Source organism: Coptis chinensis, chromosome 6 (assembly GCF_015680905.1).
Source record: "Coptis chinensis isolate HL-2020 chromosome 6, ASM1568090v1, whole genome shotgun sequence".
NCBI lineage: Eukaryota > Viridiplantae > Streptophyta > Magnoliopsida > Ranunculales > Ranunculaceae > Coptis > Coptis chinensis.
The window spans coordinates 21,686,192-21,758,280 of record NC_141461.1 but is presented as its reverse complement, the minus strand read 5'-3'; the positions used below and the strand labels follow the sequence as shown (position 1 = coordinate 21,758,280).

At 36.2% G+C, this 72,089-nt stretch overlaps 2 protein-coding genes, 1 long non-coding RNA gene and 1 pseudogene across 4 annotated transcripts; all 4 read right to left on the bottom strand.

Moving 5' to 3' along the window:
• Positions 1 to 335: 335 nt before the first annotated feature.
• Positions 336 to 1,147, bottom strand: LOC147492086 (dihydropyrimidine dehydrogenase (NADP(+)), chloroplastic pseudogene; annotated as a pseudogene).
• A 401-nt stretch (positions 1,148 to 1,548) lies between these two features.
• Positions 1,549 to 2,514, bottom strand: LOC147492085 (ras-related protein RABE1a-like). Its single transcript, XM_086567396.1, has 5 exons — positions 2,508 to 2,514; positions 2,033 to 2,130; positions 1,878 to 1,954; positions 1,720 to 1,810; positions 1,549 to 1,632 (listed from the first exon to the last, which is right to left on the bottom strand). Exons 1-5 carry the CDS (start codon positions 2,512 to 2,514, stop codon positions 1,549 to 1,551), a joined length of 357 nt encoding a protein of 118 aa, XP_086423522.1.
• A 32,296-nt stretch (positions 2,515 to 34,810) lies between these two features.
• Positions 34,811 to 44,224, bottom strand: LOC147492084 (uncharacterized). 2 transcript variants are annotated; one of them, XR_015199945.1, is made up of 3 exons: positions 44,164 to 44,224; positions 37,222 to 37,284; positions 34,811 to 35,382 (listed from the first exon to the last, which is right to left on the bottom strand). It is a non-coding gene; the product is annotated as an uncharacterized LOC147492084 (long non-coding RNA). The 2 variants fall into 2 exon arrangements; XR_015199946.1 differs by lacking the exons at positions 34,811 to 35,382; positions 37,222 to 37,284 and adding exons at positions 38,942 to 39,730; positions 39,841 to 40,068.
• Positions 44,225 to 54,345: 10,121 nt separating this feature from the next.
• LOC147492083 (uncharacterized) lies at positions 54,346 to 54,807 on the bottom strand. The gene has a single exon (XM_086567395.1). The coding sequence runs from the start codon at positions 54,805 to 54,807 to the stop codon at positions 54,346 to 54,348; it is 462 nt and encodes a 153-aa protein (XP_086423521.1).
• Positions 54,808 to 72,089: the final 17,282 nt, after the last annotated feature.

Below are 72,089 nucleotides of genomic sequence, written 5' to 3'. Positions count from 1 at the left end.
CCAAACTCTACGTAGACATTCAAAGATTAAGAAACAATAGGCATCACAGATATCAATGAACCTGAACAATATTTGCTTCGAGAAGAATAAATTTAGCTGCGTCGTTACCAGTCTCCACGTACTCCACCAATACCAGAAAGAGAATAATGTATGTCGTCAAATTCAGATTTCATCATTTGTGCAATGTTCATCACTTATGCAAGTGCAATAGGATGGACATGCTTGCATGAATAGCCTCCAGGTGTGGAGTTTACACAATAGCCGCAAATCTTTAGAAACTTGGTAATTGGTTTATGCCTATTCAGATTTGTAACTTTGATCAGGGTAAACATCGCTTACCCTTCAACACAGGGTTCAGGCCGTATGGTATTGAGATTGATTCCCATTACACTCATGATTGTGTTAATAGCAGCGATTCCTTCGCATCCTAATTTTAATGCCACCCTAGCTGGCTATAAAGATCAGACGTCATTAAATAGAGTGAATATATGTATGGAAAACATTATAGCTTCAAGTTCTTGCAAATAAATGTCAATAGAGAACTTCTTGGGCAAGAAAGAGAGCATTATATAAAATTATACAAATTTTCAGAAAAAGAAAAAACATTGATGGCTACTCCATTGATGGTTACTACTTATGACCATATTCTTCATTAAATGTGTCTATCCAATATTCAACATTGATCCGAATAAGTATTTTCCTCAGAAATAAAACGACTGGTAAGTAGACCTGTGTAATGTCAATGATGTTAGGGGGTCATCTTTTCCCAGACAGGAATGGTGGCTTTTGCATTTACCCAATCGCAAACCTTCTCCAACAAAACACAGTCTTGTCCAACTGAAGCACCCATCCTACGCTCTGGCATGCCATGGGGGCATGAGAAATTAACTTCAATGGCATCCTGAAAAATGATAACGATATGAGCAAAGTTAGCTTCACAGATGCAAAAGGCATTTCTTTCCATAAGAATCCTAGACATTATTAGTATCTTTACCAATAACAACAATATCCTAACACAATATTCGATTGATAAAAAGGATAATTTTAGATGAACTGTCATTTATAAGAAAAAATAAAAGCTTACAATTCCAACTTGCTCAACACAGTCAATAAGTTCCTCCCATGCATGCTTATCATATTCCTCCATAACTGAAGCAATAAGTATCCGATCTGGATGCTATTCCTTCAACTGCTTGAACACGTATTGTTGCTGGATATGTATTTTGTGTAAATCTATGTTTGGGTTTTTTCTAATTTGGAAGTTAAAATTTTCTTCTGGAGATGAGCATAGTAGTAATCGACAATAAATCACCAAACTCACAACGTTAGAAAATCTTATAAGTGAGCTGCATAACTTGTATCCCCACACCTAAAAGTATACCAAAGATTTGCTCTACAGGATAAATTACAACATCAAAGGTTTAACAAACACAAATAGAGCAAAAGGAGCCACATGAAACATATTGGCATCCACAGTTGACTTTCTTATGAGTTAGATTATAGTATGCACTCTCGAATTCCAGAACAATCATTATTGACTGAACAACTTTAGGAATCGCAGCAAGCTGATCTCTTAGTAACTATACTCAAACCTTTGCCAGGATCAGGTTTACTAATCTTAATGGTCTGGGGCTGAAAAAATAGGAATAAATGAGTCAGAACACACTATTCAAGGTATTAATCCTCATTCCACAAATTGGTTCAAAGAGTAGAGTGTACCTCAGCTTTAGAATCACTTTTTGCAAGTCTTTGTTTTATGTCCCTTGCAATAGGAAAGAAAACATGCTCGACATTCAGGTTGGTTTTTGCACTGCACAGAAAATAGGTTTCGTGTGGGTCAATATATTGACAATGGGTTAGTGGATGATATGTGATACTGGTATGAACCTACCGTCTCAAAGAACTTGATGCCATATTCATCAGCAAATGCTTGACCCCTAGAAGTTGGCACAACCTATTAAAAAAAAATCAATCAATCCCAATTCAGAAAACTCTTGGGGAATTTAACCTTTTGATCCAAGTTTGGTGTTACCCTCTTGTTCTCATCCATGTCAGCCTCGTTTCCGACTAATATTTTGTTCACATTATCGGATGCATGTTGTTCAATGTTCTGGATCCAATTCCTAATGTCTACAAATTCACAAAAAATATGAGATAGTCATGCTTTTTATATTTGAGATAGCTCGTAGGTATTAAGGATAGGTAAAAGGAAGCTAAATTTAAAAGAAGATGTTTTGGGGGACTCGTGGGGTTTAGAATCTCATTTTTGGAGGACTCACGTATAATTCCTTTTTTCTCTCCTTATTTCCCGCGAGTTTTTTTTCCCTCTCCTGATTTCTCGTGAGTAATTTAGGGTACTTAAAATTTGCTTACGTGGACACCCTCACAGACTAGGAAAAGGGTCTATATATATATATATATATATATATATATATATATAAAGATTAGCCTAACTTTCTCACAATATATGCGGCCCACATATGTACTATTTCTCTTTCAGGGCAAACCTTCCATATTTTTTGTGTTTTATACTAAACCTAGCACATGCACTGTTCGTCATGAAAATTCATATAAAAACTACTTAACTACATGACAAACTTTGATCATAAGTTATACACTTATTACACAAATATATATAACTGCAACACAAAAACAAAGTACCATATATATAGCAGAAATACAAAACTACATGCATATTCAAAACTTCATCATGTACTACTTCAATCTTCAAAGTTTACTATCATGCATGTACTACTACTATCAAACCATGGTAAATGTCATTTTACTACTTTCTCGTCTCCTTCCGAATACTATTTTCCTTAGTAAAATCACACCGCTGCACCTAGTACTTGGCACAATCGCCACAGCTTGTCCAAAAGTAGTTTTTTTAACTTTCACTTGGCTATTAAGACCATAACGAGTGACCTGTGTGGGATGTGCAAGAGATTTTGGAGGGTTAACAATATTGGTGCACACCAGTGTGTGACAAGTCACAGAAGTGAACTTATATATGCCAAATGGAATGGAAGGTCCAAACCTATCCAAACATCACGGGCCGAGAAAAGTCAACAAAAGTCAACTCATTGTCAAACCATGAGTCGGGTGCTCCTAATTACCATTCCATCATTTAGTACGTTTTGAGATACACAAAATAGAGTGGTCGAATGTCTAATTCGGATAACCGAGCTAGGATTAATGCCTGGGAGAAGTTCACACCTGGATCTATGTCCCCTTTTGGTTCTAGTGGAAAATCTTTATTCACTATATATTAGGGAGGAATGAGTTCCCATTACTCCTCATAGTCTCCGGACTATCAGCTAGGAACTTTCTTAATGCAATACTAGGGCCAGTTCATGGCGACACTCAAGGGTGTGTCATGGATTCTCGACGACTCTAGGACAGGTCTAGAGACGTATCACATTGGAGCATGCATATGTGGTACCGTTGGGGAAAGAGGCTACAAATACCATGTCCTAGCGCATCGCGGTACGCTATGATGCTTGGTCGTGGAAACATTTAGACTCGTCCCAATGCTGTATTCAGCTATCCAATTTCAACGATATAGGATAGGTGTGCTTAGTCCCCTCTCAGATAGATCCAAGGATTCGACTTTGGGCAAACAGGGTAACCCTCAGTCTTAACTATCCGTGAGTTACTCGAGCACCAAATGTTTATCAAGCTTGTGCATGCATGGTCGAGCTGCATGATCATGTACGCTGCACGGACCCCTCTCAGCACATGATTCAGGACGTGTCCGTGACAATTGGTATCAGAGCGTAATCTTTTCCTGATGGTTGTGTCCGAATGAGCCTAAGTAAGCTTACGTAACATTTTAGTGCAATCTTAATATAGGTACAAGACCCAAGGATCTATCGAGTTCCAGTATTTGGTGCTCCTGTTCAGTATGATTCTACATGCAGTGTGGTAGCATAGAGACCTTAATGAGCAATATTGTGGTTCCTAGCAAAAGAATGGTATGTTGGCCACACTATCAGATATTCAACTTCGCATCATAGATAAAGCGATTACCCGACATAAATTTTTATGTTCTCTGTGAGTGACGGATTACATGCAGGTTCTCTAGTGCTGGAGCAAGTCAGTTAGCTAGTTTTTGGAAGTGAATGGTATGGGACTTCTTCGTCCGAAGTTAGCTAATTGACCGTGTAGTTGTTCTTAGTGGATTGATTGCCTTCGAGCACATGTGTACCTACAAGGTGTTGATTAGAATCACCTAATGGCGAAGATATGTGAGTTATTTTTTGATTGGACAACTGGGAATAAAAATTTCACGAACAACAAAATGCAACTAGTGGATGAGACTTGACATTGTGGGAGTCGTTAGCCAAGTTTGTCAGTTGACTGATGCTCATTAGAAATCGAGTACTGGTGTGGATGCGAAATGGGATCAACAGAATGAAATAAGAAAATGGAAAATGGTAGCCCCACCAAAAGTGTGTGGACCTCTCGAACCACCGTTGAAGCAGTCCATCAGGTTGTGGTATTTGACCACACAAACGTAATGTTTCTTTGGGTAGATTGTGAACCTAGCTCATCCTTGTTTAGGGACAATAGTTTCCCTAGATATAACTGAGAATCGACACTCCCTTATTTGTAGCGGCGTGATTGCAACATGACCGTTACCTCATTATGGCCCAGGAGAGAGAAAAGTACTAGAGCTCCATTCTAGTATGCTTGCGAGCAACATTGGACAGATTTGTGTCCCATGTGTAGTAGTTGTGAATGGAACCCATTACCCAAAGGTCCAGGTCCCGGATCAACCAAATTAAGACCAGTGCATTGGTTTACTGAGGTAGTGATCGCTTGCATCCATTGGGGTGAAGACTATTAGCTTCCAGTGCATGACTAATTTCTCAATTCATTCCTCAGCGCTTCAAAGGAAGCAATGTTGCCACAATTATGATAGTGGAGTACGTGGCTCAAGACGCAATGGAGCCTGCGTTTTGAAGTGCATTGGCAAGCCCTACGTACATGGACGAAAAATGTCTAACGGGTGGATTTTAAGTCTTGGTGATAGACTTCTGTACAAATGATGAATCTCCTCACAGGTATCCCCATTTTTCCAAATTTGTAGAATAAGCCAGCCATGTCCAAGAATAGAAGAGTCTAGTATTGTTAGTGCAAGAAGATGCACACAATTGCTCAATCCAAAGCCGGGAGGGTTTTTATCTTCCTCTCTGATAATCACCAATTTATGTAAACTAACTATCTATGCATAAACACAAATAATCAATCAACTAAACAAGTGCTTAGATCAATATTCCTACTCTCAAATAATAATGAAGTAATATAAAGAGTACATATTCTTTCCATTCCTAAACTACCAAACCATAAAAAAAAATTCAACTAATTTAAATCACAAAGAAACAATGGTGAGAGTAATATTATGTTGAGAGATTTTTATTCTATGATTATACTACTGATTCAAATAAATTTAAATTAACTAAACTAATAAAAATAGGGTTTTGATGGAAGAGAAAGTTAAGAGAAGAGTAATCAATCCACCTAATGATTAGTTTCAATCAAGAATATAATTATTCATTGAAAAGAGATCATCTTTAGGTTTTCACATAATGTTCCAACCTAAAGCCTCAAACTGCTTTATCATCCCTAGCAACAACATACATTTCTATAGTCATTATTACTAGCATGTAGGATTATTACAACCAAATCTCTCGACTTAATTACAACAATCTCTAGTTTAATTTACTATATGCTTATTTTAGAAGTCATACAATAAACTAAACTCATTAAAATACATACACAATTAAATAATTCTACTAAACAATCTATTTCTCATTAGGCTTCATAATCACTCCCTCTAGTGGGGGGATTAGCCTAATATCATTAGATTAATTAAACTAAATAATGAAAGGAAGACATAATGTAAAGAAGACTTAATTAAATTAAATAAACTAAAGTTTTTATTAAAATATTCTAATGGAGGCTACAAACTAAACTCATAAACTAAAACTAAAAAGGGGGAGAGAGAGAGAGCTAAATTATTCTAACAAATAGGAAGGAGAGAGATGGTTTAGGGTTTTCATTCTATTATATAATGATACAAAATCGTGCATGGGTTTTTAGGCTAGGTTATGGACCCATAAATCAAGTCCATTAACCCAATTGGTTGAATCCAAGACTTTCAATTCTGGTCGTATTACTGTAGCGCGTGTGTTCACTAACTTATACTACTCTGATCGAATTAAGGTATAAACCATTGGAAAGAGCTTTCTAATCCGGTCATTTTGATATAAAATGGGCCCAAATCTGAGGGATGAGTCCAAAGATATGGCATTTTGAAGTTCTATTGACTTTTCTTCCGCTCTCTATAATCCGGTTTGATTTTCACTTAACAGTTTTAACTTGGGCTTTTTAAGGGCTTTTTCTCCATTAAACTTGGGCTATCTTTATAGAACTTATCTAGCAATCACTTCAGCTACTTTTAGCGCCTAATTAGTAACGAATTGATATTTATTCAACTCCAAAGCCTAAAATACTCAAAAACACCTAATTAGTGATAAACCTATATTATTAATAACATAATTGGCTAAATATAAATACTATTAAAGGGTTTAAACTACAGTTTTGGGCTCTTATCAAACCAACCCCAAACAATATTATATCAATCTCATCTAGTGAGTTTTGTGAGTCGGTTGTTAAACCTTGTCCACTGTTCTGTTCTTACGAGATGATGATATGGACGACGGGGTATACACTAGAAAATGCTAGGCAAAAATGACGAAAAACTATCCTACAATGTTTGAATAATATGTAACTATTCTAAATTATAATAAAATGTAAAACTACTTTCCTTCAACTGGGTTGGGCTTTGCAGCTAGTATCTCGCTTGGTTGTCAAAAAGTCTGTCTTTTCTAGGGTTATGGTAAATCACTTGGATTGCTTAAGTACCACGGCCCACAGACGATAGTCCATTTGTCAAGATTTAGACAAGAAACACTAGAGTTTGATATTTCATTGTGTTGGCTTACAACTTCAATTGTTGAAAAAATTCTAAATGCAATTATACTAGAAAACAATAATAATAAACTATGATGCAACTATACTAAGAATGAAATAAAAAGAATGAATATTCGACTAACCTGGATGGTAGATCTTGTATTCGAAATGTCCTTCAAGCTTTTCTCTTTCTCAAAAGGATGGATGATGCGGCTAAAATTACCTCAATATCCAAAGCTCTAATATTGAAAGAAAACGTTAAACATAAACAACTTAAAATTGCAGCGGCGCCATTTGACACGCTTCTAGGGCTATAATTAATTATATCCCCGGCAGCGGTGCCATTTGACACTCGCTTCTTTTTGTGTGTAGATGAGATGGTATATATGGATGATGTAGATAGATGATGGTTGTTAAACAAATAGAAGCATATCAAAACCTAATTATCCCTCAATAAGTAAAGGATGAGTAGGGTATCGTTCCACTTTTAAGTATATGTTATGTGAAGGACAGGATTGGAAAGGGGGTTTGATGGATTAAAAACTATGATTGTAGAGATTTTAGATTCTAATGCTAAACTAAACTAAATGAACTAAACTATTGAGAATTTATAAGAGGGGGAATTCAAGAGATTAGAATCCACCAATACTTTTGATTTATGACCTTCTACTTCATGGTTGATCTTACAAGTAGACTACAATTAGGCAATTGAGCGAGTGCCGATGCCCTCTTGGACGAAACATCGTTAACAATTAACTCTACATAAGGTTGTTCCTATGTTTATGTTATTAATATCTTCTTTCATTTTATGTAAGCTCGGGCAGCCATTCAATGTATTATCGAGAGCAACATCAAGGAGTACTTCCTAATAGGGCGGCCATTCAATAAATCACCACTTAAGGCAAACACAAAGAATACTTCCCCTAGGCAGCCACTCTCGGAGCTACCCCTTCTAAGGCAACACAAAGAATACTTCCCTAACTCTAAAGAACTATACTACTAGAAGAAAAGTAAAGAAAACTAGCATGATATTAATATTGCAAAACATAAACCCTATTCAATACTTCCATCCCTTGGTGTGGGCAATAGAACTAATAACTAAAAACATAAAGAACTAACCTGATTGAAGAACACCATGAAAAAGAAGAATCATTAAACCTTAAGCATCGGCTTCATCTCCTCCCTTGAAGGAGAAGATTAGACTTCCATAAAGAAGGAAGAACACGAAGAACGAGAAGAAGAAGAGTCGAAGAACATAAGACTAGAAAGACTAACTTATTATGACTCGGCTAGTTAAAACAGAATCTTTTATTATTAATCTCTCTTTGCCTCAAGTTTTGGAGACAAGAATATAAGTGAATTGGCAAATTACATGAGTCACTTAGGTCCTCTATTTATAGGGGTTACAATGAGTTCTAGAAGCATTCCAAATCGCCATTTGTTTCCTAATTCAAATTGACTTCTTTCAGAGTCCAACTTCGTCTCCAAAACTGAGAAGGAAGTGGCTATAGTGTCATTTCATGTGTCTGGACGCACGATCCATGCGTCTCAGATGCGCGATCCATGCGTCCCAGACGCGAAAGTCTATTTTGTCTCTTCTGCTCTATCCTTCTATCCTCTTTTGCGGGCTTTGGTCCAAGCAATGAATCCTTTGGCCTTGGGCTTTCAAATAGACTTTAAAATAGGTCCAAGTTACATCTTTAATAGCTTCAATTCCTTGGCCTTCTCCATAATTGTCCACGGGCTTCCCATGTGATCCTTAATGCTCTGAATTGCTCCGTTTTACCCCTTTTTCTCTAATATTCCACAAAACTCTCTCTTTCACCTTTAGAATCATAAAACATAACTTACAAACACTATTAGTCTACTAAGATGGCTAAACAAGAGGCATTATCGAGGGTTAAATTGCACTTTTTGAGCATTTATCACAACTCACAACTAGCCTTTTGCTAGTCTCTTAGCAAATAAGATAAAAAAAAAATAGATAAGTGATCAAAATCACATCCTAATAATAAAAATAAAATCCTAACTCACTTTCTCAGGCATCGCAATTGCATTTACCATATGCAACAAGGCTTTAAACTTTTAAGTTCCCCAAAAAGGACGAGTTATAGTCTCGTGAGGGTTTTCAGGTGATATACCCAAAAAATCAATCAATAGCATGTTCAAGAATGATAGTATTTTTCAGAGAGAGAAATTCCTTATCCACTTAGTGCTTACTCCAATAGACGGTCTCCATTGCTAACTATATTACCGCAAAGACTCATAGATTATGATGGGAGATAGTAAAAATTGACAAAATTCTCAATCAAGGCTTATGAGTGTACTTAGTCAATCTCCTATACTATTCTATCCAAGAAATGGAATCCCTAGTTTACCTTTAGATAGATAATCTCGACTTTCAATCCTCACTGGTCATACTCTCAGAAAAGAATCTCTCAGAAGATGGTATACTATTTTACCTCATGTATGTGGGGAAAAGAATAATGAATACGAATATCCTACATACTACCTTGAAAAACAGACTTCTAGATGAGAATAGTCTCATGGAAAGAATGTCAATCACATATGAAGTGTTGGGTTCTTCACTTTAGTATCCTCTCACCTATTCTAGACTTCGTACCATACTGTAGTGATAAGTTATGGGTTGTAACTTAGCTTGGGTATTGGTTTATAAAGGAAAGGTAAAAAGGATTCAAAGGTTGTTTCTGAAACACTAAGGGTTTTGCTTCATTCTTTGGAAGATTTCTTCAAATTCTGTATTGCAGAGAAAATTCTTCCTTTTTCTTATCTTTTCCATCCATTCTGTTCAACTTTTTTTTTTCTTTAGCTCAGTGGTATATCCTTGATTAGTACTAGATATCTTGTTTTCCACTAGCTTCTTTCACTTAGAACCGAATGATGGTCTTCATTGTATCTCTCTGGTATTTCCTTGTAATCTTCCTTTTGTGTTATTTCTTTCTCTTTGTGCCCCTCGTATACTCAGAAACATACGGGTATGGCTGATAAAGGTTTTTGGCTATACTCCTTGTCTAGAGTTGGGTAAAGGATAAAGGGTTTTGGAAGAAATGGCTTGATGTAAGGCTCAAAAGAGTTTAACATGATGGTCCTACTAGGTGGGATAAAGGCTGAATGGGTTCACTACTTGACTTATTAGTATGATACTCTATTTTGAATAGACTACAAGACCTAATGGCTATCTCCCTAGCTGATGTCACTTCGTGACTAACCAAATCAACAAATAATGAGACTATATTACAATGATATAAAGAACTGAAAGATGTTGAGTCACTAAGACTCGGATTTTTCGTAAGAACTTTCCAAAGAATGGGTATAAAGCTCAAGTCTCATGGGCTAAGTCTAAAAAATCTACTTCCAATTTACTAGGGGTTTAAATCTCTCTTTTAGCAAAAGTACACAAAACTGACCAAGTATTATGGTGGTGCCTTGATAAAGAATTCTATCAACAAGAACTATGTCCGAGCATAATGAATAGTCTAAGCGGTAATGAAATCAATAATATCAACTATCTATCAGACTCAACACTAAGCAGTATAGAATATATATCCCAGACTCATCATTAAAATTCATTTTTCTCATGTTACTGATATAGAAACAAAAATATTTTAGTTTTTGAAAACTAATTTTTGAAATTCATTTCTCAAGTACACCCTCCCCCTACTTATGCATGCATTGACCTCAATGTATAAAGAAGTAAATGGAATGGATGAGAAAAAGGTAGGATATTACCATTAATGTCGAATATCAGTAGAATTAGTTCAAGAAACAAATCAAATATTTTAGGTCTTTTTATGTCAGATCCCCAAGACGTAATGTGAGTCTTTTAAAGTCAAATTCTCAAGACTTTTGAGTCCTTTATAGTCAGATCCTCAAGACTAGTATTCCCACCCACTAGGTTTCACTTTGTAGGAATTATTCTAATCTCTCTTAGCATGTGATTGACAAAAGTATACCTTGTACCAACAATTTTCTCTTAATGGTTGTAACCCAGGACAAGTTTCAGAATGGCAATTCTTACAGCAACTTAGCTTACGCACTCTCCTCTTATGTGCAAATGGACTTTTACCGAATCCTACACGAGCCATAGAAATAATCTTCCTTTGAAGGTCAACAGGGAGTAAATCCCATAAACTAACAGGTGGGGAATACTTAGGTTTCCATCTCAAAACTGATTTTTCGACAACATGCTTACTTCTTGTAGACATTTTTGCTCGATCTACTAGAATTCCTTCCTTTGAAACTTGGTGACCCAGTACTATCCCTTCCTTTACCATGAAATGACACTTTTCCCAGTTCAGAACTAAGTTAGTATCGCAACAACGTTTAAGGACTAAGGAGAGATGGTGCAGGCAATCCTCAAACAGACATGTGAATGTGGTCTTCTCTTGGTCCTCAGGGTGAATATGGATCTGAAAATATCTTGAGTAACCATCAAGAAAGCAGTAGTAAGCTTATCCAGCTAATCTTTCTAACATCTGATCGATGAATGGCAATGGAAGATGATCTTTCCTCGATGCCCTATTTAGCTTCATGTAATCGATGCAAACTCTCCATCCAGTCTGAATCCTGGTTGGAATCAACTCATTGTTGTCGTTCTCGATTCCTGTGGTTCCGGACTTCTTCGGCACAACTTGAACTGGACTAACCCATTGACTATCAGAAATAGGGTTGATAATGCCGGCATCAAGGAGTTTGACGACCTCTTCTCAGACTACTTCCTTCATCTTCGGATTAAACCTCCTCTGTGGTTGCGTAGAAGTCTTGGAATCCTCTTCCAAATGAATCCTATGTTGAAGTATCATAGGGCTGATCCCCTTGATATCATCAATTATCCAACCTATAGCTGACTTGTATTCCTTTAAAAGTGCTACTAACCTTGATTCCTGCTCCTCAGTCAAATCTGATGCAATGACTACTGGGTAGGTTCTCAAATCTCCCTAGAAAACATACTTGAGTGTAGACGACAAAGGTTTCAATTCTAGCTTAGGTGGCTCCTTCTTAAGCTCTTTAGATGGTCTGTCAGGCATAGGTGATTCAAACTTTTCTTTGAACTTGCTGTCATTCATGATAGGTGATGAATCCAAAATTGGATTGATTGCATCGACACTAAGTTCCTCACAGTCTGAGTCTATCTGAGCTTTCAACAACTCATCATCAGAATATGAATGAGTCAGATAATCCTGTGTTAACGCTTCAATCATGCATACCTCATTCACAACACACACCTCCTGTGGTTGCTGTAACATATGGAAAACATTGGTCTCAACTCTCATATTACCAAAGGAAAACGTCATATTACTGTTTCGATAGTTTATGAGTGCATTTTCAGTGGCCAAGAATGGTCTGCCTAGAATGATTGGTATCTACCTACCAGATGTAGGTTCTATCTCGAGTACTATGAAATCAACCGGATAATAGAAATCTTCGATCTTGACTATGACGTCTTCAATGATTCCTCTAGGTATCTTCACTGATCTATCTGCCAACTGTAAAGTAACATCAGTCGGTTTAAGATCCTTCAAGCTCAACTTCTCATAGACGAAATATGGTAGAAGATTCACACTGGCACCCAAATCTAATAAAGCTTGCTCCTCCAAAGAATCTCTAATTCTGCATGTAACAGTTGGACTTTCAAGATCTTTCAGTTTCATAACCGCTAGATTCTATAGGTACGATGAACATCTTTGAGCGATAAAAGATTCTTTCGGAATGTTGGTCTTCTTCTTCACTAGATCTTTCACGAATTTGTCATACGAGGGAACTTACTTGATGACGATCAGAAATGGGATATTAATATGCAAATTCTGAAATACATTGCAAATCTCCTTGTACTGGTCTTTCGTTTTCGGTATTCACTAGTTTCGAAGGAAACGGTGTTGGCGGATTCTTAAATATCGGTTCTCTTCTTTCGGCTTCGGTTGGCTTGGTAGCAGATAGTGGAGTGACAGGTGGAGTCACTCGTGATGGCTTCTTCTTACTTACTTCCACAGTAGTTCCTTCAACTTCTTTTGCAACAGTTTCTTCAGTAGGTGGCATAACACTAGATATATCTGGAATGTTAGAACTGGGTGGGATGGTAGGAACATAAGTTACCTCAAGTTCCATAGAATCTTTTCCTGGTTCATAGACAATCTTGTTATCAACTTTCTTGCCTGACCTCAGAGTGGTGACAGAATTAACTTGGTCATAAGTAATCTCCAGGTTATCTACTTGCAAGACACCTCTTCCTTTCGGATTTGGCTCCGGCTGCCTATGTAATGCTCCTTTTGATCTCTCTGTCAAGGCGGCAGCGATTTGCCCTAACTGGCCTTAAATAACACTAAAGTTATTCTCCAACTTCTGGGTTCTTTGATTTGTCTGTTTTAGCTCATTGACAATGGTGGTGATAGCTTCTTCCAAATGTTAGATAACTGCTTTGCTCAACTAAGGCGTAGGGGCAATATATCCACTCATAAGATCTGGTACTAACTCTCTGTTTGTGTTGGCTTGGTATTGCTAGTTCTAGTATGACTGTTGATTTCTGTATGGTTGCTGGTGGTCTTGGAACTGATACTGGTTATTCTCGAACTTATTTGACTGATTTTAGAATTCTGGAGAAAAATTCCTCTGATTTGTATTTTGTGGCTTCCAATAATTCTGTTCTTGATTGAACTAGTTATTTCTTCCTAAAGAGTTGATACTACATACCTCTGCATTAGTATCTAGATGGTACGAACACTCTTCAGTGGATGGCTGAGGTTTAGCTTGGAAATTGTTTTCTTTTGGAGGATTCATGGAGAACTAATCAAACTTCTTGTTCAGAGTTTTAAGTCCTTTTGATAGAATTGCCATAATTGATAGCATCGCTTGATTTGGGTCTTCTTGAATTTGGTTGCCAAATTGCTTCGACACCCCCTCCACTCTAGCTACGTCCTCGTTGCTAGTACTCCATTGTCGAGTGTCTTCAGCTAAATTCTTGAGAAATTTGTAGGCTTCCTCTTCATCTAATGATGTAAACTTACCTTGATGCATTGACTGTATCATCTGTTTGTTCATAGTAGAGAGTCCTCGAAAGAAAAAATGAGCTAGTGTGCTCTTATCATAACCATGATGTGGACATGAGACTAGCAGATTATTGAATTTCTCCTAGATTTGATGATATTCTTCAGTCACCTTCCCTTTGAAATTACTGATGGCTTGTTGCATGGCTTCTGTCTTCTGGGGTGGGTAGAACTTGTTCATAAACTTTTTTCTCAACTTCTCCCAGTTGTTGATTGAATTGACCAGCTGTGCAGTTAACCATTCGGATGCTTTACTTTCGAGTGAGAGTGGAAAAATAATTAACTTGATATTCTCATCCTTGATATTCTGGTTCTTGAAAGTTCTGAGGACTGATAGAAATTTGTTCATGTGGACATAAGGCTGAACATTGTCTGAACCATTGAACTTTGGAAGCATAGAGATTACTGATGCTCTAAGTTCAAACTGGTTAGCTTTTGTCTCTGGAAAAACAATCTGACTTTGGTGGGTCTCCAATAATTGGTGAATAGAAATCACTCGCCTTCTTCCTCTCACAGGCTTACATGGGTGGGATAGCTTCGTGGATTATTGGTATCCAAAACACCTCCATCATTCGCAGGCGGCCATTGTATTAATCTCGTCTAGTGTTCTTGTGAGTCGGTTGTTAAACCTTGTCCCTTTGTTTGTGTTCTTACCGGACGATGATATGGACGACGGGGCATCTGAAGAGAAAATGCTATGCGAAAATGATGAAAAACTATCCTACAATGCTTGAATAATATGCAACTATTCTAAATTATACTAAAATGTAAAACTACTTTCCTTCAACTGGGTTGGGCTTTGCAGCTAGTATCTCGTCCGTTGTCTAAAGCTGTCTCTTTAGGGTTATGGTGAATCACTTGGATTGCTTAAGTACCACGACCCACAGACGATAGTCCATTTGTCAATATTCAGACAAGAAACACTAGAGTTTGATGTTTCGCTGTGTTGGCTCACAACTTCAATTGTTGAAAAGGTCCTAAATGCAATTATACTAGAAAGCAATAAAACTAAACTATGATGCAACTATACTAAGAATGAAATAAAAAGAATGAAGATTCGACTAACTTAGATGGTAGATCTTATCTTCGAGATGTCTTTCAAGCTTCTCTCTTTCTCAAAAGGATGGATGGTGCGGCTAAAATTACCTCAAGATCCAAACTTCTAATCTTGAAAGAAAACGTTAAACATAAACAACTTAAAATGGCAGCGGCGCAATGGCAGCGGCGCCATTTGACACACACTTCTTTTTGTGTTTATTGGATGGTATGTGGATGATATAGATAGATGATGTAGATGGACGATATAGATAGATGATGGTCGTTGAACAAATAGAAGCGTATCAAAACCTACTTATCCCTCAATAAGTAAAGGATGAGTAGGGTATCATTCCACTTTTGAGTGTATGTTATGTGAAGGATTGGACTGGAAAGGGGGGTTGAGGGATTAAAAACTATGATTGTAGAGATTTTAGATTCTAATGCTAAACTAAACTATTGAGAATTTATAAGAGAGGGAATTCAAGAGATTATATTCCACCAATACTTTTGACCTATGACCTTCTGCTTCATGGTTGTTCTTACAAGTAGACTACAATTAGGCAATCGAGCGAGTGTCGATGCCCTCTTGGACGAAACATCGTTAACAATTAACTCTACATAAGGTTGTTCCTATGTTTATGCTATTAATATCTTCTTTCCTTTTATGTAAGCTCGGGCAGCCATTCAATGTATTACCGAGAGCAACATCAAGGAGTACTTCCTAATAGGGCAGCCATTCAATGGATCATCACTTAAGGCAAACACAAAGAATACTTCCCCTAGGTAGCCACTCCCTGAGCTACCCCTTCTAAGGCAACACAAAGAATACTTCCCTAACTCTAAGAACTATACTACTAGAAGAAAAGTAAAGAACACTAGCATGATATTAATATTGCAAAACATAAACCCTATTCTATACTTCCATCCCCTGGTGTGGGCAATAGAACTAATAACTAAAAACATAAAGAACTAACCTGATTGAAGAACACCATGAACCAGAAGAATCATTAAACCTTAAGCATTGGCTTCATCTCCTCCCTTGAAGGAGAAGATTAGCCTTCCATAAAGATGGAAGAACACGAAGAACGAGAAAAAGAAGAGTCGAAGAACATAAGACTAGAAAGACTAACTTATTAAGACTCGGCTAGTTAAAACCGAATATTTTATTATTAATCTCTCTCTGCCTCAAGTTTTGGAGACAAGAGTATAAGTGAATTGGAAAATTACATGAGTTCTTGAAGTATTCCAAACCGCCATTTGTTTCCTAATACAAATCAACTTCTTTCAGAATCCAACTTCGTCTCCAAAACTGAGAAGGAAGTGGCTACAGTGTTGTTTCATGCATCTGGACGCGCAATCCTTGTGTCTGGACACACGATCCATGTGTCCCAGACGCGGAAGTCTATTTTCCCACTTTTGCTCTATCCTTTTATCCTCTTTTGTGGGTTTTGGTCCAAACAACAAATCCTTTTGCCTTGGGCTTCCAAATAGTCTTTAAAATAGGTCCAAGTCGCATCTTTAATAGCTTCAATTCCTTGGCCTTCTCCATGATTGTCCACGGGCTTCCCATGTGATCTTTAATGTGCCGAATTGCTTCGTTTTACCCATTTTTCTCTAATATTCCACAAAACTCTCTTTTTCACCTGTAGAATCATAAAACATAACTTACAAACACTATTAGTCCACTAAGATGGCTAAACAAGAGGCATAATCGAGGGTTAAATTGCACTCTTTGAGCACTTATCAATATTCAAAAAGACAAGTCTGAGAAAATAGGGTCTTCATATTATGTAACTTAGAGAAAACCTTATTCTTTTGCTTCTACACTTTTTTCTCCATACTTAGCCCTTATTTTGGCTTTTGACTCCTTTTGATTCTATTTTTGGAGTTCTAACTTTTATTTTTCTTTTCTTTTGGAAGCTTTCTTTTTTTTTTCTTTTTCTTTGGATGGAAACTTTCTTTTCTTTTTCTTTTCAGAAGTAACTAACTAATTTTTGTTTACACAGGTTTTTCTCTTCTCTTTTCTTCACTCATCCTATTTCTCAGACTTATCCAGATAGGTAGCCTGATTTTATTTTTTATTTTGTTTTATTGGGTAAAGGATTTATGGTTTGTGAAAAGGCTAATGAAAAGCTCAGGGGGCAACTAGCGGATAATAAATTTCATATAGGTGTGAATTTCTGGCTATATCGATCTAAAGATGGCCTAAATTCTCACTTAGGATATGGTATAGTGATCAAGCAAGTGGATGTGTAATTTCTCTACTCGAAATTTACTTCTCCCTTATGTCATCACTAAGATATTTCACTCCTATGAGGCTTTTCGGCTAGATGCTCACAAGATATGTATTAAGTACTATAACCTAGGTCTCATAAAAATACTACCAAGTACAATCAAAGATGCTCATGCAAAATGTTCCTTAAAAGATGCAATGACTATTACCTATATATTTATCTAAGTTTAAAAAATTAAATCCTAATTCAAGTACTACGTTAGATTTCTAAATTAATATCATCATGGAGAAGGGAACAATACCATTATCACTAAGTGTCTAGTATAAACACTATTTATGATTTTTAATATTTTATAAAGAAAAGTGCATAATTTACATCCTAAAAGTGCCTAATTTTTATAAATATGTCTATCCCATTCCCAAACAATCGAATGTTTTGTCCTCAAAGTGTAAAGAGATAAGGAAATAATTTACCATAGAAACGTGGCAAAAGTTGGCAGTACCTGTAACAAAAATATTATAAAGAAGATATGATAACATGAAATACAATTAAACTGTTACGTACGAACTAACATGGACTCTACTAGAGTAAACATGACAGGCAATGGGTAGAAAAAAGATTAGAAATAAAATACCAAAATACGCCACCCCCAAATAAAATTTGGAAACTCTTTTTAAATTTGAAAAATTTTGTGGCCTATACTCCAGAAAGGTGGTATGTTACAAAAAATTATATGGGTCTATTTAGGCACCTTTATGTCTTAGTAGTTAAGGAGTGGAATGAATCCGTACTCTTTATATTACTTCATTATTATTTGAGAGCAGGAATATTGATCTAAGCACTTGTTTAGTTGATTGATTATTTGTGTTTACACATAGATAGTTAGTTTACATAAATTGGTGATTATCAAATGGCGCCGCTGCCATCTTAATCTCATTCAGGACAAGAATTCAATTGGTTGAATCCAAGGGGCAATCCCCCATTCTCTACCAACCCACCCTTTTAATTTTTCATTCTTGCATGTTTCTCATATTTTCGTTACTATTCAAGCTTGAAATTCACCATTTTAACTAGGATTACAAGGGTTAAAACAGTAGTTTATCCTTTTAACTAAGAGCACGCCCGCCCTCCCTTTTGCCTTGCACAAAGCACGCCCGCGCTCCCTTAAGATTGCAGACTAACAGTGAAGAATACTGTAGTAATGGTATTTCTAAATTTCCAAAAATTCTGATCATTTTCAGGCATACACTTTACGGTGTTGTTGATTTACTGGAATTGTTTCAGATTTTTCTTAGTTGTTTTACCTAGTGAACTATTACCATATTTACGACGATGTATTTTAGTTTCCACACCGTAAGTTCCGGGACAAATTGACGAGTAAGGTTACTTAGGCAATTCCAAAAATTCTAAGATTTTTACAAGAGTATATATCATAAGTCAGGAGTTTGTCGTAAATATTTGAAGAGTTTTTATTTGTTTTGACCAACTAACAAGTGGATTGTTTCCAGTGTTTTTATGCAGTTCTTCAACACTTAATTTCTGGAACAACAATAGATAAGAAGGGATTGTAGAACTCCAATTACTCTAAAGTTTTTTACAGGAACATGTATAATATGTTAGGAGTCTCCAGTAAAGGTTTGGCGATTTTTGGGTTTGTTTTGATTGGTTAACCATTCGGTTGTTTGTATTGTGTTCGGAACTGTTTCACAAATTTTGCAGGGCAGTAGAAGGACTTTCATAACTCCAATTGTTCTGAACTTTTACAAGTGACTTACTGGACATCTTAGTATACTACTGTAAAAATTTTAAATTTTTTGGAGCGTGCCTGCGCCTTATTATACCTATATTCTGAGTACGCCCGCGCTCTTGTTATTGTTCATCAATCAAAAAAAAATTGAACAGTACCTTGAGCGGGCCCGTGCCCTTGTGTACTCTATCCTTGAGCGCGCCCGTGCCCCACTGAAGCAAGCCCGATTTCCAGGTTAGTTATAGGTCATATTTTTGTTTAAATTATTTTATATTCAGTGTTCCGAATTCTTCAATACATTGAGATTACGTATCAAAGACGTTATTCATACGCATAGCAAGGAGGCATTCAGGTACTCCTTCTTCCACTCCTCGCTTCTTTTGTCAGAGGAGTTTTAATTTTAGTATAATCAGGTTTGTTTTTCGTAGACGAAATACCACATGCCTATCTAGAATTTCACACACTACACCTGCATCATTGACTAAAGAACTAGAGAGTCCTCTCTCTGATTTTTATAAAGCACTAAACGATGGCCCTAAGTCGTGCATCGTTCTTGTAGACCTAGTAGGGGATTTTTGAATTCACTCGGATATATTTAATTTGTTACCGGTTTTCCATGGTTTAGACCATGAGAAGCCTTATCAACACATGCGTAGGATAGAACAAGTTCTCACTGCATTCCATCATCCTAGCGTAAGTCCGGATCAAATTAAACTTAGTGTGTTTCCATTCACCCTAGCCGACAAGGCGGCGTCTTGGTTAATTGCCCAAATGCCAAACTCTGTGGACTCATGGGCTAATCTTGTTCAATTGTTTATGGAACATTTTTACCCACCACTGAAGACAGATGAAATGCTTCAAAAGATTCATTTCTTCCGCCAGAATCCTCATGAATCCTTTTCAGAGGCCTGGAATCATTTCAATGATCTTCTCATTGAATGCCCGCATCATAATCTTGCCAAAGACACACTTATTTGTGCATTCTTCAAGGGGCTTTTACATCATCATAAGGAGGTTCTAGATATCATGACGGGGGGTAGTTTTCTTAGTAAAGGAGCCTTGGAGGCTTATAAATTTTTAGAAGATCAATCTAAGAGGAACAACAATTGGGAAGGTAACGACTCTTCCCGCTCCACTTCTTCTTCTTTTGAGGTTAAACCTGATCCCGAGCTTAAAACTCTTATCGATGCCCTTACTAAAAAGGTAGATGTCTTCTCTGTTTAACAATAAGCCACTCCAGTCATGAACATTAACTCTACTCGTTGTAATGTCTACTTTTTGTCTTAAGCATTCCGACTTCTATTGTCCTCTTGTCTATGCACAACCACCACCATAACAATCAAACTTCAACTAGTTAACTCAACCTCAAAAACAATGAAACTTAGGTGACCAGAACAAAGGTTTAGTACCTATGACCCAAAACTATCAACATCAAGACATGAATGCTCAACAAGCCTTAATTCCAGTTCATCCATCTACAGACGAAGTAGTAGTGACCTTGTTGTAAAAGCAAAATCAAATTATGGAACAAAACTCCAACTTGATGAAAGATCACCATGATCAAAACTCTAAAATGATGCAACAAACGATCCAAATGATGCATTCTTTGTGCCAAAAGATTATTGACATGTTTCCTAACCAAAATAATAACCAATCAGGCGTGTTTCCAGGTCAAGCAGTTCTTAATCCTAAGTTAACAAACACCGCCATCGAAATAAACAATATTCAGTGTAATGGTAATATAACCCCAGGGGACCGACAGGTAGTCACTACCCTTCGTTTAGGAAGAGTAGTTGATAATAAAGTAACTATGTCTGAAGATCGCCCGCAAACAGAAGCTGAAAATGAAACCATACCGAATACTGTCATAGAAGCTAAAGACCCTACAACTGTAGAAGTTCCAATCCAACCACAACCAAAAGGCACAACCTTACTACATACCACTATTGAAATTGATGATCCTACACCTGTATAGGTTCCAATATGGACACCTAGATGGAAAATGGCTAAAGATAAAGTAAAGACTAATAATACTTTTGACCCTTATGCTAATTATAGAGATAAACCACTGTATCCCCCGAGACAAGTTGTGCCTAAAAAGGTTGAGAATTTTGATGAAATCAGGGAAGTGTTTAAAAATCTGTTTATAAACCTACCTTTTCTAGATGCTATAAAAAGTCTACCTGGACACGCTAAGTTTCTAAAAGAGTTATGCACCAAGAAGAGGAAAACCATCATACCCAACGAAGCCTTCTTAACTGAAAAATATCTCTCTTTATCTGAACATAACGGAATTATTAAGTATAAGGACCCTGGTCGTCCTACTATACAATGCACCTTGGGAGATTACTTCATAACAACTGCTCTATTAGACCTGGGGGTGAGTGTTAACTTACTCCCTTTTAATTTATATAAACAACTAGGTCTAACAAAACTTCAACCAGCCAAAATGACTTTGCAGTTAGTCGATCATTCTATTAAGTACCCCAAGGGCCTAGTTGAAAACATTCTTGTTAAAGTTCAGGATTTTTACTATCCAGCCGACTTCGTTATTCTCGACACAGAAGTTGCTCATGATTCCATTCTCATCATCTTAGGGTGTCCTTTCTTGGTAACCGTCAATGCCCAAATCAATTATCGAGATGGCTCAATGACTCTTTCTTTTGGAAATCTTTCTGTAGAAGTTAACATGTTTAGACAAAAGCAGGGAAAACTAGATTTGCCTGTAGAAGGAGAAGTTAAGTCCATTAAGAGTTTTGTATCTCACATTAGTGCGGCTAACGCTTTAGTCCCAACACTAGTAGATACCTCTCTTGTAGAAGAAGACAAAGATCACAATTTCTACTCCCTAGATGTAGATAATAACGAGGACGATTTCTTTCGACTCTTTTGCAACCCTTCTTTGCCACCTCGTGAGTCCCCTCCTATTGACATCCATTTATCCCTTGACGCCATGACGAAAGAATAATTTTTCACCCTCTATCCTAGTGATTCTTCTGACCCACCTATTGAGGAATGTTTTGCATATCTCAAGGCCTCTAATGATGTAGAACTAAGAACACTAATTGAGCACCAATCACCCCCTCACATCCTCATGTCACTCATTCACCTTCCATCATGAATGTTTGTCACCCTCTACCTTTTCAAAGAATCATTATGTTTGCACTTGACCTTCTGGATTCTCCTGTGCTTCATGATTTTCTAAACCCTCCTGATACGGAAATAATACCTAAGGACAAGCCACCTGACACTTTTTTGTTTTTTCCATTTCATCCTTCTAAAACATATCAACATCATACGTATTTTCCAAAACCATCCATTTTCTCATGCTCATTAACTTGGCATCCCTTTCGTAGGAGGAAGAAGAAGAAGGTGCATACTCGGTTATGTTCTAAGTCTATCAGGCTTCGCTTTCATTCCACTAAACCACGTCATAGGAAATCTTGGTGTGTGATTCTGTTTGATGGTGCATTCCGTGTTAAATATTTATGGAAAGATCAACAATTATTTAGATTATTGATATATGGTAAACTGCATGTTAATACATATATATATATATATATATATATATATATATATATATATATATATATATATATATCACATTAAGTCTAGGGAATCTGACTTAAAAGGACCCATATAATTTTTTGTAACATACCACCTTTCTGGAGTATAGGCCACAAAATTTTTCAATCTTAAAAAGAGTTTCCAAATTTTGTTGGCGTATTTTGGTATTTCATTTCAAATCTTTTTGCCACCCTTTGCCTATCATGTTTACTCTAGTAGAGTCCATGTTAGTTCGTACGTAACCGTTTAATTGTGTTTCATGTTATCATATCTTCTTTATAATATTTCTGTTACAGGTACTACCAATTTTTACCACGTTTCTATGGTAATTTTTTTTCCTTATCTCTTTACACTTTGAGGACAAAGTGTTCGATTGTTTGGGGGTGAGATAGAAACATTTGCAAAAATTAGGCACTTTTCTTTATAAAATATTAAAAATCATAAATATTGTTTATACTAGGCACTTAGTGATAATGGTATTGTTCCCTTCTCCATGATGATATTAGTTTAGAAATCTCACGTAGTACTTGAATTAGGATTTAATTTTTGAAACTTAGATTAATACGTAGGAAATAGTCATTACATCTTTTCACGAACATCTTGCATAAGCATTTTTGATTGTACTTGGTAGTATTTTTCTGAGACCTAGGTTAGAGTACTTAATATATATCCTGTGATCATCTAGCCTAAAAGCCTTATAAGAATGAAATATCTGAGTGATGACACAAGGGAGAAGTCAAATCCGAGTAGAGAAATCACACATCCACTTGCTTGATCACCACACCATATCATAAGCGAGAATTTAGGCTCTCTTTGGATCGATATAGCCAGAAATTCACACCTATACGAAATTTACTATTCGCTAGTCGCCCTACTGAGCCTTTCATTAGCCTTTTCACAAACCACAAATCCTTTATCTAATAAAACAAAATAAAAAATAAAATCAGCTTACCTATATGGATAAGTCTGAGAAATAGGATGAGTGAAGAAAATGGAAGAGAAAAACATGTGTAAAAAAAAAATTAGTTAGTTGCTTTAAAAAAGAAAAAGAAAAGAAACTTTCCATCCAAAGAAAAAGAAAAGAAAAAAAAAAGCTTCCAAAAGGAAAGAAAAATAAAAGTTAGAACTCTAAAAATATAATCAAAATGAGTCAAAAGCCAAAATAATGGCTAAATATGGAGTAAAAATAGTAAAAGCAAAAAAATAAGGTTTTCTCTAAGTTACATAATATGAAGACCCTATTTTCTCAGACTTGTCTTTTTGAATATTCATTTTCTTCTTTCTTTAACCAACACCTATGCCCCATATCACCTAATAAAGACATCTAGTTCAATTAGGAATAGGTTGGTGTGATAGTAAGTGGTAGGTGCGTTTGATCGACCTCGGCTTCCTTAGATTGTCATTGAGATTGTGAGGAAACGTGTGTCCACTGCACACTGGAGTTAGCAAACTTGAGTGGAAAAATCATAGTGTTATGTGTTTTGACACATTCCTTGTGATAACCTACTTAGGCACGCTACCCAAAAGTTTCATAAATAGACCTGCCATTACATTTATATCATAGTTCATTGTATAGTTGTTTATCTTAAGATGATTTGATTATTATGCATGTATTAGTTTAAAATTTTAGAATGATCATCTTTGTGTAAATACTAGTGAGATGTATATATTATGAGATAAAACTATGCAGCAATTACTTTTATTTCTTAGTTATTGTAGTATAAATAAAGTTTGTGAGTACCTTATCTAGAAAACTCTCACGAGGCTATAACTCGTCCACTAGGGAGTTCTTAGTGGTTTAAGGCCTTATTGCATATGGTCAATGCAATCGCACTCAGCGAAACGAGACTAGTTAAAAATACACTTTTGGACACTTATTTTAATTTCACATATTTGCTTGAGGACAAACAAAATACTGTTTGGGGGTAGTTTTATAAGAGCCCAAAATTATAGTTTAAACCATTTAATAGTATTTCTATTTAGCCAATAATTATGTTATTAATAATATAGGTTTATCCCTAATTACGTATTTTTGAGTATTTTAGGCTTCGAAATTGAATAAATGTCAATTCGTTACTAATTAGGAACTAAAAGGAGCTAAAGTGATTGCTAGAGAAGTTCCATGAAGAAAGCCCAAGTTTAATGGAGAAAAAGCCCTTAAAAAGCCCAAGTCAAAACTGTTAAGTGAAAGTCAAACCAGATTAGAGAGCAGTATAATTTGGACTCAGGCCTCGTATTTGGGCCCATTTTATATCAAAATAATCGGCTCAAAAAGCGCATTCCAATAATCTAGTCCTTGACTCGATCAGAGCAGTATAATTTGGTAAAAACTCGCGCTATAGTAACATGACCAGAATTAGAAGTCTTGGATTCAACCAATTGGGTTATGGACTTGATTTATGGGTTCATAACTTAGCCTAAAACCCATGCACGCTTTTGTATCATTATATAAGAGAATAAAAACCCAAAACTCTCACTCTCCCATTAGTTAGAATAATTTAGCTCTCTCTCTCTCTTTCCCTTTTTAATTTTAGTTTATGAGTTTAGTTTGTAGTCTCCATTAGAACCTTTTAATAATAGTTTTAGTTTATTCAATTTAACTAATTCTTTTTTATATTATGTCTTCCTTTCATTATTTTAGTTTAATTAATCTAATGATATTAGGCTAATCCCCCCATTAGAGGAAGTGATTATGAAGCCTAATAAGGAATAGATTGCTTAGTAGAATTATTTAATTGTGTATGTATTTCAATGAGTTTAGTTTATTCTATGACTTCCAAAATAAGCATATAATAAATTAAACTAGATATTGTTATAATTAAGTCGAGAGATTTTGTTGTAATAATCCTACATGCTAGTAATAATGACTATAAAGATGTAGGTTGTTGTTAGGGATGATAAAGTTTGAGGATTTAGGTTAGATCATTATGTGAAGACCTAAAGATGATCTCTTTTCAATGAATAATTATATTTTTGCTTGAAACTAATCATTAGGTGGATTGATTACTCTTCTCTATAACTTTCTCTTCCATTAAAATACTATTTCTATTAGTTTAATTAATTTAGATTTATTGGAATCCGTAATATAATCGTAGAATAGAAATCTCTCAATATAATATTACTCTCACCATTGTTTCTTTGTGATTTAAATTAGTTGAATTTCTTTTATGTCTTCGTAGTTTAGGAGTGGAACAAATCCGTACTCTTTATATTACCTCATTATTATTTGAGAGTAGGAATATTGATCTAAGCACTTGTTTAGTTGATTGGTTATTTGTGTTTACGCATAGATAGTTAGTTTACATAAATTGGTGATGGGTATCACTTCTTCACCATATGGGTTTAGAAAGGCATGAAGCACAGGAGAAATAAGAAAGTTTAGTGCGAACTCAAAGTTCCTTTGAAAAGGTGGAAGGTAGGGAATATTGATGATGGAAGGTGAATGAGTGATGTGAGGATGTAAGGTGGTTGAATGGTGTTCAACTAGTGTTCTCAGTTCTAGATCGTCAGAAGCCTTGAGATATGCTAGACATTCCTCAATAGGTGGGTCAGAATAATCAGTGGGATAGAGGTTGAAAAATTCTTCTTCCGACATGGCGTCAAGGGATGAATGGATGTCAGTAGGAGGGGACTCGCGAGGTGGCAAAGAAAGGTTGCAAAAGAGTTGAAGGAAATCTTCCTCGATGTTATCTACGTCTAGGGAGTAGAAATTTTGATCTTTGTCTTCTACCATAAAAGAGATATCTACTAAGCTAGTGTGGGGACGAAAGCGTCAGCCACACTAATGTGAGATATAAAACTCTTAATGTACTTCACTTCTCCTTCTACAGGCAAACCTAGTTGTCCCTGTTTTTGTCTTAATATATTAACTTCCACATAAAGATTTCTAAAAGAAATAGTCATTGAGTCATCCCGACAATTAATTTGGGCATTGGCGGTTGCCAAGAAAGGACGCCCTAAGATAATGGGAATGGAATCATGAGCAACTTCTGTGTCGAGAATAACGAAGTTGGCTAGATAGCAAAAATCCTGAACTTTAACAAGAATATTTTCAACTACACCCTTGGGATACTTAATAAAACGATTGGCTAACTACAAAGCCATTTTGGTTGGTTGAAGTTTTGTTAGACCTAGTTGTTTATATAAATAAAAAAGGTGTAAGTTAACACTCGCCCCCAGGTCTAATAGAGTAGTTGTTATGAAGTAATCTCCCAAGGTGCATTGTATAGTAGGACGACCAGGGTCCTTGTACTTAATAATTCTATTATGTTCAGATAAAGAGGGATATTGTTCAGTTAAGAAGGCTTCGTTGGGTATGTTAGTTTTCCTCTTCTTGGTGCATAACTCTTTTAGAAACTTAGCATGTTCAGGTAGACTTTTTATAGCATCTAGAAAAGGTAAGTTTATAGTTAGATTTTTAAACACTTCCCTAATCTCATCAAAATTCTCGTCCTTTTTAGAAACAATTAGTCTCTTGGGATACGGTGGTTTATCTCTATATTTAGCATAAAGGTCAAAAGTATTATTAGTCTTTGCTTTATCTTTAGCCGTTTTCTATCTAGGTGTCCATATTGGAACCTCTATAGGTGTAGGATCATCAATTTCAATAGTGGTATGTAGTAAGGTTGTGCCTTTTGGTTGTGGTTAGATTGGAACTTCTACAGTTGTAGGGTCTTCAGCTTCTATGACAGTATTCGGTATAGTTTCATTTTCAGCTTCTGTTTGCGGGCGATCTTCAGACATAGTTACTTTATTATCAACTACTCTCCCTAAACGAAGGGTAGTGACTACATGCCGGTCCCCTGGGGTTATATTACCATTACACTGAATATTGTTTATTTCGATGGCGGTGTTTGTTGACTTAGGATTAAGCACTACTTGACCTGGAAAGACGCCTGATTGGTTATTATTTTTGTTAGGAGACATGTCAATAACCTTTTTGCACAAAGACTGCATCATTTGCATGGTTTGTTGCATCATTTTAGAGAATTGATCATGATGATCTTTCATCAAGTTAGAGTTTTGTTGCTTAATTTGATTTTGTTTTTCCAACAAGGTCACTACTACTTCGTCTGTAGATGGTTGAACTGGAATTAAAGCTTGTTGAGCGTTCATGTCTTGATGTTGATAGTTCTGGGTCAGGGGCACTAAACCTCTGTTATGGTCACCTAAGTTTCCTTGTCCTTGAAATTGAGTTAACTAGTTGAAGTTTGATGGTTGTGGTGGTGGTTGTGCATAGACAAGAGGACAATAGAAGTCAGAATACTCAAGACTAAAACAGACATTACAACGAGTAGAGTTAATGTTCATGACTAGAGTGGGTTGTTGTTGAACGGAGAGGACATCTACCTTTTTAGTGAGGACATCTATAAGAGTTTTAAGCTCGGGATTAGGTTTAACCTCAAAAGAAGAAGGAGTGGAGCGGGAAGAGTCGTTACTGATAAGTGCTCAAAAAGTATAATTTAACCCTCAATTATGCCTCTTCTTTAGCTATCTTAGTAGACTAATAGTGTTTGTAAGTTATGTTTTATGATTCTACAGGTGAAAAAGAGAGTTTAGTAGAATATTAGAGAAAAAAGGGTAAAACGGAGCAATTCAGAGCATTAAGGATCACATGGGAAGCCCGTGGACAATCATAGAGAAAGCCAAAGAATTGAAGCTATTAAAGATGCGACTTGGACCTATTTTAAAGCCTATTTGGAAGCCCAAGGCAAAATGATTCATTGCTTGGACCAAAGCCCGCAAAAGAGGAAAAATAGAGTCTCGGATCTAAGACGCGACTATCGTGCGTCCAAACGCGACTCTAGTGTGTGAGATGCATGGATCGTGCGTCCAAACGCATGAAACGACACTATAGCCAATTCCTTCTCAATTTTGGAGACGAAGTTGGACTCTAAAAAAAGTTAATTTGTATTAGGAAACAAATGGTGGTTTGGAATGCTTCTAAAACTCATTGTAACCCCTATAAATAGAGGACCTAAGTGCCTCATGTAATTTTCCAATTCACTTATACTCTTGTCTCCAGAACTTGAGGTAGAGAGAGATTAATAATAAAAGATTCGGTTTTAAATAGCCGAGTCTTAATAAGTTAGCCTTTCTAGTCTTATGTTCTTCGACTCTTCTTCTTCTCGTTCTTCCTTGTTTATGGAAGACTAATCTTCTCCTTCAAAGGAGGAGATGAAGCCGGTGCTTAAGATTTAATGATTCTTCTGGTTCATGGTGTTCTCCAATCAAGTTAGTTATTTATGTTTGTTTAGTTATTAGTTCCATTGCCCAGACCAGGGGATGGAAGTATAGATTAAGATTTTTATTTATTGCAATCGAATATCATGCTAGTTTAAGGTTTTATTTAGTGCAATTGAATATTTGCTAGTGACATGCTTTTATTTATTGCAATTGAATATAATGCTATAATAGAGTTTTATTTATTATAATTGAATATTATAGTATTATTCTCTACTTTTCTTCTAGTTGTGTAGTGTTTTAGAGTAAGGGAAGTATTCATTGTGTTTGCCTTAAATGGTGATTCATTGAATAGCTGCCCAAGCTTACATAAAAAGAAAGAAGATATTAATAGCATAAACATAGGAACACCCTTAAGTAGAGTTATTCGTTACCGATGTTTCGTCCAAGAGGGCATCGGCACTCGCTCGATTGCCTAATTATAGTCTACTTGTGAGAACAACCATAAAGCATAAGGTCACAGATCAAAAGTATCGGTGGATTCTAATCTCTTGAATTTCCTTTCCTATAAATTCTCAATAGTTTAGTTAGTTTAGTTTAGTTTAGCATTAGCATCTAAAATCTATAATAATAGTTTTTAATCCCTCAAACCACCTTTCCAGTCTTGTCCTTCATATAAACATACACTTAAAAGTGGAACGATACCTTACTCATCCTTTACTTATTGAGAGATAATTAGGTTTTGATACGCTTCTATTTTGTTCAACGACCATCATCCATCTACATCATCTATCTACATCATCCATAGACCATCTTAAACACAAAAAGGAGTGAGCTTAATGTCAGTTACCTCCCTAATTGTTGTTCCTCCTAGATTGATCTTCTAAAAATTTATTAGCCTCCAAGGCTCCTTTACTAAGAAAACTACCCCAATCATGATATCTAGAACCTCCTTATGATGATGTAAAAGCCCCTTGAAGAAGGCACGAACTAGCGTGTCTTTCGTCAAGATTATGATGCCGGCATTCAATGAGAAGATCAGTAAAACGATTCCAGGCCTCTGAAAAGGATTCATGAGGATTCTGGCAGAAGAAATGAATCTTTTGAAGCATTTCATCTTCCTTCAGTGGTGGGTAAAACTATTCCATGAACAATTGAACAAGATTAGCCCATGAGTCCACAGAGTTTGGCATTTGGGCAATTAACCAAGACACCGCCTTGTCGGCTAGGGTGAATGGAAACACCCTAAGTTTAATTTGATCCAGACTTACACTAGGATGATGGAATATAGTGAGAACTTGTTCTATCCTACGCATGTGTTGATAAAGCTTTTTGTGGTCTAAACCATGGAAAACCGGTAACGAATTAAATATATTCGGGGGAATTCAAAAATCCCCTACTAGGTCTATAGAACGATGCACGACTTCGGGCCATCATTTAGTTCTTTATAAAAATCAGAGAGAGGAGTCTCTAGTTCTTTAGCCATTGATTCAGGTGTTGTGTGTGAAATTCTAGATAGGCGTGTGGTATTTTGTCTACGAAAAACAAGTCTGATTATACTAGAATTAAAACTCCTCTGACAAAAGAAACGAGGAGTGGGAGAAGGAGTACCTGAATGCCTCCTTGCTATGCATATGAATAGCGTCTTTGATACGCAATCTCAGTGCATTGAAGAATTCGGAACACTGAATATAAAATAATTTGAACAAAAATATGACTTGTAACTAACCTGGAAATCGGGCTTGCTTTAATGGGGCGCGGGCGTGCTCAAGGATAAAGTACACAAGGGCGCGGGCGCACTCAAGGTATTATTCAAATTTTTATTTTATTTTTTTAATTGATGAACAGTAACAAGAGCATAGATGCACTCAGAATATAGGTATAATAGGGCACAAGCGCACTCCAAAAAATTTGAAATTTTTACAGTAGTTTGCTAAGGCGTCCAGTAATTCGTCTTTAAAATTTCAGAACAATCAGAGTTATGAAAGTCTTTCTACTGCCCTGCAAAGTTTGTGAAACAGTTTTCAGACACAATACAAACAACCGAATGGTCAACCATAAATTAAGTGTTATAAAACTGCTGAAACACACTGGAAACAATCCACTAGTTAGTTGGTCAAAACAAACAAAAAACTCCTCAAATATTTACGGCAAACTCCTGACTTATGATAGATACTCTAGTAAAAATATTAGAATTTTTGGAATTGTCTAAGTAACCTTACTCGTCAGTTTGTCCCATAACTTACGGTGTGAAAGCCGAAATACAGCAGTGTAAAGATGGTAATAGTTCACTAGGTAAAACAACTATGAAAAATTTGAAACAATTCTAGTAAATCAACAACACCTTAAAGAGTATGTCTGAAAATTTTCAGAATTTTTGGAAATTTAGAAATATTGTTGCCACAGTATTCTTCACTGTGAGTCCGCAATCTTAAGGGAGCGCGGGCACACTTTGTGCAAGGCAAAAGGGAGGGCGGGCGCGCTCTTAGTTAAAATAGTGAATTTCAAGCTTGAACAATAACAAAAATATGAGAAACAAGAATGAAAAATTAAAAGAGTAGGTGGGTAGAGAATAGGGGATTGCCCCTTGGATTCAACCAATTGAATTCTTGTCATGAATGAGATTAAGATGGCAGCGACGCCATTTGATAATCACCAATTTATGTAAACTAACTATCTGTCTATCTATGTGTAAACACAAATAATCAATCAACTAAACAAGTGCTTAGATAAATATTTCTACTCTCAAATAATAATGAAGTATTATAAAGAGTACGGATTCGTTCCACTCCTAAACTACCAAGACATAAAAGAAATTCAACTAATTTAAATCACAAAGAAATAATGGTGAGAGTAATATTATGTTGAGAGATTTCTATTCTATGATTATACCATGGATTCAAATAAATCTAAATTAACTAAACTAATATAAATAGGGTTTGGATGGAAGAGAAAGTTATAAAGAAGAGTAATACATCCACCTAATGATTAGTTTCAATCAAGAATATAATTATTCATTGAAAAGAGATCATCTTTACGTTTTCACACAATGATCTAACCTAAAGCCTCAAACTTTATCATCCCTAGCAACAACCTACATCTCTATAGTCATTATTACTAGCATGTAGGATTATTACAACCAAATCTCTCGACTTAATTACAACAATCTCTAGTTTAATTTATTATATGCTTATTTTGGAAGTCATAGAATAAACTAAACTCATTGAAATATATACACAATTAAATAATTCTACTAAGAAATCTATTTCTCATTAGGTTTCATAATCACTTTCTCTAATAGGGGGATTAGCCTAATATCATTGGATTAATTAAACTAAAATAATGAAAGGAAGACATAGTGTAAAGAAGAATTAGTTAAATTGAATAAACTAAAGATTTTATTAAAAGGTTCTAATGGAGGCTACAAACTAAACTCAAAAACTAAAACTAAAATGGGAAAGGGATAGAGAGAGAGAGAGAGAGTTAAATTATTCTAACTAATAGGAGGGAGGGAGAGAGACGGTTTAGGGTTTTTATTTTCTTATATAATGATACAAAATCGTGTATGGGTTTTTAGGCTAGGTTATGGACCCATAAATCAAGTCCATAACCCAATCAGTTGAATTCAAGACTTTCAATTCTGGTCGTATTACTATAGCATGTGTTTTCACTAACTTATACTACTTTGATTGAGTCAAGGCCTAGACCATTGGAAAGAGATTTCTAAGCTGGTCATTTTGATATAAAATGGGCCAAAATCTGAGGCCTGAGTCCAATGATATAGCCTTTTGAAGTTCTATTGACTTTTCTTCAGCTCTCTAATCTGGTTTAACTTTCACTTAACAGTTTTGACTTAGGCTTTTTAACGGCTTTTTCTCCATTAAACTTAGGCTTTCTTCATGGAACTTCTCTAGCAATCACTTAAGCTCCTTTTAGCGCCTAATTAGTAACAAATTGACATTTATTCAACTCCGAAGCCTGAAATACTCAAAAGCACGTAATTAGTGATAAACCTATATTATTAATAACATAATTGGCTAGATTGAAATACCATTAAAGGGTTTAAACTACAATTTTGGGCTCTTATCACTCTCTCGATACGGACATCGAGAATCAAGTAGGGTAAAGTGCAAGTGGTAGAGTACCACAATTTCCAAGTACATAATGGTAAATTCTATGGACAGTACAATTTTGTCTCAAGGTAAACAAAGATTATTTTCCACATTATCACAAGTTCCTTTCACGTCCACAACAATGGTCATACAGTTTGGTTCGCCTTTTTCATATTGATTCAAAGTTGTGTTTGAAGAGAGGACAAGTTAACAGTTCAAGATCAGAATGGTGTTCCAGAATGATCCTTAATATAGATTCCTTCATTATGGCCAAGAGAGTTGTTCATGTCAGTTCAAAGGGGATTGTTATGCATCAGTACGCTGCTACCTCCAACAAGTTTGAGTAACTAGAGTTTAGTGGTACAACCCGCAGTGTAGAGGAGAAGAGTAACAGTATGGTAAAGGAACTGTGAATGGAGACACATTGCTCAAGGAGGAGTACTTGTCCTGGCAGAATGCCAGAGTTGTTTTGGCCTGGAGCCATATCATTGCTCAAGTAGGAGCACAATTCCTGAAACAATGCCAGAGTTATTTTGGCGTGGTGCCATCTAGTCCTTCGGGACAATGCTTCAAATGATTTAGGATGACCATATGAACCATGGACAATCATATTGAATGGGAGAGTTGGAGTTGTTTGTATGGGCAAGCAATTTCTCCTTAACCATGATGTTAGTGCTTTCTTCCCACAAGTAATTACGGCAACAGAAGTGCAGTGTTCACATCATCAAGGGTCAGAGTGATAGTTTGGATGAATACAAAGCTTGTTCTTCAGATATGATAGAGTTAATCGCGTGAAGTGTTTTAGTCAAGTATTAAGCCAGTAGGTAGCATATATGGATGAATCAAGATGGAGCACATGTATGACAGAATAATTGTTCTCTCGACGAGGACGTCGAGAATTAAGTAGGGTAGAATGTCACAGAAGTTAATTTATATATGCCAAATGGAAGGTCCAAACCTATCCAAACATCACGGGTCGAGAAAAGTCAACAAAAGTAAACTCATGGTCAAACCATGAGTCGGGTGGTCCCAATTACCATTCCATCTTTTAGTACGTTTTGAGGCACACCAAATAGAGTGGTCGAACATCTAATTCGGAGCACTGAGCTAAGAGTTATGCCTGGGAGAAGTTCACACATGGATCTATGTCCCCTTTTGGTTATAGTGGAAAATCCTTATTCACTATATTAGGGAGGGATGAGTTCCCATCACTCCTCATAGTCTCCAGACTATCAACTTGGAACTTCCTTGGTATAATACCAGGGCCAGTTCTTGGTGACACTCAAGGGTGCACCATGGATTCTCGATGATAGACGTATCGCATTGGAGCATGCATACGTGGTACCATTGGGAAAAGAGGCTACAAATACCACGTCTTAGCACATCGCACTATGCTGTGCTGCTTGGTCGTGGAACATCTAGATACTTGTCCCAATGGTGTATTCAACTATCCAGTCTCAACGATATGGGACATGTGTGCTTAGTCTCCTCTCGAACATATCCGAGGATTCAACTGTGGGCAAACGGGGTAACCCTCTGTCTTGACTATCCGTGAGTTACTTGAGCACCGAATGCTTATCAGGCTTATGCATGGTTGAGCTGCACGATCATGTACGCCGCACGGACCCCTCTCAACACATGATTTCGGGACATGTCCGTGACACAGTGGCGGAGCCAAGAATTTAAGTGAGGGTGAGCCAGCCAGACAACCAAGCATAAATAAATAAATAAATAACTAATTATTTTTTAACTAACTAGCAGAGGGCACGTGCTACGCACGTGATTGAAAATCTAGTATTGAGTAATATTAGGTAACAAAGTTAACAAAAAGAAAACAGTATCCCCATTGTTACAATGTCGCATAAAAATGCCAATTTCATCTGCACATTACTAATTTGAAAAGCAATTGACATAGCTTCACATAAACAAAAAATCAAAATTGTTGGTGGTGATGTGAGAGGTTAGTGAGGACTAATCACATTAAGTCTGTTGAGATGTTTAATGTGATGAAGATTTTTGTGAAGTATGTCAATTCATTGTCTAATCTTGTGACGGGCCTGAGAAGAACACTGATGCGGTGTTGCAGTTTGTGACAATGATTTGCACCCAGTCCATGGTAGTCACATTATCGAGTATCATTTTCTTGGTTGTTTTGTTGCGACAGACGTGTCATCAAAAGCGTATAGAAGAAGGATCATAGTTTAGGCAAGGTCACCAAGTTTGTGTTCTACTTCTACCTTAAGATGTTGTCTGCAGATTGTTCCCTTCATCTTTTTGTAGTTTGGTATAGACATTAACCCGATTTAACTTGGGAGAACAAATGGTAAGAGCAATTGGTGGGTGTGCAAGAATTTCGCCACGAATGTTAGATTCGAAGGTAGTCCAATTAATTCTCCAAACCATATAAGCTGAGTGAAGTGAAGCAAAACGAAACACAAATCCCTTGTCTCTGAGAACAATAGCTGCATAAAAGAGCAGACAACAATTAGAAATATCAATTTTGTTTTTCACAATATATAACCGCATGCAATATCTTAGGTAGACTATTGCTTAACAAACATGTCATTCTAACCCATCATCTCAATTTGATTCATGTCATTGCTTAACAAAAGAGAAAAAGATGGAAAACCTATTATTTCTTTGAAAATAACCCTGAGCAAACGATCACTAGTTCATGAATCCTAAAAAAATTTAATATATCACCCACTAAATGTTAGGGGGGATGTACAACTATCTTAGAAATGGCAATAGATCATCCTTGGCTCCTGATTTAAATATTGAGGTTACTGTGAATTAAAAAATAACATGGATATGCAAAATCAACTACCAGGTGTAGAAATTGAGAAAAAGTAGAAAGTGTACCTATCTGAGACATGAGTGAATGTCATAGTTGCATGGCAATGAGCAACTTTAAGAAACAACTAGGTGAGGATCAAATACACACTCAAACTATATTGCGGACTCCTTTTTTATTCTAGAAAAGGTTGATCTCCTGGGAGCATAAAAGCATTGCAATAACCCCAGTATTCCATACACAAAAATTCAACCACGTCAACATTGGATTGTTTACAATAAGAATGACTGACAAAAGCTTCTACACCATACAGATCACACTACTACCTAAGATACTTTGAAATAATTTTCTCCCACCCCAAGATGTAAAATGTGCCTGCTTCAAAGTGATATGTCACATTCCATGCAACAACTTTTGATTTTGCTTTAGAGAAAAATAAGATTGTAGATCATGAAAACATAGCTACGTACAAACATTTGATAGAAAGAAATAAAAGTAAATAGATTCATGGGTAGTAGTTGCTGAATGCAATAGGGAAATGACTCCTATGAGATTGTGATCTTTTCCAAAGGAAAAAACCTTTATCAGAAACACTTTTTTAAACCTTTCACTACATTAATAGGGTGTATTTTTTTTCTTCTTACTCTCCTCTCAATAGACAACTTGTCATTTTTATGCATCTCTCATTACAACCATCCAATCCTCTCAGTCGCCACTCTTTTTATCTTGTTCTCCAAGCTTAGCATGCATATTTGACTTAACCTTCTCTCATTGTGCATCTTCCCTTGTTAGTGTTAGTGTTAAGTTAGTTGTTTGTTTACCGACTTTCTAACAGAAAAATCTCAATCCACCCTATTTCAAATGGTGTTCAACCTCAACGATCCGTACATAAATTTGAAATCGTGATAAAACACTGAACTCTTCTGACTACATATAGAATGAGAAGATTCAACCTTAATTAATTGCTATATTTTTTGTAATTAATGTCGAACTAAACAATTAATAATGCAACTTTTTTTCGTGTCCAACTATAGAGTTCCAAAGACAATAGTAACAACCATTCTACCAATTTTTCATCATTACTTGCTTTCAAATCAAAACAAAATCACCTAGAGCTTAAGAAGATGAACTTTATGCGCTACATTGCTAACAATGAAATCCGAACAACAAACACAAAAAAAAAGTAGAAAATGCATAAAACAATGAATCTCACCTTAAAGAAAGTTGTTCTCATAAACTTCTATATTTTTCAAATCACTGGAGATGTCAATAGTTTGATAAAAATTAAATAAAATATTCAACTAAGAGTGCAATCACTTGTTAAAGCATTGAGCGGATGTCATAATTAGAAAAGGATTAAACCGCGTGGGTAGGGTTGGGGGAGGGATTAAATTTTTCAACAAAGACTATAAATTATGTAAGCATATACAAAATTTATAGCATATGCATAAATAAATCTTGAAAATTGAAATTAGGAACAGTACAAATAAAAATTCACCGAACTCACCTCTTCCATTACAGTTGCACAAGGGTGATTCCATTAAACATGATTTATTGGTATTTAACCGAACTGCAATGCCAGAAAGGTAGATTATATGAACCAACATAAATAAGCATTGATTAAAGGAGGTTTACAAATGTAGCTAGACCATAGACATTAGATGGTAAAAACTAAGAAAAGCAAGCAATATGTGACTCGGTTACACATCTAAAGGAGCTACAAATATCAACGTAAAAAATGTAGTAATTCTTTAAAAGAAATATAACTGGTAGAATCTACCATTCGATGTGGTAAAGGTAGGGAACTTTTCTTAAAAGAGATATATTAATTAATACCAGTACTTAATAGAGGCAAAAAACCATTAAAACCCAAGAACCTAATAAATTGTCAAGAGTTTAAAACCCAAAATTCAATTCACATTAGTTTTCCTCAAAGCACAAAAGCAACAACTTGGTCGGGGCAAATAAAAGAACTACAGAATTGATGTTTACCATAATTTTGAAAAACAGGAACCTTATCCTAACAAACAAATTCTACATAGACAACATAAGCAAAGAAAAAAATATCGCTTACAAATCACTAAAAGTACAGGATCTAGATATTCTATTTTTCTTCACTTTAAGAAATACTCACTTGACTTTAACAGACAAAATAAAAACGAAATTTCAAACAGTGAGCAATGACCAACTTGTTCTTCAATTCAATGTCTTTCTCCAAATTCAAATAACTCACTTCCTTTTATTACTAATAGAAAAATCTATAATTTTTTTAAAGCAATTTATTAAAAGGACTCTTAATAATGGAAGAAAGGTACAACTTCAAACCTGACAATTAAATGAGTGACAACTAAACGAGGCTGAAAGATGAAGAATATGAAGAGCAGACAATAAACATACCCAATCTTCATGAAGAGCGGATAAAGAAAGTTGATGTCTCAAAAAATTCGAAGCATTGTTACTCTTGTAAAATGGTGTCAGCGCAAACAAATTGGAAACCAAACTTGTTTCCTAAACAAAATTTAAAAGTAAATTAAAAAAATAATAATCTAACCTCTTCCATGTGGAGAGGAATTTTCAAGATGAAGAAGAGATGTTGTCGAATACGAACTTTGTTTTTGAGAAAGTATCGAAACGGTTGGTTGGGGAACAAAATAACTGAAAACTTCTTAGTTTAAGAAAGTGAGGCAACAGATTAGAAGACCATACCTTTGCGTTTGAGGCAGGAAGTTGTTGGGTAAAAAAGTCTTGAATGATAAAGATAATTTTTGAATTGGAATTTGTGTGTGAGAGAGTTTCGGATGATGAGGAGAGTTGGGATGATGATGAAACAATGTTGGAGATAATTTGTGTGCCATTTTTTTTTCCGATGGAATGGATACGTCTGTTTCGGTTTTTCTCTATTATAATTTAAATGATGGAAAGAGTGAAGTGTGTTCACAATTTTACCCTTTCTGCAAAGCGTGCTTACCAATTTACCCTTTTAGTGAAGAGTGAAAAGAAAGTGGTTGTCCAACTTTCCAGTACCCTTTGGATTTAAAACTTTGATCTAAAATCGGGAATACGAGAACTAATTGGAAAATCCAGTATCCGATTTATATATAAGATAATTCAAACCCGATAGCAAAACAAGTATATTTCTAACATTAAAACAATCATATAAAACGATCGCAATAAATGTATTAGAAAAAAGAAAAAAAAAAATCTAATATAAACAAGTGCTTGCTCATATATAGTTGTTCCCAGTGACCTTCTTTTTCGTCATCCTTATTCATCTTCTGAAAGCATTACAAGATCAACTCAGTATCAATGCTATCAAAAACTTCTTTTTCAATGTATGTTATTAAACAATCATTCAACCATTCATCCGTCATCCGATTGCGCAGGCGATTCTTTATGATATTCATAGCAGAGAATGCCTTTTCCACAGTGGCAGCAACAATAACAAGTAAAATCGACCCCAACTTAATCAACAAATAAACCAGTGGGTACACGATGTCTTTCTTCATCTCAACCAATTTTTTGGCTAGGTAGCTAATTCCATTTACTTCACCAAACTTAGTATTGGAACGCACATCAATGATATAATTCTCAAGCTGATCTGCAATATGATTTATCTCTAAAAAATCATCAGGATAAGAGTCAAGAAAAACTGATCAACTTTTGCTTATCGAAAGCAACAAACGACTTACTAGGATCAAGACATGCCATACAAAGAACTAATTCTATGTTTGGTTCATTAAACTGGTCATTTAACTCTTGAGGTTGCAAATCAATAAAATGATAGAATAATCCAACACAATAGTAATGTAAATTGGTGCTTCCCTTCTGCTTTTCGTTGAGACCTCCCTCGAACCACATACCTCTCTTCCATATTTGGAACAACCACTTCATGTTTGGCACATAGTGAAGAAACTTCAGTAAAAAGAATATCCCAACCATCATCTCTCATCGTCTATAAGCGTACCTTTATTATTTTAACAAGAGTCATGGCATTGACATATGTCTTGGTCTTCACACTGCAAAACCTTTGACAAATCATTGCTAATTCTTAGTATCGTTTTCATCAAATACAAATTAAAGATAAATTCAAAAGACTGCACTGAATTTAATAATCCATAAGCCTCACCACTTTGCTCTGAGATTGAACCATCTTCTGCTACATTATCAAGCACATCAACTACTGAACCATAAGTATTTATCATGCCAAGAAATGTATAATAGTGTGAGCCCCATCGAGTGTTACCAGATCGTTTAAGACTAGTCTCTTGATTAAACTCTTTGCCATTTGAAATTTCTCCACTGTGTAAAGCTGCAACAACTTTAGCCTTCATTGCTTCGTGATAAGAGCCCAAAACTGTAGTTTTAATCCCTTAATAATATTATATTTAAATTGGAGTCGAATATGAGAAGAAATATGTCATTTTTGCGAGATAAATGAGCAAAAGTTGGTTGCTAAGAAGTTCTGTGATTAAAGGCCAAAATTCAAGGAGAAAAAGCTTTTTTAAAGCTCAGTCAAAGCTGAAAAGTCAAAGTCAACGCGGGCAGAAATAGAGCATAAAAGTCAACAGAACTTCCGCAGGCCATATCTTTAGACTCAGATCTCGGAATTGGGCCTATTATATGTCAAAACGACCGACTCGGAAAGCGCTTTCTAATGGTCTAGGCCTTGACCCAATCAGAGTAGCAAAAGTGGATGAAAAGGCTATTGTAGTAATTTCCAACAGAGAATCCCTTTTTAGACATATGTAATTAGGTTTTGGGCTTGTTTTCATGGCCCAAAACATAGGTCCAAAGCCCATGCACGAAATTGTAAACCTAACCCTCTCCTATATAAAGAAGACTAAGGCCAAACTCTTATTTTTCACCTAGGAACTTAGTTATTAAATCATAGAGTTAGTTTTTAATATAGTTTTCAATTTTTAGACTCTCTTCCATTATATTAATAAAGCCAAGTTAGTTTATTATGATGTCTTCTCCTTATTCTTTTATTAATGATAGTCTAATAACTTCTAGCTAAACCTCCATTAGAGGAGTTTGATGAAGTTTGATGAAGACTTGATGTGTTAGTTATAATTATTTTTTTTAAGAGTTTCACTCTAGTATGTTAGTTGATTCTCTATGAGAATGGGTTGAACTTCCTCACATGCTAATTATTAGTTGGTAGAGATTGTCATGAATAATTAGGAATCAAATACTTAATCTTTATTGGTTAGGATTGCAATAATCTACACTAGCATATTAGGAATCAATCAAAGTGGAATCAAATCCCCCTAATTCCTTCTCCATATTCACATCTTAGTATTTAATTGTCATAGTATAAGTTAAAACACTTTAATTAGTTAAATCACCATATTAGTATAATTACAATCCGTTACTCTCATTAGTTTTGTTAGAATTGTTTAAACTAGTGAAACTTACATCTAAATAAACTAAGAGTGGAACGAATTCTCTACTCCACATATTGCATGATAAACGAGAGTAGATAACTTTGATCATATAGTAGAATCCAGCTTTAGTTTTACTTATTCATAGCATAACTAGTTAAGAATATGTAAAACTATTGTTTTACGTTTATCACTTCGTGTAGCCTATCGCTTACATGATACTCCGACAGTATTTATCACCTTAGAGAGAACACTAAAAAAGTTAGTGATTGACTCATGGTTATTTGCAACTGATACAAGGGCTAACTGAAGTTGATGAGCAAAGCAATAAACATAAAATGCTGACGCATTCTCTTTCATTATAAGTATTTTTAGACCATTCAAATCACCTTGTATATTGCTAACCCCATCATACCCTTGTCCACGCAGTCTAGATATGCTCAACCCATGGTTGGAGAACAACTCATTGATTGCCTTTTTAAGTGTTACTGCACTAGTTTTCTTAACATGCACAACTCCAAAAAATCTCTCAATCACACAACCTTTCTTGTCGACATAATGCAAAACAACTGTCATTTGCTCCTTAATTGATATATCACGGGTTTCATCAACTAAAATAGCAAACAATGAATTTCCATAATCCTTTAGAATAGCATTTGTAGTTTCCACAGTAGCTGCATTCACAATATCTTTATGGATATTAGGCGAGGTTAATTTCTTATTTTTAGAAGCATTATCAAGAATTTTCTTAATGACTTCATTATGATCTTTCAAAAATTATATAAGTTCAAGAAAATTGCATTTATTGATCAAAACTCCTCTGATTCATTATGGCCACGAAAAGCTAAATCTTGTCTCAAAAAAAACCTAATGTAATCAGTTATTGCAGTCAGGTGTATTCGATAAACCCTTCGGACTTGGTCAGATTGTCTGTGAAGAAATGTCTCAATATGCTACTCTTGATTTAGTAAAGCTTGTGTTGCCTTGTAAGCAATATTATGAGCACTATTTGGTCCTCCGACGTGCTCTTTTAATTTCGTTTTCCTTTCCCAATTAGCAAACCCCCTGTGAAAAAAAAAAACATATCCACCTCCTTGTGCCACCTTATCAGGTTTAAAGAGAACAATATGGACAAAACGCGACATCCTCATGAATACTATATTTCAACCTACTAAACTCCCCATACCACTCATGCTGAAAGCATCAAATTCTCTTACCTATTGTTCTTGGAGGAAAAACATGATTAGGCTGACAAGAACCCCTAAACAAATATGTTATTCTCACCGAATCTTGATCATTTGGATGATAATCTGAAATCTTTTTCCTCAGTGCAAGGTCTCCTGGAAGCTAGACAAATCAAGTTCTTCATGATTTTTACGATGAACCGCTTTGACGTGGGTTGTTCAACACCACCATCCTCAATTTCTTGGTAACTTCCCTTTAAGGAGGATCCTACTTCAGCACTACCAACATTATCTGTGTTATTAGTTGGTTGAGCAGGTTGAGACTTTCCTTTGATCAAATACCTTAACATAGATGTTTAAATAAATAAAATAAATCATTAATCAATTGAATTGAAATTGCACCAATTAAAATAATTTTTTTTATGGATATTATATGTGGTTTAATGAATTCACAAAAAATTAAATAACATGGTTTAGGAAATTTAATAATATTAGGCTTACCTAGAAGATTTTATGAATTATGGTACATAGAAGACTTTTAATAGAGTAATAGAGAAGGGATGAAATGGAGACGTGGTGGTGGAGTACGTTTTTTTTTTTTTTTTTTGATAAAGGGTACTGGGTTTTGGTTTTTGTTTGTTTGGGGTTTCGGTACTATTTTTTTTTCGGTTGGGATTTTTGTTCGAGTGATTAAATTGTGAAACTATATATATATATATATATATATATTTTTTATTTTTTATTTTATATTTTTTTTCTGAAAGAAGGGTTTTTGGGCCACTGGTATTACACAATATCTTGTGTTAAATTTAAAATTTGTCAAATTTGGGTGTAACATTTGATCAAGAAGAGTGCAGGGACGATTTCTTGTGGCAGTTGCAGGAGAGGTGGAGATACCGTTGTGAAAAATAATTGTCTCTTTAACTGCTGTTGTGATCTCCCAATCTTAAAACAATGAAATGATAACACATATAGCTAGGGATCAGAACTGTTTCGTACTGGATCTACTTCTTGACCCATAGACCTACTTAACCACCTTGGGCTTATGTGTGGGGTTTTATACTTTAAACGTTTCATTATCAGTTTGGGAGAGATCCATTTCTTATATTGTTCTTTTTCTTCTTTCTTTATCAATATGGGACTATCCTTTTCTTCCACACATCCAACATTCTCCGCCTTGGACCAATTTCTGGTCTCGAGCTTTTTTTTTTGTCCCAATTCAGGCTCCACCTGAGTCTTTGTGGACCGGACTCCACCCGAGTCTCGATCATGACAGCCAACTGGGCTCCAATACCAATTGAAAGGTTTAGAAATTGAGCACTCGAAACTTTATTCACAAAACTTACATTCTCTTCAAGTACATGTCTTTCTTATATACTTGCGTCTAGAAATGTAACAAACTGACATTAGAGACAATTAATAGCAATATTAACACCAATTGTAACTCCCACCATAACTATCTCAAAGGTTATAATATCAAGAGTTGTTTCAGTTTGGGATTTGACAATTAACCACTTTCAACACATACGCACTATTTTAAAATCCAAAAGGTCTTACAGTAGATGTACACATTTTCCATATATGTGATATATCTATTTATCTACATTACTCAAGGTAATGCATGTTTTCCAAAAATTAAGACAATAACTCGATCATGATTGATTTTTGCATGTGTAACTCTGTAGCATTAACTTAGATGTTCTAGAATGTGAATGCTTATAATTCCAAAGAAATAACTATTCGCATCAGAAATTCAAGTATCCACTCACAATATGTAAAACTGCTAGTAAAAATCTCCTAATAAGCTAGTTACTACTTACTAACATATGACTAGTTTCCACCGGATAGCTAAAAGTTGTATTTAGTAAAGATGTTGCTTACTGTTTGGAGTTGCCCGTCTACTTGATCTGCATCATACCTCTGATCTTCTCTTCTTGTTACGCTGTGAAACACATATTACAGCAATCTGAGATATTTTGTAGGAGAAGGAAACGCAATCATGCAAAGTAAATTAACAGGGCATTAAGTTATGTACTCTTGACAGCAGTTTATTTTATTCTCCAACTCCAATTCGAGAGAAACAGAATTTTCGCAAGCCATATTTAGTTCCTTTTTTGCAACTGAGAGCTGCGAATCCAGATAGTCACGAAGCCATTTCCGATTTTTAATTTGATCTTCAATTATCCCCTTTGTTTCTTTCAAACTTTCTCTGATTCTCGAAGTTTAATCATCAACTCTTCGATCTTCTCAGTTGTTAACTGGAGCCTCTCCTCCAAATCTTTTTGTACAGAATCCATATTTGTCAATTTTTGTTTTAATTTGGTGTTCTGTTGGAGTTCAAAATTGAGATTAGGAAGTTTATTTTTAGAGGTTTAAATTGAGTCTAGCAAGTTTATGAGTAATTGTGTCGGTTTTAGTAATTAGAGTTTGCTTAGTAATAGAAGTGTGTGTGAATTGAATTAATAAGTTATGAATCCAACCGACTTCCCTTCATTACACTAGAACTGTTGTGGCCAATTGATGCAGCAGAGGAGGGGGAATAAAAGAACTGCTCTTTCAAGTTTCAATAGTCGTACTCCCTCTGTATCTAAATGTGTAAAGTCCATTACATCCTCAAGTTCACTTTCACCTTCTGACTGGTCGCAATAAAAATGTTTTTTTAACCAAATCTCTCATGCTTGCAGCATCCTGAACTGAAAAACAGTGGTTGAGAATCCTTTCCAAAGCTGAGCTCACTTCTCTAGCAAAGCTTTCGATAGCAGCTTTACCATTAATTAGTTCATTACATGCATCGACAAACCTCTGTAAAACAGCATGGAGTACAGAGTCTTTCCATTTGAACGCACGAACCACGTATCCTGAAGGCGATGACAACTGGTTATATGTTAACGGAACCCCAGTCTCTCCAAGTAAGATTTGAGAACTGTAATCCATTGAAGATGGTTGGTCAGTCCCCTCGATGAGCTCAACTACTTTGCATATTGACTCACTCAGATCATGTTGGAGTCTTTGTGAATTCATTTCCTTCGATGAGAGATTTACATTAGAAGCTTGACGGGAACCAAATATCTTGTTTGAATACTAATTAATACTGTGTTACCTGATGTCCAATAGTAATAAGAAACAAAGAACCAATAATAGAATTTAATAAGTTGTATCCTGGTGAGGAATTCCCCACTTGCTCTATTAACTACGGTTTGCAACCCCATTAGAAGGAAATTTTTTAATTTGGAGGTGTAAACTTCACATATTATACTGTTTACACCTCCCATTAGATATGCCCTCACGAGTTTGGGAAACTCCAAAACCTCATGCACCCAATATTTGCAAATGAGTTACAAAACACGTGAAAAAGATTCTCTTCAATTCATTGTGAACCCAGTATCATCTAAGAGAAGATGTTTACTTTTCTATTGATCTCCACTCATATAAGTTATTGAAGTGAATCACCTATATGGTACTAATTTCGTGTGGATATTCAATTTAATGGTGCAAATACAAATAAGTGATTTCAAACCCACATGTATTAATAAGTGATTCTAAAATTGGGTCTTATTTTTTTTAAAGAAAACTTGTGAGCATGTTATCTTGATTATACATTTTTTACTGATAAGTTATACATTTTTTAATGATAAGTTCATTGTCCAAGGAGGAGGTTTTTGGGAAATTGAGGAAAGGATGATTAAAGATGAGAGATGGTGATTGGTTATAGATTTGACTAAGAAGATTACAATTTAGAGATTAAGACTTTGATGTAGATTTGTTGACATGAGTGCAATTTCGTGGGCAATTTTGTTATATATATGAGTATGCGGCCCTCGGCAAAAGGCAATAGTTGGACCCCAATACTATTTATTGGAATATAAATTTTCATTATGTATTCATAGGAAAAACAAATGGGATATGTGAGAGGGGTTTTATGGACATGTTATAATAAATTTCCACTTGCTCTATTAGCTATTAACTTATTAACTACGTTTACAACCACTATTAGAAGGAGCTTTTTGAATTTAGGGGGTGTATACTTTACACTTTATACTATTTACACCTCCTATTGGATATGCTCTAAGGAAGGTTGGGAACTCCAAAACCTCATACACCCAATATTTGCAAATGAGTTTAAAAAAACATGAAAAAGATTCTCTTCAATTCATTGTGAACCCATTATATCATCTAAGAGAAGATGTTTACTTTTCTATTAATCTCTACTCACATCAATTATTGAAGTGAATCACCTATGCGGTACTAATTTCGTGTGGATATTCAATTTAATGGTGCAAATATTAATAAGTGATTCCTGCAAAATTGGGTCTTGTTTTTTTAAAAGAAGACTTGTGAGCATGTTATCTTGATTGTACATTTTTTACTAATAAGTTCATTGTCCAATGAGGAGGTTTTTGGCAAATTGAGGAAAGGATGATTAAAGATGAGAGATGGTGATTGGTTATAGATTTGACTAAGAAGATTACAATTTGGAGATGAAGACTTTGATGTAGATTTGTTGACATGAGTGCAATTTCGTGGGCAATTTCGTTACATATATGAGTATGCGGCCCTTGTCAAAAGGCAATAGTTGGACCCCAATACTACTTATTGGAATATAAATTTTCATTACGTATTCATAGGAAAAACAAATGGGATATGTGAGAGGGGTTTTATGGACATGTTATAATAAATTTCCACTTGCTCTATTAGCTATTAACTTATTAACTACGGTTTACAACCACTATTAGAAGGAGCTTTTTGAATTTAGGGGGTGTAAACTTTACACTTTATACTATTTACACCTCCCATTGGATATGCTCTAAGGAAGGTTGGGAACTCCAAAACCTCATACACCCAATATTTGCAAATGAGTTTAAAAAAACATGAAAAAGATTCTCTTCAATTCATTGTGAACCCATTATATCATCTAAGAGAAGATGTTTACTTTTCTATTAATCTCTACTCACATCAATTATTGAAGTGAATCACCTATGCGGTACTAATTTCGTGTGGATATTCAATTTAATGGTGCAAATATTAATAAGTGATTCCTGCAAAATTGGGTCTTGTTTTTTTAAAAGAAGACTTGTGAGCATGTTATCTTGATTGTACATTTTTTACTGATAAGTTCATTGTCCAATGAGGAGGTTTTTGGCAAATTGAGGAAAGGATGATTAAAGATGAGAGATGGTGATTGGTTATAGATTTGACTAAGAAGATTACAATTTGGAGATGAAGACTTTGATGCAGATTTGTTGACATGAGTGCAATTTCAATTTGTGGGCAATTTTGTTATATATATTCCAATAAGTAGTATTGGGGTCCAGCTATTGCCTTTTGCCGAGCTGGACCCCAATACTACTTATTGGAATATAAATTTTCATTACGTATTCATCGGGAAAACAAATGGGATATGTGAGAAGGGTTCTATGGACATATTATAAATATCCAGTTGCTCTATTAGCTATTAACTTATTAACTACGGTTTACAACCCCCATTTGGAAGGAGCTTTTTGAATTTAGGGGTGTAAACTTTACACTTAATACTATTTACACCTCCCATTAGATATCCCCTCAGGAAGGTTGGGAAACTCCAAAACCTCATACACCCAATATTTGCATATGAGTTACAAAAAACGTGAAAAAGATTCTCTTCAATTCATTGTGAACTAGGGGTGGAACTTGGGTCGGGTTAGCCCAAGCCCGATGGACTAAAACCCGACTTTTGTTGGTCCTGGGCTAACATATCAGATATGTGGTGCGGGCTTGGTTTTATAAAATGAAAACCTAACTTGGTTTTGGGTTGGACTTGGGTTAGAATATCAAAAAACCGAAAAACCCGAGCCCGTGTGCATATTTGTAATTATATCTTTCAATTCTTCTATTCTTGTAAAAGATAAGGTTTAGAATCTCTATTTTAGAGAGAATAATGTAATCAACAAGGTTATTTTCTCTTTCAAACAATCAAATCTCTTTGATTTCATTAGAAAATTTTAATTTCGGTGTTTTTTACCTCTTAATTAAAAAAAAAAACGAGAAATTTGACTAACCCGACATAACCCGAATTAGTCTGGCTAGGGCTTGGGCTGAAAATTTAAGGACTGACTAGGGTTTGGTCTAGGGCTCAGGTTGAAACATTTGAAACTTAAGTTGGGCTTGGGTTATGCCTCAACCCGACCCAACCCGCTCGAGTTCCACCCCTATTGTGAACCCATTATCATCTAAGAGAAGATGTTTACTTTTCTATTGATCTCTACTCACATCAATTATTGAAGTGAGTCACCTATACGGTACTAATTTCGTGTGGATATTCAATTTAATGTTGCAAATATTAATAAGTGATTCTTGCAAATTGGGTCTTTTTTTTTCAATAAAGAAAATTGGTGAGCGTGTAGGTTATCTTGTTTATACATTTTTCTTTTACTGATAAGTTCATTCATTGTTCAAGGATGGGGTTTTTGGGGAATTTAGGAAGGGATGATTAAATATGAGAGATGGTGATTGGTTATAGATTTGACTAAGAAGATTACAATTTGGAGATGAAGACTTTGATGTAGATTTGCATGACAGGAGTGCAATTTCGTAGGCAATTTCGTTACATGAGTATGTGGCCCTCAGCAAAAGGCAATAGCTGGACCCCAGTACTACTTATATAACAGTTGGATTTCGTTGGATGGCCGGGGTTGGTGATGATTTTGAGATGGATCGCATGTGATCTTCTTTGATTTGAAGGGTAGAGTGATAGCGGTAGTGAGAGAAGAAAGAAACCCTAGTTTAGTGGTAGAGAGAGAAAGGTTGTGTTTTCAATTTGGATGAAATAATTAATCCGAACTCAATTTTTTTTCATTTCCCTTTTTCCCCAAATTTCTAATTTGTTTTGGGTTTTTTTCAATTTTTTTTCATTTCCCTTTTTTTCACACAGTTTTAAGCGTTATAAATTAATTCAAGAAATCCAGCCGAATTAAAGTAACGTTAACACTTTTCAACATTACTAACGTTTATATAGTGTTCGCAACATACCAAAGCCAAAAAATTGTTACAAATCAAAAAAGTTGCGTGTTACAAATATACTGTTATGGTGTAGTGTATATTGGAATATAAATTTTCATTACGTATTCATCCGAAAAACAAATGGGATAAGTAAGAGGGGTTCTAGGGACATGTTATAAATATCCACTTGATCTATTAGCTATTAACTTATTAACTACGATTTACAACCCCCACTGGAAGGAGTTTTTTTTTTAGGGGGTGTAAACTTTACACTTTATACTGTTTAATTTAGATATAATCTCCCAACTACTCTAAACATTGTCAAAAATAATCAAAATAATTAATATTTCCTAAATTTGCTAAATATAGTATCAAGAATTGTGAAAATGAATGGTCCATAATTCTTAATTTGTTGACTACATTCGTTGGGGTTACAAGTTTCAGATTTGAATATTTTTTTGTGACAATCTTTAAAGTAGTTAGAATATCATATTTATGAAAAATTAGCCAAGTCTAAAACTTAGAAATGCCCTAACAATCATGAGATTGTTATATCCCTAAAACACTTCCCAAATCTTTCTCTAAAAAGTAGCTACTTAAGTTAACTTAAAATAAGTGCGTAAGTAAAACTTCACCTAAAAAATAAATTCAAACCTAATTTTTTGTGGTTATAAAGCACTTACCATAAAGATCATCTCCACAAAATTTCAACTTATTTGGAAACCTCTAATATTGGCAAACAATGAATAGATAACCCGATCCCATACTCAGACTTCCAATTAGACAAAAAACTGACCTTTGTAAGTTGGAAAACCAATCCAATACTGAATTGGCATATTCTAAAAAGATAAACTCAATCTTGTCATTGAAGCAAGACTGTGACCGAATAGGAAACATCCTTGTCACACCCCGAATTTCGACAGAATTCGGAAAAACATTATTTGTCCCCGACTCTTCGATCTCCGAGGTGTGACGCACTCTCAACTCCCAAAAACCCATAAACAGTTTAAATATGCGGATAATAAAAACCAATAAAAATTTTAACTTAAACAAAAGTCTTCTTCATGACAAAGATTCACAAATAAGATTAGGTTACAACTCTCCTTTCAATAACTCTTTAATAAAATTTACAAATGAAAATACAAAAACATTGTCTAGACTGAAATTCTATATCACCTCAAGGGAAAACAAAACAAATCCTGAGATGCAACGATAACATAAAACCACAAGCAAAGCGTACCAACCTTCTTCAACACTAAACTGGTCAAAACTTATCAACTATGTTCATTGAATGAACACACACCGATAAGCAAACATGCAAATCGGGTTGACATTATAAACAATCTTTGGTGTGAGTAGCCCTAAAACAAATATATACTTATACAAATATAAACACAATCCACAAGCGAGTTAGTTCCTCCACCGAAGCCTTTAACTTTCAACGACAAATACAACATCCTTAAGAATAATAATTAAAGGCAGGTAGTTCCTCCACCGAGGCCTTTAACTTCCCACTAACCACACAACAAACTATACACATAATAAATAAGGCATGTAGTTCCTCCATCGAGTAGCCTTTAGGTTCAACTAAACAAATAACCAAACAAACATATTATATCGCACCTCATTTCATGCTCAATCACGAGTGGGTCGTCTCGCCCAAGTAATTAGTTTGACCCACCCCCGCAAAACCATATATAATCATCTATCTACATATACATCATTAACAAACATATTACCATAATTATATTAATTAAGGTTTTCTTTGTGTGTCCCTAAAATCACGTCGTATCTATGTCTTACCTAGTTTCCCGGCTACCACAATCGCAACCCAACGCCGAACATGTACATCCACATGCCTCCCCTTACATAATGAGGCCACTCCGTGCGTAACTACCCCGGCCGGGATGCGCGACACCGTAAATCCTCACACGGAAGCCAAATCTATGTAAGCACCGCCACTATTCGCATAAAAATATGCGCATCATCGTTCTATTTTGCGAACGGAATAATCAAGCCACTATTCGCTCGCCGGAGAGGCCATTCAGCTTTTATCGAACGCCGGAGGAAGGGGCTTCAAAGGAAAGCCATTCAGATTAATCGAAACGCCAGAGGGGAGGGCCGCCGAAGGCCATTCAGATTTAACTAAAACGCCGGAAGGGCCAATCACATGAGTTGTGGTAGTCGGGGTTCTAGGATTTTCGTTCGTAATTTATTCAGGTGTCATACATTAATGACTCATAAACATTTCTACTATATCACGCGCGGGTCAATTACCTTATTGCACTAAGCTATAATATCTAGAAACATCTCAATTATATCTCATAGTCACTTTCATTCTTTCACGTGCCAATATATTATTGCACTACACCACACTCCCGTGGGCAAATATTCACCAATACTATATTAGCATCTCACATATAAAATAATGGAGTGTATATACATTTCTCCAAGATATTGCATTAATATAAATATCCCAGCATATTATCTCATGTCAAAATGCTTCAACGTATCACATACATTTTTATTATAACGTATTAGGAATATAATATCTCCTAATATCTCAATATTGTCACGTGTCAAAATACACAACATCAATGTCAAATCTTTCTTAGATAATGACAACCAAATATATACTAGCTTCCACAGCATTTTATTACTATATGTGTCCATATAATATACAACATAAAACGTAGCACAATTAGACAGTCAAAAGTCCACCATCAAAGCCCAATATATATATATATAATCAAATATGTGAAAAACTGGAAAAGTCAACATTCCACAGTCAACGGTCAACAGTCAAAGTCAACGGTCAAAGGTCAAAGGTCAACACATCATGGTCAAGGTCAAACTCAACATGTCATGGTCAAAGTCAAAGTCAACGGTCGATTGTCAAAGTCAAACTGTCATCGTCAAAGTCAACATATCATGGTCAAAGTCAACATGTCATGGTCAAAGTCAAACTGTCGTTTCCATGTTCGACAGGTTCAGGGTCATAGCCATGGTTCATGGCTAAGGTCAAAGGTGCATGGCTCATGGGCTCATAACCAAAGGTAATGGTTCGGACCCAACAGGCGGAGCCCAAACCTTAGAATCCGGAAGTCTAAACATTTCAAGACCCAATTAGATCTATTTTAAGTTATATGGACCGGCCCCAAAACTAACTCGAAACGGGTCCAAAGAAAAGCAATTAGTTTTAGCCCGAACAACTTAACCTAAACTGGTCCAAACAAAGATTAATCCGCCCAATAACTAACTAGTGTTTAGGCCCAAATATGAAACGGGTCGCCCACAACTGGATCCAAACCGCCCAAAGGAACTAGTTAGCTTTTGGCCCAAATAACTTAATGAAATCGGCCCAAACAAAAATATTAGAAACTTAGTTTTGGCCCATAGAACTAAACTAACAAAGGCCCAACAAAAGGCCCAACTAAGATGAACAGTGTCATCTTCTTCCTCCAAAGAACTCCACCACCAAAACCGACCACCACAATCGCCACCACTCCTCACTTCATCAAATCGGTTATGCCACAAATCGAAAACCAACCAACTTTAATTCACCAAGCAACCCCCGATTTCCAGTAAAAAAAAACACTTCCAAATCTAGATCTAAAATCGCACCGCCATTAATGGCTTCTCTCCGAGCTCCAATCGACAGCCCCCAACCATCCCCACTACCACCAAACCTTATCCCATCAACCCACCATACAAAAACACAGTTCAAACACAACCAAACAAACCCAAAAACAGCCCAACCACCGGCGCCATTAACGCCACCAACCAAGCTTTGGCAGCACCTTACCAGCCCACAACCGCCAGCATCAAACCAACAACAAACCACAATAACAGTCCACCCATAAAGGTTTACTGGCGAGTTTCTCAGCGCCGCCATTAAACCTCCGAGTTGAAGCAGTTTATCCAAAATTAACAAAGTTTCGGCGGTTTAATTACAAAATCCGAAATTTAATAAAATTTAATAACACAAATAGCACGAATTCAATCTGTGGGATAAGGAACGATTATAAAAACGAAACGATTATCGCCCGATATATATAAACTATGAATCCGTGAAATAGCAAAATAGCTACTCACCTGTATGAACAGCTCAACGAATCCTCCTAGCCCGATTCGTCGCGCTCCACCCTCCAGCAAACCAGCTTCTCTCTCTGCCTCCATTTTTAATATATTATTTTTCTCTGAACCCTATTTTCTAGAAAAATGTGTTTATATACTTGGGTCCGAAACCCAAGCCCAACACCGACTCGGGCCCAAAACTAGGCCCACATATCTCGAGTCCGGTCCGATGAATTTTGAAAATAAATAATTAAATTAATTAATTAAATAGAAAAATACGTATTTTAAAATACGGGCGTTACAATCCTAATTCTATGAAGGCCCTGTTTGGTAGCCCATATAACCCAACCTATTCATGGGTTAGGGTGCACTATCCCGGTTATTCTGTTTGGTTCCTATATTTTGGGCCCAAGTCTGTAGACCGTATGCTACTAGTTGGTTGGCCCAACCCCAAAAGTGCAGATAATGGTATCCATTGGAAGGCAATGGATTTCGATATACATTAGAGCATACACATAAAATAAAATAAATAAGGCACGAGAAGAAAAAGAAAAAAATGACTGCAAAGAATTGAAGAATAGTACCACCTAGCCTCCCATTATTGTTCTCCACTGATCTCTCAATGCAACCTCAGCATCTCTCGATTTCTTCTCGCTACCATATCTCTCTGTCATGCCCTAGTGGAATAGAACTTGGGGGTTAAGCACACTAAAAGAGAAATGAATAAATGAGGGAGATAGAGTTGAAAGAATAGGAAGAATGAGGATTTAGAGAGAAGGAGGCGAAGTCAGAGAGAAGGGGAAGTCATACGAGACAATAAGAGATTAAATATATTTCAATTCATAATCTATGAAATACACTTTTGGTTTCAAATACTGAACCATACAAACCTAACAATTTGACACCTGGACCATTAACTAATAGACGTGTGGGCCATTACAACTGCACTAATTTCTTATACATAGCCTCCTGACATAGCCCTCTTCTTCAAAAGATCATTGTCCTCAAGGATCAAATTAAGTTTGGAAATTGCGCAAGAACCTTATCATAGTCTTCCCATGTTGCATCAGCAGGTTGTGTATTAAACCATTGAACCAAGACTTGAGTCCCTGCTCGATCCCTTCTTTGAACTATCCTTCGATCCAATACAGCAATGGGTTTCACCAAGAACTGACCTTGATCATTGGTGAGAGGTAATTGTAGCACAGGGTTAACATCTTCACCAATTTTTTTCTTCAACAAGGAAACATGGAAAATTGGATGAATAGCTGAAGTTGCAGCAGGCAAGTCTAACTTGTATGCTATTGAACCAATTTTCTCAATAATTTTGTATGGGCCAAAATATTTTAGTGCAAGTTTGAGGTTTCGTCGCATGGCTAACGTAGTTTGTCTATAAGGCTGCAACCTCAAATACACCCAATCCCCTACTGCAAAAACCCGTTCAGTTCTATGCTTATCAGCATAAAACTTCATTCGTTATAGTTGTTGGGCTTGCTGAAGTTGTTCCCGTAATAACTGCATTGTAGACTTTCGCTCCTCCAAAAACTGATGAACTTCTAGGTTATGGGTAGCTAATTGTTGGGGAATAGCTAAATGAGGGGGTGGATAGCCATAGAGAGCTTCAAATGGAGTAGTCAGTAGACTGGTGTGGTAACTTGTGTTGTACCACCATTCTACTAAGGACAACCATTTTGCCCATTGGGTAGGGCGATCACCAGTCGTGTAGCGAAGGTAATTCTCAAGGCATTGGTTTAACCGTACCATTCTATTTGGCCATCGGATTGGGGATGATAGGCAATGTAATGATGTAATTTACTGCAAACTAACTTGAACAAGTGAGTCCAAAATTGGATAAGGAAGATGGTATCTCGATCTGAAACTATGGTGGTAGGAAGGCCATGAAGCTTATGGATATGATCAAAGAAATTTTGGGCGATTGTGTTAGCAGTATAAGGATAAGTGATAGCTATAAAATGGCCATATTTTGTCATTTAGTCGATTACCACAAAAATAGTATTCTTGGAGGTTGAATTTGGAATACCTTCAATGAAGTCCATGGAGATATCTTGCCATGGTTGGGTAGGGATAGGCCAGGTAGAGGTTGTAAAATGCTTGGGCATGGGATATATTCACCTTTCTTATGGTGACACACATTGCAAGATGCAACAATATTCACCACATCCTGTTTGAGAGTAGGCCAAGAGAAAAACTGCTCTACCCTTTTAATGGTTGCTTTTCTACCAGAGTGTCCACCTGTACCCGAAGAATGTAATTCCTCTATAATTTGCTTCCTCAAACTTCCATTATCCCCAATAAACAACTTGCCCTAGAATCACAATGTTCCATTCCTAAAAGAATAATCAGAGACATCGTGAGGGTTGCTTACTAATTGAGTTACTAATAAGCACCCAACACTGTAATACTAAACCCCGTAGAGACATAGCATTTTCGTTAATTATGTGTTTAATAATGATGAAATAATTATATTTTCGTACTTTTGCAGGTTTTCGCAGTTAACGTGAATATGATGATAAAACCTGCATCAAAGCACGTGAATACTGTGCATACTTTAAGTCTTCCCTCTCAACCTCAGTGAAGCTCAACAAAGCCTGACTAAAGCCGAAGATTCCAACACGACAGAACCAGTGCAGAACGGGATCACGTGCAAAGAAGCAGCAAACTTCCGAAGCTCATATCTTTCAAACCTGGACTCTGATTTTGGCAAGTGAACTGCCATAATAACCAGGGCAACAAGTTCTATGCAAAGACAAGAAGTTGTAAAAATGCCAACATCTTGGGCTGCCACTGGACGCAGCACGTGGACCCACTCTGTAGGCCAATAAAAAGTGATGAGTCATCACACATGGACAAGTGGCAAGTTATGGACACTTTTGTGACACCTAGCAAGAAAAGACATGACAAAATAATAAATGCTTGACTAGACTTGTGGGTAGGAAAGGTGTGCTAACTTTTGGCATGGTTTGGTGGAAAAAGACAAGCTTGTAATAAAAGGTGGGAAGGCTTCACGTGAGAAGAGGGGGATATATCTTTTGGGATGTTGGAGAAAGGGGCATTCATTCTAGCATTCCATTTTTGTTGTTTACATTTCATGCATGGTATTTTCTTCTATTTGAAGCTTTTGTATTAGGTTGATACAGGAAGTCTTGAACTTCTAATAAAATCTGTTTTCTTCAAGTTTAATTTCCAGTTTTTACTTTGCTTCTTCTTACTTTTTCATTTCATACATGAAAGACATCAAATCCATCCAAGGACCATGAGCTAAAGCCCTCCCAAGGGGAGGGTTAATGATGCTCATGTGAGGATTAGGTTGCATTTTAGTAGTCTAGAATCACTACTTAGGAAAATAGGCTTTGATTATACAACCGGTCCCAAAATGACTGAGTCTGATCAAGTTTGGAGTGCTGATACTCCAGATCAGTCTCGTGCAAGACCCAATTAACACTAGGTCAAGTCTCGTGCGATATCCTATGGTAGCCATTAGCCTTCTAGTTTGCCCAGCTGGTGTATAATGCTAATAAGAGTTGAAGTGATATTCCAGAGATGGAATGCTAATTCAACTCCTCATGCTAGTAAGATGAACTCAGAGATGAGTACATCTTACTAGGGATCGATACTCGACTCTATTTTAGGTTTGTCTATGAAATCGAGACGGATTAGAGATGTAGTGATAAGGTGCTCTAAAAGTTTGTAACTGATCTTGCATGATTATGATTAACCCTCTTCCTGTATCTCTCTCTCTCTCTATCTAGTTTACTAAGAAATTAATCTTTGTAATTCTACGTTAACTTGCATTCCAAGTTTTAATTGAGAATATTTTTAGCAACATAAGAAATAACCTAAAATCCTATTCACTAATTCCCTTGAAGCTGTAAATTCAGTTATGAACTTTGCCTAGTCCTAAGGTTTGGAAGATCCCTTACTCGATCTATGCTACCAATCCACGTGAATAAGGTAACTTAACTAGTCGGACGTTTCACGAACTTTGGACTCAAAACTAACAAACCTAAAAAGTCTTATTATCAAATGGCGCCGCTGCCATTACCTCCTATAGTTATGGCCCAGGAAAATCCCACAGTAGAGAAATCTCTTTCGGACTTCTATACTGCCTTACAGAAAGGACCTGCTTCCTGCATTAAACTCGATGAGATTGCAGGTGATTTTCGCATTCCGCCAAACGTTTTCGGTTTGTTACCTATTTACCATAGTCTAAACCATGAAAACCCTTACAATCATCTTTGTCAGATTCAGCAAGTGGCCACCACTTTCCACCATCCGACCATTACCAACGAACAAGTCTTGTTTAAGGTTGTTTCCCTTCACCTTAGCTGATAAAGCTTCAGTTTGGCTCGTGGGCGAAGCGCCACATTCCATTGACACATGGGCCAAGCTCGAACAAGCATTCATGATAAAGTTCTATACTCAGAAGAAAACTACATAAATGCTTCAGAAGATTCAATTCTTTCACCAGCATCCCCATGAATCCTTTACAGAAGCATGGAGCAGATTTACAGATCTGCCTCTCGAATGTCCTCATCATCAACTCGACACCGCTGTCTTAGTCCGGTCTTTTTTTAATGGTCTCTCTGACCATCAAAAGGAAACACTAGATATCATGAATGGAGGTTGTTTCATGGACAAAGGCGCTATTGAAGCATACACTTTTCTCGAGAAACAGGCTTCACGAAACACCCATTGAGGTAACATTGATTCTTCCAGATCTTCTAAAGACACTCCTACCAAAGTTACGTCTATGTTTGAGGTCAAACCCGATCCAAAATTAAAAACTCTGCTCGAGTCCCTAACCAAAAAAGTCGATGCTCTTTCAGTTCAAGTGAATGATCAAAAACCCAAACAAGTCATGGCCACCAACGCTTCCCCATGTCTTCTTTGCTTAAGTCATGAGCACTCCGATTCATATTGCCCTTTGGCATACGAGTGCCCTCCCCAACTATCTGAAGAGGCTTGTGCTTTCAACATCCCTAATACACCTTGGCGACAATATCAAAATTTCGCTTGGCAAACCCCTACCCAACAGCCAGCTCTTTTGGGTTTCAACAACCATCTTGTACAGCCATCCACGAACTATAATTACTACCATCAAGGGAATCCTCAGCAGTTCTTGCAAGGGCAAAGTCAGTTTCCCAACACCGCCAATTGATAAGAGCCCAAAATTATAGTTTTAACCCCTTAATAACATTATATATAGACCAATTATGTTTATAATAAATAATAGTTAGTACTGTTTACGTACTTTTGTGTATTTCAGGTTTTGGAATCAATTGTGTGAAGAAATATGTCACATTTGCAAGAGAAAAGAGCAAAGGTTGATTGATAAGAAGTTCTATGGTTAAAACTCAAGTTTCAAGGAGAAAAAATCTTTTTAAAGTCCAATCAAAGCTGAAAAGTCAAAGTCAAAACGGGCAGAAATAGAGCATAAAAGTCAACATAACTTTCACAGGTCGTATCTTTGGACTGAGACCTCGGTATTGGGCCTATTACATGTCAAAATGACCGGCTCAAAAAAAGCTTTCTAATGGTCCAGGCCTTGAGAAGAGTAAATGTAGACAAAAATACTATTGCAGTAATTTCCAGTAGAGACTCTTTTTAGACTTAAGTAATTAGGTTTTGGGCTTGATTTAGTGGATCAAAACATAACTCCAAAGCCCATGCATGAAATTGTAAACCTAGCCCTCCCCTATATAAAGAGAACTAAGGCAAAACTCTAACTCCTCTCCCTTCCCATTAGTTAGAATAATTTAGCTCTCTCTCTCCCACTTAGTTTAGTTTAATTAGGGTTTAATATTACTCTCCTACCTCTTGTCTCTTAGTTTTTCTCTTTAGTTAAAACCTAGTTTATGTTTTATTAGCCTAGCCACCATTAATTCAATTCAAGTTATTTTTAATAATGTAGTTCTTTCATTATGTCTTCTTCTTATTATTATTTATTCCATGATAGTCTAATGATCTATAATTAAACCTCCATTAGAGGGGTTTGATTGAAGCTTTGATGAAGACTTGATGTGTTAGTATAAAGTAGTTGTAGCTAAGAGTTTTAATTCTAGAGGGTAGTTCATGTTGGAATCTTGAATGAAACTATGTCCTCATGGGTTTGAACCTATGACCTTATGTCTCTACTACTCTCTAATGTGGGGGGCTTTAGTCCCACATTGGTTACTAAACTTAAGTCACTTGAGTTTATATTGCTTTTTGTCCTTATGGAGGGATAGTGTAGAGAGATATAAGGAGGTGCTCGTGCGCACACAAGGCCACCTTGGTTTGGGGGCTCTCGGGAGGTGGGAGCTCCAGAAAACCTTAGTGCGTGTGTGCCCACACACGTCGCGCACAGGGGGGTGGGGTGCAAATCCACCCATTTGGGCTTCGCGTGGGTGCGAGTACTGGGCTTGTTTTTGCAAATCTATTTTTGTTGGTGTCAAAAATAGCTATTTCAAGAAAAACCAAATCACACTTTTCTTGCCCTAAGATAGTGCGTGCGTGATTCTTGCCTTGCCATAAGTTGCGCAGTTGCGACTTCAAGTTTCTATAAACCAAAACGTTTTCCCATTTTCAAAGCATGAAAAATAGATCTGATTTCTCTTCTCAAAAAACCATGTCTGGAGTACTGAGAGTTCCAGGGGTTGTCATTTGCTGGTGACTTACCCTTCCACTGTTGTATCTTGGGAGGCATGCGCTTGAGGATGTCAGCTACTTTACCGGCGGCGTTTTTCGTCTTAAGGAAATTATGCCGAGCACAATCCTCAATGATAAGTTTTATTTGAATTCTTATTACTTTTTTGCTTTACTAGTTAATACAATCTTAAGACGAAAAAACTATTATCTAGTATTGTATTTGTGCTCGTTTGTTCTTTATACTGCTGAAATGGAGAAACCCAGTGGTAAGTCTGTCAAACCTGAGATTTTTTATGGCAGAAATTTCAAGTGATGGCAGATGAAAATGCGCTTTTATCTGACTACTCTGAAACTGGTTGAATGGATTTCGATTGAGAAACCCATTTCAAATGACGATGAAGAAGAACCTGGTAGTTCTGGTGGTGTGGAAAGATGGGAAAAGAAGGATTATTTATGTCGAAATTACATACTTGACTGTCTTTCTCTTGAATTATATGATGTCTATGCTGTGTGTCCGACTACTACAGAGTTATGGAATTTGCTTGATAAAAAGTATGCTATTGAAGATGCAGGTTCGAAAAAAATTTCTTGTAGGAAAGTTTCTGGACTTCAAAATGGAAGATGGGAAATCTGTTGTTTCTCAAGTGGAGGAGCTGCAAATCACATTGTTCATGAGATTCTGCATAAAGGGTATAAAATCTGTAAAGGTTTCCAGGTTGCTGCTATCATTGAGAAACTCCCTTCTTCGTGGAAGGAGTACAAAAACAATCTTAAACATAAGAAGAAAGAGATGGCCTTAGAAGATCTGATCGTCAACCTTTAGATCGAGGAGGATAACAGGAAGGTTGAACTCAATATGGAGACTTTAGAAATGAAGGCTAAGGCTAACTTGGTTGAAGGTAACGCTGCTAGTTCTTCTAAGTCTAAATCATCTAAATTCCAAGCCAAAAAGAAACCATATGTGAACAAGAATAAACAGTCCCAACCTCACTTTAAAAAGAAACCTTACAATCCTGAAATTCATTGCTATGTGTGCGGATCACGAGGTCATATAGCCCAGGACTGTAAATTCAAAAAAGGTCCAAATGATGGGAAGAAAGATAAGGCACAAGCAAATGTAGTTCAAGATGGTAACTTTTCTGCTATGGTTTCTGAGGTTAACTTGGTGAGTAACATGACTGACTGGTGGGTAGACACTGGGGCTACCAAACACATCTGTGGCACTAAAAGTGCATTTGCGTCCTTCACTTCTCTGGGAGAAGGAGAAAGTATGTTCATGGGTAACTCAACTGCTTCTAAAGTTGAAGGAAAAGGGACTGTTAATTTGAAGTTCACTTCTAGAAATGTTCTTAATTTGAAGGATGTTCTTTATGTTCCTGATATTAGGAAAAATCTGGTTTCTGGTTCCCTTTTAAATAAGAAGGGGTTCAAACTTGTCTTTAAGTCAGACAAATTTGTTCTGACTAAGGGGGGAACTTTTGTGGGTAAAGGTTATTTAGATGAAGGCTTGTTTAAGCTCAATGTAACTGATTTTGAATTTAACAAAGCATCTTCTTCTTCTTATATGGTTGAGTCCTTTGATCTGTGGCATAGTAGACTTGGACACGTTAATAATGTTTCGATTAAAAAACTGATGCATGTAGGCAACATATCCAAGAATACTATTTCTGAAAACAAGAGATGTAAAGTATGTGTAGAATCTAAATATGCTAGGAAACCTTTTAAAAAGGTATAAAGAAACACTGAGTTGTTGGCATTGATTCACACTGACTTATGTGATCTTAAAGGTTACATGACTAGAAGAGGTAATAAATATTTTGTTACATTCATTGATGATGCTTCACGTTTCTGCCATGTTTATCTTCTTAAGAGTAAGGATGATAGCTTAGCTAGATTTATTTCCTTTTAAACTGAAGTTGAGAACCAGCCAGACAATAAAATAAAAATAGTTAGGTCTGATAGAGGAGGTGAATATTCTGGTCCTTTCAATAAATTTTGTGAAGATAATGGTATTGTACATGAGACCATTGCCCCTTATGCTCCCCAATCCAATGGGATAGCAGAGAGGAAAAATAGGACTCTCAAAGATATGATCAATTCAATGATCAATAGCTCTGGGGCTTCTATGAACCTATGGGGGGGAGGCTTTGCTAACGGCCTATTATATTCTGAATAAGATACCTTTTAAAGACACAGATAAAACTCCATATGAGATGTAGAAAAATAGGACACCGTCTTATAAATACTTTGAAGTGTGGGGCTGTTTGGCTAAGGTGTCTATACCAACACCCAAGAGGACTAAACTTGGCCCTAAAACTGTAGATTGTGTCTTTATTGGGTATGCATAGAATAGCAGCGCCTACAAGTTTTTAGTTTTCAAATCTAAAAATAAATTTGTTGATGATAATACCATTATTGAGTCTAGGGATGCTGCCTTTTTTGAGGATAAATTTCCATTTATTGAGAGATCTAGAGGGACTCTGAGTTCTTCAAGACTTGCTCCTAGAGTTCGAGAAGATTCTTCTGCTGAAGATGAAATTGAACTCAGGAGGAGCAAGAGACCTAGGACTAACACCTCTTTTGAACCTGATTTCCTTACTTTCTTGGTAGAGGATGATCCCCAGACCTATTCAGAGGCCATGTCATCTTCTGATGCTATATTTTGGAGGGAGGCCATTCTAAGTGAATATGAGTCCATTATAACCAATAACACTTGGGAGCTGGTTGAGTTGCCCCCTGGTTGTAAAACTATTGGAAATAAATGGTTATTTAGAAAGAAACTTAAGGCAAATGGATCCATTGATAAATATAAAGCGAGATTAGTAGCAAAAGGCTATAAACAGAGAGAAGGGTTTGATTTCTTTGATACTTACTCTCCTGTGACAAGATTTACATCTATCAGAATGTTAATAGCTTTTGCTTCTACTCGTAATCTCATAATTCACCAAATGGATGTTAAAACGACATTTCTAAATGGGGAATTACAAGAGGAGATATATATGGATCAGCCAGAAGGTGTTGTTTTAGAAGGCCTTGAGAGAAAAGTTTGTAGACTAAAGAAATCTCTTTACGATCTCAAACAAGCTCCAAAACAGTGGCATGAGAAATTTGACAGTGTGTTAATCTCTAATGGTTTTAGTATTAATGAGGCAGATAAATGTATTTATTGTAAATTTGAGAAACAATCTAGTGTAATTATCTGTTTATACGTTGATGACATGTTGATCATCGGAACCAGTTTAGAGACCGTCAATAAGACTAAATCTTTTTTGAGTAAGCATTTTGACATGAAAGATTTGGGTATTGATGATGTCATTCTTGGCATTAAGATAGTGTATAATTCCGATGGAATTACTTTGACTCAATCTCATTATGTAGAGAAAATGCTTAAAAGATTTAATCAATTTGACTGTGTACCTGCCAGAACACCATATGATCCTAGTATACATTTGACAAAAAATATTGGATCAGGTGTATCTCCTTTAGAGTTTTCTAGGGTTATAGGCAGTCTCATGTATCTTATTAACTACACTAGACCAGATATAGCTTACGTCGTAAGCAAACTTAGTAGATACACCATAAATCCCAGCAATGAGCATTGGGATGCTCTTATCAGAGTATTGAGATGACTTTAAAAGAATAAACATAGTAATCTAGGAAGTCTCGGGAATCTGACTTTAAAAGACCCACTTATAAAACAAATTTTCTAAATTTTGTTGTAAAAATTTGTTTGGGGGTGGGGTGTTCGTGTTTCCGTCCTAGAATGTTTTATGTCCCATTAGAGTTGCTTAGGCCGTTTAATTGCATTTCGATTCGGGTTGACATATTCTATGAATTTAGAGTTCATTCGTTCGCATAACATATGTCATGCACGCACTTCGAGGCATTTTCCACTATCTTATATGACATCCATGGTCGGAATAGAGTGTTTTATGGATCATTGGATTGGAAATTCTTTCCTGATCATTTCCATATCTCATTCGCAAAAATCGGACCGGTAACGAAGTGGCAATATTAGTTTGAAGTGGTGCGAAAAATCAAAAAATTAGAAAATTTCGAATTGGGCTTGGGCCCAACTCACGCGCACCCGCGCCCTTGCTCCACACCAACAGTCGTCCTTCATCTTCTCAAATCGCCATTATCAAACAATAACCAAAAATTCAAAACCTAAAACCAAAAATTAAAAAAGAAACCTAATTAAACCCACGCCCACATTCAAATCAAGTTCAAATCTTCTCTAAAACCAAACCACCACCAAATCCACCAACTTACATCACCAAAAACCACCGAAAAATTTAAAAAAATCAAGCTATCGCGCCACCACCACTATTTGTTTCATTCGGTTGACTTAAATTCCAACCCCACATCCCATTTAAACCCCCACTACATTCCAAACACTCCAATGGCTCAACAACGTCGAATTTTGCCGGAGCAAGCATTTACTGGCGACCACTTACCGCTTTTACGGTGACAAAATGATTAGTAGAGACTGGAATAACTTGTGGTACTCGACCAAAGCCTTTTACCACAAAGACTTAGTCCGACGGTTCTACAACACGAGGGAGTTGGAGGGGAGTAGAATTTTTGCTATGGTGGCGAAGAGGAGGAAGGAAGTAACTGCTGGGTTGTTGGCTGAGATTCTAGGCATTCCGCCTAGAATCCATCTGGATGCCACGTTACAGGAGTCCCAATATAATGGGGTAGAGCCGTTGATGAACGTGATAGTTACCGAAGGGAACTACAATGCGAGCTCGCATTGTGTTCGCCAGGCATCCCTCAGAACCAACCAGCTGGCTGCAGCTCAGTGGATTGGTCGGAACGTCCTAGGGAAGGAGAAGGTCAGCGACATTGGTGAACTGCCTCCACATTTTATGGATACTCGGGAGCGAAGTACGAAGTTACGTATCTTGGAGTTTTTTTAACATGATTAGGGGAGTAGGGAAGTCTATTGCACCTCTCCCTGTGTTGATAACCAAGATCATGCTGAAGTTGAGAGCAGCTCCGGCGTCTGATAGGATTTACCTCACCCTACACCGAAATCCTCGTATCTATAAGGATTGTGTCCAACGAGTTTGGAGGTTGCATGAGGATAGGGTAGAGGACGAGGAGGATGGTGGAAATAAGAATGACTCGGAGGATGAGGAGGATTTGACTTGTTTTGATACTGATGCCTTGGAGAGGTGTTGGTCAAATGCAGAACGCATGGCTGTGATTCATCGTGGCATGCGTTCACTCAACACTATCTGCGAAGACCTCCGGACTCGACAGGCTACTATCCACCATAACCGAGATCCGTACCGGTGAGAGGATGGCGGTGGTGGGAACAGATGAGGACTGAGCTAGAAGCTCAGCGCCAGTTCGGGCCAACATGCTTGCACGCTTCCCACCTCACGGGGATTCTCCTTCTGAGGATACAGCGTCGTCGCCGAAAGACGAATGGTGTTGGCCTATCGGGAGCTCAGGAGCCATCTTTTAAGTGTGTGCCCTCCGCTACCAGTACCGAAGTGGTTAGGGATAGTATAGTTTGATGCTTTTTATTTGTAGTTTTATTATTGTTAGTTATTTTAATGTAAGTTTTAATTCCGTAATTTGGATTTTGTAGTAAAAGGGCATTTAATGCCAATTTTAATATAATGTCATTATTTTTATTGTGCGTGGTTGTTTAATATTGATCCCACCTTCCCAAATTATTTGGGGGTGGTGTTATCTATTCCAGCATGATTTTTATATGACCCTCGTTTTAGAAGTTATTTCGGAGTCAGGGTGAGAATATGGCCGATTAAGCATATCTATGAATAAATATCATGGTAGGATAAAATCTCGATAAAATAGGTATATTCTATCCTAAATTAAACCTAAAAGATACTAGGGTTGTTTTAGAATCAAGAATATGAGTTGTTTCCGTTTTTGGGTTTTGAAATTTTAGTATTTTCGGAAACTGCCGTAAAAACTTTTTGGCAACTTCCCGATCCATTTTAGCAACTTAAAACCTATATAAACTTCATTCATTCTACACTCACAACCCACACTACACCTAACTTCCATCACTCACCTTTCAATCCCACGTTTCATCTCATTTTTCACGAAGTCGGACTTCGACCTCGGGCTTTTCGCCTCGGGACTGGCGCTTTCTACACATTTGTCGAATTTTGTATGAGCAGGCAGGCTGCGCCAAGGTGAGCGACTTCGGGCTCAAACATTGGAACTCAAAATCATCGAGCGCCAGCTTCGGCTTCAGTGGAAGCGCGCGACTAGCGACGACTCCGTAAAACACAAAATTTCCAATTTTTTCTGCGGGTTGTTCCCGAATCATTTGCAGCTGTTCCAGAGCATCGTTTTGAGATGACATCTCCTATAATAATCCCATAACAGTCTTTCGAAGATTTGTTCCAAAGCACTACTTATGGTGCTTGGTTTCGTGAGGCGATCACATACGTAGGCTGGGAACCGCTTATGGTAAGACCTACTGAACTTTATTCTCCAACACTAGCCTCTTATTTTTACGATAACTGCATTTTCTTTGAGCGACCAGATGGAGAACAAGTGTTCTCCATCAACATTGATAATGAACCAATGGAAATTACCAGGTTCTTGCTAGCATTTGTTCTTGGACTTGCTATGCCCACTGAAATACAAGACCCATGGTGTTATTGGGTAGATAATATGTATGTCTACACTTATGAGTTTTTGCATGAGTCATATGGGGCAGGCATTTTTCCGTATCGAGGACCAAGGGGACTATAACGTCGCTTTTGGTTTGTCCATGAACATAGGAACTGTTATGTTTTGGATCATGCTAAACATTTTAGGGAATGGCGTTTTTCTTCTGTGAATGATGCCACTTGCAGCGTCTTCCTTGCTTTAGCCACAGGACGTATGTGCCATGACCTTCCCAGAACCTTGATATCTAGTTTAGCTCGAGCCCATAACATGAGGCATAAGTACCTTCTTATGCCTGTTCTAATTTCCCATATTATGCTATGTTTCTTTCCTGTTTTTTGTACACATTTCACGGATTGGATTACGACTATTAATCGCACGACCAACCAATAGTATTATTAGATCTTTCCGTGCAATGACTTGGCAAGGGTGGAGGATACAACCTCATCAGGTTGCACCCTACACCCCGTCAGACCAAGTGGCGCTTAATAGGTTAGCAATAATAGATGATAAATGGCGGGAAGCCCGGCAAGTTATCATGGCATGGCAGGACGCGAAGGAACCTCACTTCTTTATAGAAGAAGAGGATGAGGAGGATGATGAATAAAGCGGGAGATAAGGTAAGTTTTAATTCTAGTTAGTATCTGCTTATGTCCCAAGCAATTTCATTCTTGTTAAACCCATAATGGGTGGAACTCTTATAGAGTTGCGTCAATTTTTTATTTCCTATATTAGTATGTTCTAACCTTGTTTTGCAAATGTTCCTGAATTTCATGTGCTTCAATGGTATTTTTCCTACCCTCTTTATTTAAATGCTTTGAGGACAAAGCATGCTTCTTTTTAGGGGGCATAGAAACACTTGTAATTAAGGCATCGGTTAGGATATAGATAGGTATAATATGCACTTGTTTTCTAGTTAAAATTTCAAAAATTCAAAAATATAAATAAATAAGTTCATGTTATATACTTAGGAATATTGGTATTGTTTTTCTTCTCTATGCTCTTAATAATCTAGAAGTCTCACGTAGCTTTTGCATTAGAATAATTTTTAGAAACTTAGGTTAATATGTAGGTAATAATCTTTGCATCTATCTATAAATATATTACATGAGTATCGATGATTGTTAGCGATGTGGTCCGAAATCTAGGCTAGAGTACTTATTCTACAAATCCTGTGAGAATATAGCCTAAAGCCTTATATGAGCGAAACATTTGAGAAATGACACAAGGGAGAAGTAAAATCTGGATAGAGAAATCACACGTCCACTTGCTTGATCACTAAACCATATCCTAAGAGAGAATTTAGGCCCTCTTTGGATCGATATAGCCAGAAATTCAAACCTATGAATTATTTTCCGCTAGTCGCCCCTCTGAGCCTTTCTTTAGCCTTTCATAAACCACAAATCCTTTACCCTGTTACAAAAACAAAACAAAATAAAAAAATAAAAATCAACCTACCCAATCTAGAATAAGTTTGAGAATAGAATAAGGAAGAAAGAAGAAGAGAAAAACCTGTATAAACAAAAGTTAGTTAATTGCTTCAGAAAATAAAGAAAAGAAGTTTCCATCCAAAGAAAAGAAAAATAAAAATAAAAATAAAATAAAAACTCCAAAAAATATATATATATAGAATAAAAGGAGTCAAAAGCCAAAGAAAAAGAAAAAGAAAAAAATATGGCTAAGGATGGAGACAAAGTGTGAAAGCAAAAGTAAATAACAAGGTTTTCTCTAGTAATATGAAGACTCTATTATCTCAGACTTGTCCTTTTTGAATATCCATTTCCTTCCTTCTTAAACCATCTCCTAATCCCCGCAACACCTAATAAAGACCTCTAGCTCAATTAGGAATAGGTTAGTGTGATAGTAAGTGGCAGATGTGTTTGATCGACTCCGGCTTCCTTGTTGTCATTGAGATTGTAAGGTAAAGTGTGCCCACTGCACACTGGAGTAGCGAAACTTGAGTGGAAAAATCAAAGTGTTGTATCTTGACTATTATTGTGAGAACCTACTTAAGGACGCTATCCCGAGTTTCATAAACGAACCTGCTAGGCATTTCATAGTATTACTCATTGTATATATGTTTATTGTAGATGATTGATTATTATGCATATATTAGCTTAGGTTTCGACTTGATTACTCTATATGCATTGCTAGTGAGAGGTATAGTTAATTTAGAGCATGAATAAGGAAACAATAGTTTTATTTCTTAGTCGTTGTAGTATAGATAAAGTTTGTGAGTATCTTCACTGAAAAACTCTCACGAGGCTATAACTCGTCCACTAGGGAATTCCTAGTGGTTTAAGGCCTTGTTGCATATGGTCAATGCAATCGCACTCAGCGAAACGAGAGTAGATAGAACTCCATTTTTGGTCACTTATTCTAATTTCTCATCTTTGCTTGAGGACAAGCAAAATGCTGTTTGGGGGTGGTTTGATAAGAGCCCAAAACTGTAGTTTTAACCCTGTAATAGTCATACTTTTAGACCAATTATGTGAGTAATAATTAAGAGTTAATACTGATTACGTGTTTTTATGCATTTCAGGCTTCAAAGTCCATTATGTGCAGAAATGTGCCACTTTAGCGAGATAAAGGAGCAAAGGTCGGTTCCTAAGGAGTTCTGTGATTAAAGGCCAAGATTCAAGAAGACAAAGCCTTTCTAAATCCCAGTCAAAAGCTGAAAAGTCGACGCGGGTAGAAACAACACTCAAAGTTAGTAGAACTTCCGAAGGCCATATCGTTGGACTCAGACCTCAGAATTGGGCCTACCTTATGTCAAAACGACCGGCTCGGAAAGAGCTTTCCAATGGTCTAAGGCTTGACCCAATCAGAGGAGCAAAGTGGACAAAAAGTCTATTGAAGCCAATTGCAGTTGAAGAGGCCTTTTTGGACTGAAAGAATTGGGTTTTGGGCCTGATTCTCTTACCCAAAACATGGATCCAAGCCCATGCACTATTTTTGGATCTGAACATATAAAAACCAAAGCTTAGCTCTTTGTTAATGGTAGATAGTTAGACCTAGATTAGTTAGCCTCCATTAATTAGTTTTTCATATCTTGTTTTAGATCTAGTTCATGTTTAATCAATTACTTTAGAACAAGTTAGATTATTAATTTAGTATTTAAATAATTGTTTTATTATTCATTAGATTAATAAAATAGTGTTCTTGGTAATCTAGTTCATTTTCCATTAACTTATTTAGTTAAATTCTTAGATTCAATTGTTTGTCATTATTAGTTAAATTCAATTATTGCATGAGTAGTTTTGAATTGAGTTTAAACAAGCAAAGTTTCAATCTTTATATCATGTCTTGTTTGAATTCCATTAGGAATGATTGCGTAATGATTCTCGGCTAAACCTCCATTAGAGGGGGTTGAGAAGCCTTGATGAAAGCTTGATTCCGATTATCGTAAAGTCATCGTAAGTTCCTTTCCACTCTAGAAAGGATTAGTTCACCATGAGAATGGGTGTAATCGTTCACATGCTAGTTATGAATTGGTAGAAATGCCATGTGTAATTAGGGCTTAGGAGTAACCAGATTGTTCTGCGAAGCAGTTCAATTCGGATTACGACGATTCATCGTTAGTAGGATTTAGTCGAGTTAAGGTGGAATCAATCCCCCTCTAACTCCTTATCATAGAATCAACGTAGCATTCCCATAGTTGTTCTAATAGTCGACTAGTTGCATCTTGTGGGTAGTTGCATCGTAGTCTAGTTGTCATTTCGTAAATCTCTCATTAGACTTTTTAGTTAAGTTTACTTATACGTAGAGAACACAGCATGCGGAAGGACTAGGAGTGGAACGAATCATCTACTCCACTATATCTCATAGGATTGAGAGTATAAAACTTTGATAAATATAGACACGTAAATAGTTTTAGTTTACTTATGTTTTGAGTTTTATCGTTCATTTCGTAGGTAAACTATCATTTTTATGTTTTATCACCTACGTATTAATCTAAGTTTCAAAAATTAAATCCTAATTCAAGTACTACGTGAGAGTTTTTGACTAATATCATCATGGAGAAAGGAACAATATCATTATCACTAAGTGCATAACATAAACTATATTTTTGATATATATATATATATATATATATATATATATATAAATTTATAAGACAAATAATATGTAATATACAACCTAATATGTGCTTAAACATTTACAACGTGTTTCCTATACTACCCCCAAACATAATCATGTTTTGTCCCCAAAGTATGGAATGAAAATAAAGGATAGAGAGTATCATATAGAAACATGCTTGTAAATGGGAGCACCTGAAAAAAAAGGTTAATCTATACTAATATAAAGAAATAAAAACATACACAACTCCTATATGAGTTCCACCCGTTATAGGGATAACATAAAATAATAAATAGCACTTGGGACATACGCGGACTCTAACGTAAATAAAATAATACCATACGTTCACAAATCAAGCATGCGCCTATCATAGCTCCTATCAGATTAGCTTCTGAAACTTCGTGAAATAATGAATTTCACGTAATTAAGGTACCTAATTACATTATGCATCCCAATTAAATCAAGATTTTGATATTTATACATGCAATTTTAATACGTGAATGTACATTGTGCTAAAATTAAATATACCACCCCCAAACAATTTGGGAGAAGGGGGTTCATGAAATAATTCAATAGCACAATTAAATTATGTAACTAACTAATTTTTATGATTTTTAACATTTTATAAATAAAAGTGTGTAATTTACATCCTAAAAATGCCTAATTTTTGTAAATGTTTCTATCCCTCCCCAACATACAATCGAACGCTTTGTCCTCAAAGTGTAAAGAATTAAGGAAAGAATTTACCATAGAAATGTGGCAAAAATTAGCAGTACCTGTAACATAAATATAATATGATAGCATGAAGCATAATTAAACTATTACGTACTAACTAACACAAACTCCACTAGAGTAAACATGACAGGCAAAGGGTGGCAAAAAGTTTTGAAATTAAATACCAAAATACGCCACCCACAAACAAAATTTGAAGACTCTTTTTAAGTTTAAAATTTTGTGTGGCCTATACTCCAGAAAGGTGGTATCTTACAAAAACGTGGATATTTTAAAGTCAGATTCCCTAGACTTTATTTAAAACATCTATTAACATGCAGTTTACCATATATCAACAGCCTAAAAAGTTGTGGGTCTCTCCATAAATAATTAACATGGAATACACCACCAAATAGAATCAAGCACCAAGACTTTCTATAGCGCAACTTAGTGAAATGAGAGCGAAGCCTGATATACCTAGAACGTAACCGAGCATGCACCTTCTTCTTCTTCTTTGAACGAAAGGGTGTCCAAGTAAATGATCGTGAAAAAATGGATGGTTGTGAAAGATACTTGGGATATGGATAATTTTTAGAAGGAAGGAATGGAAAAAATGAGAATGTGGGTTTAGCACAAAACTTATTCATGGTGTAGGT

What these genes read in the sequence shown, in the direction of transcription:
- LOC147492085 (XM_086567396.1), bottom strand. An exon ending in ACATGGATGAGAACAAGAGG is followed by an intron (nt 1,955 to 2,032) that starts GTAACACCAAAC and finishes TTTTTTTAATAG; the next exon opens with GTTGTGCCAACTTCTAGGGG. An exon ending in GAGACGGTAGGTTCATACCA is followed by an intron (nt 1,811 to 1,877) that starts GTATCACATATC and finishes TTTTCTGTGCAG; the next exon opens with TGCAAAAACCAACCTGAATG.
- LOC147492083 (XM_086567395.1), bottom strand. Translation starts at nt 54,807, where the DNA reads ATGAAGTTTTATGCTGATAAGCATAGAACTGAACGGGTTTTTGCAGTA.